This window comes from Peromyscus leucopus, chromosome 5, assembly GCF_004664715.2.
Source record: "Peromyscus leucopus breed LL Stock chromosome 5, UCI_PerLeu_2.1, whole genome shotgun sequence".
NCBI classification, from domain to species: domain Eukaryota; kingdom Metazoa; phylum Chordata; class Mammalia; order Rodentia; family Cricetidae; genus Peromyscus; species Peromyscus leucopus.
In genome coordinates this window covers 37,688,452-37,760,540 of record NC_051067.1, presented here as the reverse complement: position 1 = coordinate 37,760,540, position 72,089 = coordinate 37,688,452, and positions in this window count along the sequence as shown.

Sequence of the window (72,089 nt, the reverse complement as noted above, 5' to 3'; positions counted from 1 at the left end):
GCTCTTGATATTTCAGAGGCTGCCATTGGAATTGTTCAAGACTTGTCATGAGGAATCAGATATGGATGCAATACAATGATGGACTTCCTTCATTCAACTTACAAATTAACAGAAAGTTTTATAAAGAGCATATTGGTGACTTTTAGCATTGGGTGAAGGCTTTATTTTTTTCTCATAGTTTGAGGGTACAGTTCATCATGGTGGGAAAGGCATAAGGGGATGAGCAGCTTGAGCCTCTGCAGCAGAAAAATAGGGCTGATTGCTCAGATGTGATCATTCAGAAAGAAGAAGATTAGCAGAAGCAGCAAGATGACAGGAAGTGAGAGAGTGCTATAAACCTCAGGATTCAATCCTAGAAATCCACTTTCTCCACTTATGTCCTCATGCCCAAAGGTTCCATAACCTCCCAAAATAGTGCCACCAGATAAGTTTACTTTTAAACACTTGAGACTGTTGGTGAAATTTCATACCCAAACCATCACAACATGTCTGTTACTTTGGAAGGATTTAACTGGAAACTGAGTTAGTATCTTATTTGGGAGGTATCAGATGGAATGTTTCCATCAACACCAATAAAGTTGATTGGTTTATGAACCATGTTCAGCTTTTTTACATGGGTGCTGGGATCTGAACTCTGCCCAGCAAGCACTCTTAAACACTAACCCATCTCTTCAGCCACTGAAGCTGGATTTTAAGCTTGTCAGAACTAGTTGAAGCACAGAATCAGGTTCTGAATGTTCACAGAGAAGAAACCTGTTGATCATGTCTGTGCTCTCAATGGTAGATGCTTCTACATAATCCTGTAGTGGTACCATAGTCCATCATAGACTGTTTCATCTTTTTCATTGTTGTTGGCAAGAAACAATTTAATAAGTGACCCAGAGTCAGGGGAAAGTTGAAGTTAACCATATAGCACATTTTATTTTTTACCAGTAGAGTTATATTGCCCATGAAGATAGGACAAGTAAGGTACAAATATATTCTGCTTTGCAATTATGTTAAAAAGATGTCTATCTGTATATATACATACTGATTAGTTTTTGTCAACTTGACACAGCTTAGGTCATCCCATTCTAGGGAACCTCAGTTTAAAAAAAAAAATGCTTCCATCTGACTGGCTTGTAGATAAATCTATGGGGCATTTTCTAGATTAATGATTGATGTTGGAGGATCCAGCACACTGTGGGCAGTGTCACTCCTAGGAAGTTAGTCCTGGATTCTTTTTACATTACTACCTTTTTTTCTTTAAGTTATTCTTTGGAAATTGCTTGCATGTATACAGTATATCTTGATCATATCCACCCCTCACTCCCCACTTCTACTTGGTCTTGAGTTCTTTAAGAAAGCAATCTGGCCGGGCGTTGGTGGCGCACGCCTTTAATCCCAGCACTCGGGAGGCAGAGACAGGCGGATCTCTGTGAGTTCAAGGCCAGCCTGGGCTACCAAGTGAGTTCCAGGAAAGGCGCAAAGCTACACAGAGAAACCCTGTCTCGGAAAACCAAAAAAAAAAAAAAAAAAAAAAAAAAAAAAAAGAAAGCAATCTGAGCACACCATGGAGAGCAAATCAGTACACAGCATGCCTCCATGGTCTCTGCTTCAGTTTCTGCCTTGAGTTCTTGCCTCAGCTTTCCTTGATGCTAGACTATGATTTAGAGTTGTAAGATAGAATGAACCCTTTCCTCCATAAGCTGCTTTTGGTCATTGTTTTTTTTAACACAGAAATAGAGAGTAAGATGAGACACAATGTATTGGTTATCAATCTGGGACAAGAAATTAGCTGTGAATAATTCTGACAAAAGATCACCATGTGGTTCATTGAAATTTATACCATATAAACATATGCTATGGATGACTGATTGATAAATAAAACACTGATTGGCCAGTAGCCAGGCAGGAAGTATAGGTGTGACTAACAGAGAAGAGAATTGAGAGAACAGAAAGGCAGAGAAGGAGATGCTGCCAGCTGCCGCCATGACAAGCAAGATATAAGGTACTGGAAGGCCACGAGCCATGTGGCGACTTATAGACTAATAGACATGGGCTAATTTAAGAGAAAAGAATTAGATATCAAGAAGCCTGCCACGGCCATTCAGTTTGTAAGCAATATAAGTCTCTGTGTGTTTACTTGGTTGGGTTTGAACAGGTGTGGGCCTGGCGGTTGAGAGAGATTTGTCCTGACCGTGGGCCAAGCAGAACTGGGGAAAACTCTAGCAACAAACATACAATTATGTCATTCTATATGTGTTTATGTTTATTGTAAAAACATCAAGACCAAGTCCTTGGTAAGTTTATAAAAACATCATTTAAGAGCTGGTGAGAGAAATGAGTCAGTGTTGCCATACAAGTATGAAGAACTGAGTTCAGATCCTCGGTTGGCAGTGTGCATCTGCAATTCTAGCAATGGGGAGAAACAGACAGGAAGATCCTGGAGCTGTCTGGTCAGCCATTCTAGTCAATCACCGAGTGAGAGACTCTTATCTCAAAAATTACATTAAATGTGGAAGGGAACAAAGACAGGCATTCAACTTCAAACTCTGGCCTCTCTGCATTCATGCATCTACACATGTACACACACAAACACACACACACACATAAACACACACATACACACACTCAAATGCACACACATATACACATACCACACTACGACCCATTTCCAAAAAATTTAGTAATTTAGATCATGTGACAGAAGGAGAAGTCAGATATTATGGTAATAATACTCAAGGTATCACTGGTTTAAAAAAGTTTTATGCCTGGCAGTGGTGGCACACGCCTTTAATCCCAGCACTCGGGAGGCAGAGGCAGGTGGATCTCTGTGAGTTCGAGGCCAGCCTGGGCTACAGAGTGAGTTCCAGGAAAGGCGCAAAGCTAAACAGAGAAACCCTATCTCGGAAAAAAAAAAAGAAAAGTTTTAACACTGTTTCTGTGTTTCAGTCTGGCTAGTATTTCCAGTACTACTGATCATATTAAAAATAAATAAGATATGAAAATCTTATTTCTCTATGAAAAAATAATTTAGGATATTGTATTAGACAAAAACAAATTGAAAATAAAGATTTTTGACTTCTGTTTTAAAGTCTTTCATTAGGTTGTTTATGTCCTTAGCCAAGATATTTATTTCTCATTTATCAAAGCCCTTCAATTTTAAAATTTCATGGTAATATTTCAGGGTACATTATGTAGAATGTAAACAAGTTCTATAAATTTTCAGTTATATTTTTGAAAAATATATGCTTGTGTTTAATACCAAGAATAGTGTTGCACTTGAGTCAGGGCATTTTAATTTCCTCTTCCTTCCAGAGGACATGAAAGGCATTTATCTCCATCATGTTTAATATCAGTTCATAATTTGTGAAGCTAATTAGTCTATTATGATATTACAGCTATTCAGATGTAATTATATGTATGACAGAATGGATGTGTACTTTTCTTAAAGCAATGGGACACTGAATCCACAAATCATTTTTATGAAAAAACAACAAAACAAACATTTGGAAGTCCCTGGAGTACATTAGATCAACCTGGGTGCCTAAGTGTGCCACCTCCCATTTAGTGCATCCAAATGGAAATATGGGAAAATGTCTAAAGGACCACGGAAGGAGCATCCACAATCATTTAAGAATGTTGCTGACTTTTAAAATGCACCGAGAAACTCCATTAGACACTGCATTGGCCTCTGAGGGGACATTAATGTGACACAGACTGCTTATGAAACTCTCTTTTCGGCATAAGAACTTCCTGAACACATCCAAAGGGAAGGTGTTTACCCCTGTTTAATAAAGAAGTCCATTTTACTCAAGAAGAAGAGAGGATGGCTCACAGAGGCAGCTTGGAATTTCTGGGGTAGTTCTTTCAAAACTTACTGAGGTGGGCAGGAGATGGCAGAGCAGTGCAAGAAAGAGAGAAAGCTTAGCACAATGTGGTGGTGGCCAAGAGCCAGAAGAACACATTTCACAACCCTTTATCCATGAATGCTCTCCTAACCACACCAGATGGGGAGGCTTCATCAATGTCAAGCCTGCTGTTATCATTAGAAATTTCCTTATCAGTGGGTTTGAGGCTGATATCTCAGCCATATCTGAATATCAGACAGGAGAGCTATCCATTTCAAGACTCAGTAGCCTCATTTATTAGAAAGGAGTGCTCCAAACGGGAGGTCAGCAGGCACATATGGAACAGGGGAGGTGCACTATACCTCTGAGGAAATTCTGTCCTGTCTGTGAAGATTTGATTTAGAAATATGCACAGAAACAGAATATTTACTTTGGTGAGGGGAAGGTGATGTATGATGTGTTAATATGTGGGGACTCTCAAAGGACATTCAGAAGTACTCTCATCTAGAGTAGGATTTTGTAGTTAAATGTATGCATTTATCAGTAGGTTTTCGGGAAAAAATTGTAACATGAATAGGTCAATTCTAATATGTTCATGAATTCTTTACATATGTAAATGTGAGTCAAGTCTCCCTTAGTTGCCAGGGACATGGCAATGAGAAGAGGCCTCTGTCCTCATGGTGTGAGAATGGACTTTTCTTTGTGTTCCTGGTGGAAGATTAGACAGTTCACTGTCCTTTCGGTGTGAGAGTTGACTTTAGATTGACAACAAGGAAATATAAAATTTTTGAGAATCTTCCTGGGTAAAAAAAATTTATTCTGGTGCCTAACAGGCAGACACAGTCAGTTATGCCTGTGAAAACATATTCTAGACAAAAATACACAGGACATTCAAGCATCTTAACGGGATGAAGTGTGTTACAGTTTGTGAAATCTTTAAAAAAATTATATTTGAAGGGGAGAGTCAACAATATTGTTTTATGTTATACATATAGATAGGGGACAGATTACATGATTCTTTGCGGTAGTATAAAAGGAAAGCAGGTATTTTTGGAGAGTGTTGTTAAGTAGCTGGAAGATTACAAATAAGAGGGATACAAATTCTATTCTTAAAAAGAGTTCTTAGTCAGTGAACTGGATCAGTAAGTAAATGTGTCTGCTGCCAAACCTGATGACCCTCATTCAATCCCTAGGGCCCATGTGGTAGAGGGAGAGAACTGACTTCCACAAGCCGTCCTCTGAAGTCCACAGGCATGCCATGATATGCACACATACATATAAACATACACACCCACACATGTACACAAAATAAGAGAAAATGTAAAAAGTAATAGATTCCTTTGTTTGTACTGTGGAAGGTTAGGTTGAACAGTGCACGTGGAAGCCAGGTGTGACTGTAACAGTGGTCTATGTTAGTATCAAAGTGATCTGGTCTAGGTTGCAATAGTGTGATTAGAAAGAAGTAGCAGATTCTGGAGAGATTTGGACAGTAGAGCTAAATAATGCTGTGCAGCAGCTTCCTCTCAGGTTAAAAGCTTCCATTTTGGGAGTAAACTTCTTAAGATACAAGATATAACAGGAGGTGAAACAACAGGGTATTTTAATACGGGATGCTTACAAGGAGGTGAAACAACAGAATATTCTCAGGGGAGGTGAAACACTCCATCTTGCAGGGAAGCTCTTTAAGAAGTAGACAACTCAAATAGCTTTAGGAAGTCCCCAAAGCTGACCAGATTTAGTAGTCCAATCCCTTCCTTCCTCAGAGTACATAAGCACCAAAGACTGCTGAGAGCCATTCTTAGGTAAGTGAAGCTGCAAAGAAGAGGCTCAGGCTGAATAGTCTGCAAGACGTACAGAGGCCAGCTGAACAGTCTGGAAGAAGCAGAGACCAACCAAGCTGCTTGGGGAAGGCCACCAGGAAATGACACATTGATCTGCATGCAAGTTATGAGCTCAGGTTTCCAGATTTTGTGAGCTATCACTTATGATGGGGTGGGCTTCAGTGATACGGTTGTCTTTTAGTCTTTTATTCTCCTATAAGCCGCCTTTCACTCATATCCTTATAGGTCACTTAAATAAAACTTATTCGGTCATTATCTTGGACTTTGGTGCCACCCATAGTTTTGTCTGTTGGTGGATCCCTATCTGGGGTGAGTAGAAACATCTGTTCACATCTCACCAGGAAGTGTCATACAACAAATATCCAGAATTTGTCTCCAAAGTACCTGTATTGAGATAGGTCAGGAGATGTCCAAACTATTAAGACTCAGCATGACATATGGAAATGGTATATCAGTAAAATTATAAACAATATAGTGATGTAATATTTTTAAATCCATTTTATTTTTTATTAATTGTACGTGTGTGTAGGTGTGTATGAATGGGTACAAGTACCCCTAAAGGCCAGAAGAGGTCATTGGATGCCCTGGAGCTGAGTTTACAGGCTGTTGTCAGTCACCTGATGTACAGGCTGGCAATTGAACACCTGTCCCCTGCAAAAAGCAGTGAGAGCTCTTAACTGGTAAGCCATCTCACGGATTTCTTTTATTTATAAGAATATGCCGGGCGGTGGTGGTGCACGCCTTTAATCCTAGCACTCGGGAGGCAGAGCCAGGTGGATCTCTGTGAGTTCGAGGCCAGCCTGGGCTACCAAGTGAGTCCCAGGAAAGGTGCAAAGCTACACAGAGAAACCCTGTCTTGAAAAACCAAAAAAAAAAAAAAAAAAAAAAAAAAACCAAAAACAGAATATAACCCATATGATGTACATGTTTCTCATTTGCATAAAATCCTTCATCTTTGCATTGAAGAACACTCAAAATAGAAACTCCAGAGAACCTAGGACTTGTTCTTTGATTAAAAAAGGAATGAATCATGGTTTGCCATTTGTTGAGTTCCAATTATGTTGCATTAACTATATTTACTGTGGTGGAAACATAGTATTGTTTAAGTTCCATACTCTTGAAAAGTAGACATTTTTATTTCCATGGACAGATGATAGAGTAGATGTAGAAAGCAAATCAATCATCTGTGCTACAGCCACTTTGTGGTTAAGTTGTCGCTGAAACTCAGGTCTGTTTGAAGATACTGACTCCTTCTTCTGCACCTACTTGTTTTAACAGGTACAGATGGAAGGCACAACAAAGCAGACATAAAATACACATATGTTTGCAAAGCACAGTGAGTCAGTAGTGAAGAGGCTGCTTTTCAGTGGTCGATGATTGGTACATGGTCTTAAAGATTTATACCTATACATTTATTTTTTACAGATATTAAAAATGCAGATTGCTTAACAGTCTCATGATTTGGAAAATATTATTGTTCAAGATTAAGTTGAAACACTTAAATAAAACACATTGAGTCAAGTCAAAGAAAAATATTCGCCCTTGGCTATGTGACACCCAGTCATCCTGTAGAAAATCAAAAGCTAACAATCAGCCAACCTAACATCAGCAAAAACATAAAAAAGAAAAGTCATAAGAAAAATGTTAACTAAACAATAATAAGAGTAACAGCACAAAGGGCAAACACTGAAAGTGTGAGGTTGCGCAAGGAATTATATTACTTGAGATTAATCCCTTAAATTAGTTGGAATTTGTGGTCAAAACAGCATGAATAACCCGTTACTTTTTAAATTGTTTCCCAAAGGCAGGGCTCTCAAAAGGATGGGAGAACTAGACAGCCACATTATAGTTGGGCCATTTGGGCTCCAATTAAGACCCTTTGGATGGTTTCTTAGCTTCTTGCCCTTGACAAGTGGTGAGGAGAAGAGCTACTTGTAAAACAGGGAGACTTCCTCTGGCTGGCCACAAAGGACAGCAGGTGTGTGTGTGTGTGTGTGTGTGTGTGTGTGTGTGTGTGTGTGTGTGTCTGAAGTTTCCGGTGTAGGATGTCAAGGTGGTCCTCTGGCCACTTCCATGGTCCACTGGCCACTTCCATGGTCCACTGGCTTTAGCAAGGTCTATGGGCGTTAATGATCAGGATAGTTCACTTTCAAAGTGTGTTTTGAGACCCACTAAGGAGTAGCTTGTAGTGCCAACAGGTGCTAACAGCTGCTTGACCTGCAGTTTCCTACACTGTAACTTAAGCTTTGTTTCAAACACTATTGTCTTAGGCCATTTGAGAAACTTCAGCGTTCCGTTGAGTTTCTGAAGTACTTGAATGCTGATATCTTTTTCATAAGCCCTACCCTATGTTCTGTAAGACAATCTGAATCCTTCAATTTGCCTGAGATGTCAAATAATAAATTGACTTATAAAACAATTGAAGAAGAATGCTAGATATTAACCAGTTTTGGAAATAAAAATAAATTGGGACAAATTAAATCAAGTAAAATACCAAAAATGAAATAACACAGCAGTTTATTGTACATTATTGGTAAAACTAAAGAATGTTTTAATAGCTTGGGAGACTACTCTTCAACTTTCTAGAGATTTTTGGGAACTCTTGGTAAATTGCTACTTTCATATAATAATTAGTACTAGAATTAACAAAAGAGTTCACTGAGTATTTGTATGTGTTAATTTTAAAATTCAACCATAAAGTAGAGGGACCCAGCATAACAGCCCCACATCTGTTATTTTAGCAAACACTTCTCCTTGTGTCCTTTCTATTCAAAGATTTATTTATTTAACTAGCATGGCCTGTCTTGAGAGCAGTCTTTAGTAAGAAGACAAGTAAAATATGACCAAAGACAAATAGAATGTTAACTGTAAGAGTAATTTGGTTTATAATAACAGAAAGAATTTATTGCTAAGTCAAATATTGGGTAATATCCGGAAAGACATTTATTTCAAGCACCCAGTAGTCACCTCATTTTAACAGTGACATAAATCCTAGTGAGTCCAGGTGAAGTTGTTCGCTTATTCATTTCTTAGTACCTGTTCCCCTTGCCCTTTTCTCTCTAGCAGCTGTAAATCCTTGAAACAAGATTCATTGATCTATCCATTCATACATTAATTCTTCCAACAACATTTATTGAATGCCTATTTTTATTTATAATTTTATATGGTTTTTAATGCAGTAAATGCCACATAGAGAGAGGTGCACAAATCATAAACACAGCTCAATGAATGATGATAAACACAGAGTCATGCCATCCACCTCAGAGCAGCAAACTCAGCCTTTTTGAACACCCTCTGTGCATACTTCGATCGTTGTCTCTTCCTGAAGGGAACCAGTGCTCCAGGTTGCAATGTGAATTCAGACTTTATATATACAGTACCTCTTAGATATATTTGTTCTGTGTCTGGATTCTCACTCAGTGTTATCTTTGGAGGTTTATACTTGCTGTACAAAAATACGTCATGGTGTCTTATGTATGCATTATTCTATTGTCTAAACAGATCACTATGTATCCCACCATTCTAAAGTAGATAAATCCATTTTTATATTCTGAATACTGTTACTTTCAACATTTTTGTACAGTACATTTAATACACAAACTCATGTATTTATTTCCCTTGGGTGAACGCCATAAGCAGTGCTGTAAAATACACATATGTAAGTAAAAAACTCATTGAATCTTTTTCTGTGTGGTTACCACCCACTCTCAAAAATCTCCTCATGCTCTTTCCATGTGCAAACCCTTTTCTTTTATATTTTTAGTGCCTACCAAAATCCTGCCTCTGACAATTACTTCAAATTACATATGAAATCATTTTTAAAGTCCTTGTCTGTAACACTATTTTATTTACTTTCTGAGAGGCAAAACTTTAACTTTAGTACACGTGTTCTTTAATATAACTTGTCAATTTTGTTTTCTTATGTGTCTATTTTTGATTGAGAGCCAATTGCTGTCTATGGAAATACATACAAATAATATGATACCTTCCCCAGACATTGTGTACCTTGTAATTTATTTAGCAAAATGATCATTTGAAATTAAGCTTAGATCAACTAGAGCTATTTATTTACTTTCTTGCTTTATTTTTAGATGAGGTCTTTTTTTTAATTGTACTGTTTTGTTTTTATTAATTAAATGCATTCATTTATTTAACATATTGACTGCGGTTTCCCCTCCCTCCTCTACCCCCATTCCCTTCTCCACCTCCCCTTTACCCCCACTGATTCACTCAAACCTTAATATGAGGGGAGGAACTTAGTCCTACCTCAATGTGATGCACCAGGTTTGTTGACAGCCATGGGAGGCCTGCCCCTATCTGAACAGAATCAACTGGGGGCTTATTAATGTTCTGGCTAGCCTGGAAGTGGCTATATAGACCAGGTTGGCCTCAAACTTACAGAGATCCTCTTATCTCTGCTCACTGAGTGCGGGGACCATAGGCATGTGTTATTGTATCCATCTAGAAGCATTTATTCTTAGTTCTTTCAGACTCATGGGTTACAATCCTAATTCTTAGTCAAAATCTCTATGATTTTTCCCGACCCTGACCCTGGGTGACCTTAAATCCCTGTGTCTGCCTACCAGTGCCCATGAAAAATGACAGTTCTGATAGAATCCCACAGACTCAGCTGTCTCTGCATAGGTCAATCAGTGGTTTTCATATGTGTGATTCACTTCTCCTGACCTCCGTGTTCTTCTGGATTCTAAACCCCAAACCTTCTCACTGCCTTGGCATTCAAACACATTCCAGCTGAAAAAGAACTTTTTTGTATGCTTTTTCTAATTGTTCTTGGAGGGACGTTTGGTGCAAGGAATATTAGCTTGATTTTGCTGGAAGCTCAGCTCATAGTGCTTCTTTATTTATTTTTATTTATTTATTTATTTATTTATTTATTTATTTATTTATTTATTTATTTATTTTATTCTTTACAATTTTGCAGGTTCTGAAGGAGACAAAGACAGAGTTTAATAAGAAGTTCTCTCTCCCCTCAAGCAACCCTGGTTGTTCTGGTAGAGTCAGAAAACTGTATATGAGAACAAGCCCAGAGCCCAACACTACCGTATGATTAGTGCTCTGGCAGAAATGAAGTGAGGGACTGCAGTGCCAGGGAGAAACAGATTATGTTGATGTCCCTTTTCTTTTCTTTTCTCTTCTCTTCTTTTCTTTTTTTTCTTTTTTCTATCTCTTTTTCCCAAGTAACAATTTATTTAATGATTTTAAAATAGGGTCTTTTTCAGGAAGCAGTCATAACTAGTTCATGCTTATCTCCCTTCAAAAGCAACAATAAACTGAGAGCCCAGACAGCAAAGGTCAAGACGTAAAGACATTGTGAATTAGGTGTATGTGTGGTATGCAAGTGGTGTCTCAAAGTCACCACTCATGAACTAGACCCGACTTATCTGGGGAAATTAGGATGTATGGCACCTGAAAAGATGGAAGCTCTTTTTTTTGTAGAAGATGGCATGCATGTGACCTAATAAGACATCATTTATCAGACCCATGGGCAATGAAACAATTTTTGAAAGCCTGGTACTTACCCCTGTAAGAGCCAGTTCTCTTCCAAGAGGATGGCTAGGCAGGGGTTGAGAATTTTGGAGTCCTGATCTACCCATGAAGGTATCCTTTTTCAAGAAGAGCTGTGAAGATAAGGATGGTCTTTGGCTGGAAATTAAGTAGTCTTTTGCTATTGTTGCCAATAGCAAATTGTGAAGAAAGGGTGGGTACATGGAAAGAGTTTTAAAAATTAACCAGAAAGTCTCTCGTGTGTTGAGCCAGAGAGTTGGCATTTTGCTGAGAACCAGGGGAGGAAGGAGGATAAACCATTTCAGACAGAGAGGAAAAGGTGCATCCAGTTGACAATGGTTTCCTGGTCTCTCTTCTTCTCTAGTATGTTGTACAACTGTGAGACATTCAGAAATCATCCTCACTGCCAATGATTGCTTCCAAAAGAGTTTCAAAACTTTTTTTAGCCTCCATAGTCACTAGAAGCTTGAGGTCTCTGGAAACTAAAAGCAAGGCTGCCTATTTCTGTTAAGCTGAACCTCTCCAGAAAATAGCATCCATGAATAAATGATCTTGAGTTAGAAATAGTAACAACAACATTGAATCCTCAGCAAGGGAATCTGTTGGGCTTGCGTGATGGCTCAGTTAATAAAATGCTTGCCTTGCAAGCATGAGGACCTAAATTCTGTCTTCTAGAACATGTGCTAGAAACACAACAAGCAAACAAAGAGAGTGGGTGTGGTGTGGCATGCTTATTATCCTAGCACTGTGGCAGCTGAGACAGGGGCATCCATCCCTGGGTTCCCTAGCTGATGAGTTCCAGGCTAATTTTTAAGAGAAACACAGTCTTAAAGAACAAGGTGTATGGCACTTGAGGAACAACAGCTGAAGGTGTCTTCTGGCCTCCACATATATTTTCACATTCACGTACTTGCAACTTGCATATTTATGTGCACCTGCACATTTATGAACACACAGATTTCATTTGTGATTCTTATAAATGTATATTCGATATAATATGTGAATTTATGATACAAAAATAGAGGTAAAGCTGCTTAGTGGGACAAAGGAGACTAACGGGAAGGGAGAAGGCTGAAAAAAGGAAGGGTGGGAGGGAGGGCGTACGTGCTAAATATACAAGATACACTTGTATGGAAAATTAAAAAATAAAAGCATAGGATAAAATTCTCAGCTGTATTCATCAGTTTAAGCAGAATCCAGAGGACATGAGGACAGGACTTGGGCATCTGTTTCCTATAAACTGCTTGATAAATCACAGCACATGACTGGGCTGGATCTATGCAAACATCTGGTTCAACCTTACAGCAGTTAAGGTCTCTCTTTGGGCTTGACTTATTTTCACTGGGCTTGGCCTTCATCAAGGGCTCATCTGTTTGGCTTGCGGACATATCTGTGTGTCTTTTTTTTTTTTTTCTTAATGATGTGGCCTAATTCAGGAGCTAGTTTATGAGAAACAGGCTGATAACCCAGGGCACTTTGGGACAGCACTCTTTTCTGCTCACAGCTAAGGATTTTGTTTCAGTTATTCTGGAGTCTTGCTTGAGACAATAGGGGGAGGATTTCCAAGAAGTTGTTATGTCTTGCTATTATTGTGGGAGTGAGGGTTTCATTAAAACAGATTAGTCAAGGAAAATATACAGCCAGAGACTCCAGGCCAAACAATTTGTTATTTTAGTAGTCTATTCATATCCGGAATCTTGCATAAACTGAGATAGAAATCTGGTTTTTATGTGCTCTTTGCTTTATTGGCCTTAGTCTTTTTTTTTTCCTTTTTCTTTTTTTGGTCTCTTTTTCAGGGAGGACCCATTCTTACATGTATCAACTAATGAATGTCCAGGGCTTCTTAAGCTGTAGGATTTAGCTGTATCTGGAAAGTTTTCTTTCCTACAGTGGATCAAGTGTGAACACCACTCAAGAAATGATTCATTATTGCAAAGCAAAAATGTCTACCTCAGTCTGTGCCTACAGCTTTTCCAGAGATGTTCTCTGGCAGAGGCAGCATGGGAGGAGATAAGAGGGTAGGTGAACTTAGGGCTGTGGGTAAGGACCACGAGGGGAGTTTGACAGGTTGGATTCAATAGCTGTTTTGCTATCTCTGCAGGCTGATCCTCCTCTGGGCTCTCATTCGATGCAGTATTTTCCAAATCTGAAAAGCACTTTTGCTTTCCTTATTTAGTATGATAACTCAGGGAATTATTATACTCCCACACAGTTCTCAGGGAATGGTATCTATGCCTTGTTCATGGTTGAAAAATTTGTTCTTTTCCACAAGATAAGCCCAGTGATATTTTTCATGCCTTCTCTGCACGAACAAACACAAAGTCACAAATAGCAGAGCACACATAAATATGTAGGGTGAGGTTATGTTCATTTATCATTTTATCTCAGTGTCTAGTTTGTGGTTAGGGGAGAAGAATGAGGTCGTGCTTATGGAGGGCTGGCTCTGCACTCTGAGCCCTCGGTATTAGGTAAGGTATCTTGTTTCGGGTTGATGGCCACCCTGTGAAGAAGGGGTGGTGATCGGTTTAAAACTGAGGCTGTAATAAGTCATGCAGAACACGAACAATCAATTCTTTTGTTAGGAATTCACTCACTGGCACCAGGGAATTATCTAGTAGATAAAAAGAACTGCCGCCAAGCCTAAGACCTGAGTTTGATTGCATGGACTCCCAGGGTGGAAGGAGAGAACCATTTGTCTACTGACTTCCACATGCACACTGTGGCATGTGTGTACTAATACACACAAATAACAAAAAGTTTGAAAAGAAAAAAAATTAAAAAGAATTGCTTCACTGCTAGGCATAGTGGCATTCACTTGTAATCCAAGCACTGGAGAGGTCGAAGCCTGAGGTGAGTTCTAGGCCACCCTAGGACATCTAGGAAGGCCCTGCCTTGAAAAGCATAAAAAAAAAAAAGACTGCAATTGTGTTTAATTATGTAAGATCAAGTTGAAAAGTGAGTTTATTACTATCATCATTATCGTGTGTGTGTGTGTGTGTGTGTGTGTGTGTGTGTTAGTGTGCTCACACCATAAAGCACATGTGGAGGTCAGAAGATGACTTTCAGAAGTTGGGCTTCACTTTTCTCCATTGTATGTGTTCCTGAGATCACACCGAGGTTGTTGACAGGTGTCTGGGTACTACTGAACCACCCCACTAGCCTCAATACTTTGTTGTTAGATATGCAAGATCTGATTTGAAGTACCAAAGTTGTTCCAGTGAAACCAGGTAGCATTGAAAAATATATAGTTCTTTATATTTGTGAAACATGTCTTTTCTATAGTCTGACAGAATTTTCTAGGTAAAAAAAATCCAAATCACAATTTTCCAGCTATATTGATTATGGTGGTTTGAAAAAGAATGACTCCCATAGGCTCATATGTTTGAATATTTGGTCTCCACTTGATGGGACTGTTTGGGAAAGACTTGCCTGGGAAAATTAGTGAGACACTACCTTAAATATGAATTCAAAAGAGAGTTGGGGTACAATACTTGCTCAGGGGTACAAAACTTGTCCAACCTGTATGAGGCTCTTGGTTCAATCACATTACACCCACACCATGTAAAAGAAAGAAAGAAAAAGAGAAAAAATCAAATGAAGATGGCCACTATGCAACAAGAATCTTAAAAGGGCTTATTAATAAAAAACCTCAGAGCCAAATTTTGGGGTGAAAGCTTAAAGACCAGAGAAACAGAACAAGGCACTGCCAACCTCACCTTGCCTACTCCTCAGCCGATCCTGTTTCCACGAATCTCCAGACTGAAAGCCTCTGAGTCCTCACCCCGGAGGGTCTCAGTTGAACTGCTTTAGCCATTAGCTCACCTCTAGGAAGTCCTCAGTCTAAAGAGAGCAAGTTCCTGTTTCCTCACATCTTATATACCTTTCTGTGTTCTGCCATATTACTTCCTGGGATTAAAGGCATGTGTCTTTCCCAAGCAAAGACATGAGATCTCAAGTCCTGGGGTTAAAGGCGTGTGCCACCATTGCCTGGCTGTTTCCAGTGTGGCCTTGAACTCACAGAGATCCAGATGGATCTCTGCCTCCCGAGTGATAGGATTAAGGGTGTGTGCCACCACTGTGTGACCTCTATGTCTAATCTAATGGCTGGCTCTGTCCTCTGATCTCCAGATAAATTTATTAGGGTACACAATATATTAAGGTATACAACATATCACCACACCATTACAGAATAGAAGCCTTGGTGTCCATTCTCTGCTTCACTAATGTTTAATTTTCTTCTGCAGATGTGAGGAGAATTCTTATTTTTCCAAGACTAAGAAGCAATTTAAAAAATGGAGGCTCAAAGTTAAGTTGCTCAGTAAAGATTCATCATTTCTCTGTCACACATGGTGCCTCCCACATTGGGGAACACTTCAGGTAGCATCAGGAGCTTATTTTGCTTGAGATAAAATATGGCCTAGAGAATCTTTGATCATTTCAGCAAAGACAGATTCTGTAGCATCTGGATGCAGACTGCATGCAAGAAGCCTCCACGGAAACATCAGCCCTGGCCTCCCGAACAACCCCAAGAGCCAGTGTGTATTTTCTCCCTGTCCGCATACTCTAAATGATGACTATTCCTTCACTGAAACAGCTCTGCACTGACATCTGTTTTCAATATGCTCCTGTTTGTTCCAACGTGTCATATATATTCTGCAGATCTTGAGTCTGACCTGAAGTGACACCATTTGTCCCACGGAGTCCCAACTGTACAACGAGACCTTTTTTAAAGGGGAGGGTAGTCTTTCTTCAAGCCTTATGAACTTTATAAAAATATATCTTCATAATGAGTTTGCTTTATGTGAGCTTGCTTTGTCTTTATTGTAATTATATTTACTATTTTGAAATGTGTAATAAATGACAGGATGGTCCTGAACATGCTCTTCTGAGGAGCTTCTATCACTTCATCTCTCTCTTCCGTCATCCCCTCACGCTGTGATGCAGAATTGTTTTTACTGGAAAAAACGTCTGATGTTTTAATAGTTTGTGTGCTTTTTTTAGATGCATTTTGAAAAATATTCCCTCTGGAAGGTATTTCTAATTACTTATTTCCACAAATATTTGTCAGATGTGTTTCCTCAAAGTAGTTTATAATTAAAATACATGTGCATGCACAACTTGGAAGTTATTTTGTCCTTCCAGAAAGGATGAAAAGACAAGACAAGAAGCTTTTGGACACCCTTTAGTCAGAGTCTCCAGCTATCTCTATAGTTTTCCACATCTATTTAACTCTGTATAACATTTGTCTATGTATATATGTACCTATCTATCTTATATTTATCTACTATCTTTCTATCAACTATCTACTGTCTACTGCTCTATTACCTATCAATATGCATATTTATGACATATATGTCTATGTATGTTTACATCTAAGCATTTGTATATATACATATATACCATACACATATATACATACATACTCTGTACATCTCACCTCTTTTCATCTATATCTACCTTTAGTTTTGCATTTTGCTGAGAAAGGAAAGTAAGATTTTGAAAGATACACTTTTTGATTCTGTCTTAGTTTGTTTCCTGTTGCTGTGACAAATAGTGATCAAGACCAATTTGGAGAAGGAAGTTATTTGGTTTACAGGATACAGTCCACCATCCAGGAAAGCTATGTCAGGAACTGGGAGGCAGGAACTGAAGCAGAGACAGTGGAGGAATGCTACTTGCTTGCTTACTCCCATGCTTGCTAAGTTTGCTTTTTTATAGAATGCGGAACTACTAGCCCAAGGGTGAAACTACCCACAGTAGGCTGGGCCCTCCTACATCAGTCATTACAAAAGAAAATTCCCCACAAGCTCAACAACAGGTCAGTTTGATGGAGGTATTTTCTCAAGTGAGATTCCCTCTTCCCAGGTGAGTTTTGTTTTTGTCCAGTTAACAAAATACTCGCCAGCATGGTCTCTGTATGTTTTCTCCTGTTTTTAAGTTTTAATTTTTTTGGTTTCTGAATTCTCTGTGGTTTCTTTGCTCTGCACTCTTCTATAGATGGTATATTGCTTTTATTCCATAGTGTGTGTGTGTGTGTGTGTGTGTGTGTGTGTGTGTGTGTGTGTGTGCATGTATGCACAGGTGCACATGTGTGGTGTTGTGCATGTGTATGTATGTGTATGTACATGGTGATGTGGATATATTAACATGTATGAGGTATGTGGGAGCCAGAGATTGACATTAGATGTTTCCTCCCATCATCCTTCATCTGTTTTCAAATAGGATCTCTTCACTGCACTTGGAGCTTATTTGTTGACTAGACTGGCTGGCCAGTGGCTCCAAGAGTCCTCCTGTCCCTATCTCCTTTCCCCCAATACTGCTGTTACAGATGTGTGTGACTGTACTTGGATTTTATTTGGTTTCTGGAGATCTCTCTGAATTCATGTCCTCTATATTGCACAGCAGGTATTTACCCATGCAGACATTTCCCCAATCCTATTTTTATTCCATTGTAATCATCTTAACTGTGTGTAGCAAAATCATTTTCTAGACTTACTGCATGCCAGTCATCACTGTGTGGTGATACAACTTTGTATGTCTCAAGACTGTGCAAAAAGATTAAGTGGTATGGTTTCATCTTCTCCTTAGATAATAAAAAGAAAGTCCTGGAGATTTAAATTTGATTACTTCATTCCATTATTGGACTTCTGACATGGTGTGATAAAGGGCTTATGAGGTTGTAATCTTTAATGTGCTGGGTTACTACAACTCTTTTCATTCTACTCCCATTTGAACACTTTATCTGGAGAGATGACACTTCTCAGAATGAAATATTCCATCTACAGTTCGCTCCCATTGGTTTTTCTAAGGACTGATATTTCCAAATCAATACAGAGAGGGATTGATGAAAAAATAACTCCCCTCTGGCTTTCACAACAGCATGGCCATACATTTCAGAGATAGAGTCTAACGTTGTGATGAGCATTCACCTGAGAATGAGAGGGAGAGAGCTTCTATTTAGAATGCTCTTGAGTTCCTTTACACGGGTGTCCCATGTTCTACGCACTGATCTTTGAGTACAGTCCTATTGCTATTGGTATCTTTAATATATTGTTGTTGTTATGATGATGATATTCATTTTGATTTTTGAGACAAGGTGTTAACTGTAGCCAAGGCTGCCATGAGCCACTGAATAGCATAGGTTGGCACTGAATGCGCAACAGCTTTTTTTTTTTTTTTTTTTTTTTTTAAACTCCCCAAATGATGGGAGTACAGGGTTGACTCTCCAGCTCAATGTCACGATTATGAATTTCACAACAGTGACTTCAACATTCTTTATGCTTGAGTTCAGGCTGAAAGGCTGCTGCAATTTCAGAGTTGAGACATTTGTAGCTCAGCATTATTATAGCATTTATATTCAAAGCATAATTAATTGGTTCTGAAACTCATTTTAATCGTGTGAGATACATGCCAGTGTGGGCATTTGATATGTAGTAGATATTACTCATTCATTCAATCACTCATTTATTTTGAGGCAATATACAGCTTAAGATTATTAACCCCAGGGCTAGGCATATGTGTCACAGGTAAAGAGGTCTGCCATGAAGCCTGGCAACCTGAATTCTTTCCCTGGCATTCACATGTGAATGAAGGCAAGAATTGGCTAGTGCAAATTGTCCTCTGCCCTCCTCATGTGCACTGTGAAACATACATTCTCTCTCACACACACACACAAACACACAAACACACCAATAAGAAGTAATAAATTTTGAATGATTATTAACTCTGGACCTTAAACATAAGGTTTGAGTCAAGTCTTCTCTCTAATTTTGTCAATTTTGTGATTGTTGACAGGTCTCTTAACTCCTGTAGTCTCTATTTCTAAATTAGGAACATTACCTATTTTTAAAGTAGCTGAAATGATTTTAAGTCACAGTAAAAAGATGAATCTCCTCACTCTGTGTTGTGCAGAGTCACACTCTGTGTGACTGTATTTCCTAGTAGTGACCATCTGAGAAGGTCAAATCTCTATGGCACACAGGCTGACTCTACTGAGATACACTATGAGAATGGATGGACCTTCAGATTTTAAAGAAAGTCAACTTTATAGCTCTCTATACACAGCTAGTTAATGGATGTTATATGTTCCAAACACAGGTAGCTATATGAGATATAGAGAAAACATGCTGAATTGGGATATATTTATGATCCTTCTGGCAGGGAAACTAAAGTTTCTCTGGTTGTAATTTCGATCTCATGTGGAGGCTGTTCTATCTACTTTGTTAACCTCCATAGGAGGATCCAACATGAAGGTACTTTTTTTTATTAAGAGATTTTCTATTTATTTTATATATTAACCACAGATTCCTGTGTCCTCCCCCCTCCCTCCAGCCTTCCCCCCCAAACCTCCCCCCATTCCCACCTCCTCCAAGGCAAGGTCTCCCATAGGGAGTCAGCAGAGCCTGGTACATTCAGTTGAGGCAGGTCCAAGCCCTTCCTCCCTGCACCAAGGCTGTGCAAAGTGTCTCACCATAGGCATTAGGCTCCAAAAAGCTGGCTCATGCTCTAGGAATAGGTTCCAATTCCACTACCTGGGGGACCCCTGTACTGTTCAAACTAAACAACTGTCTTGCTTATCCAGAGGGCCTAGTCTAGTACCATGGGGGCTCCTCACATATTGGTCCACAGTTTATGCGTTTCCACTACTTTGGTTGATGGAAGCAGATGCAGAGATCCACGGCTGCATCCCAGGCAGAGCTCCAGGAGTCCAATCAATGAGAGAGAGGAGGGATTCCATGAGCAAGGGGTATCGAGACCATGACTGGAAAAAGCACAGAGACAACTAGCCAAACTAATGAAGGTACTTTTTAATCTCAGTTGTACACTTGGATTCCAAGTTCACTTTGTACTTAAGGTCTGGTATCTGGAATTATGTTAACTGTTCTTCTGTAACAGTTGTAACCCATCTACTTTCTGATCAAGGATGTGTTGGTGTCTTGTTTCCTCTGCTCTCATCTTCACTTTGGTCTCGTCATTTCTATTTGTTGCAGTTGTTCATCTTGTGAGATATGCTGATGGACCGACCTATTGCTCTGTGGGTCCTGGTGAAGGTAAAGTACGCACCTTTCCTTCAAGAGTGCTATCCAATGTGTGCTTCATTGGCTTATCAATGCAGTTTCAGTACCCTGCATGTTATTGGCAATGAACCCATATTTCTGAAGATGGCTGCTGAGTGGAATTCCTCTTAGCACCTACGGCTGACAGCAGCACCTGATGGTTTCTGAGCTATTTCCAAGTGAGCTATTACTCACTTTTCTCCAATGGCTTCATGCTGTGTCTTGACCATAAGGGTCATATTCATGCACATTCCAAGCTATGACTAATTTATATTTCATGTTTAGAAAATGGAAAATTGTTTGAAGGTTAAAGTTGATTATTGGGGAATAAAGCACCCCATTCAGTTGGTTTGTTTGAGAGAAATACAATACTGATTTTACTTGAATACAGTTACACAGGAAATTATATTTTTCAGGGAAATAGAAAAGTAAGTTTTTGTTCTTCACTTTTTTGTTCGTGTTCACAATAGAAAGCTAGATTAAGTTCCATAATACAAATAAATAAAAACTGTGTTTAGTGGCTTGTCATCTTGAACAATGACCTGGCAAATGTAGAATTAAACTTTAATGTGTTTTTGAAATATGAGAAGAGAATAGTCATACAAAGAGTTCTGTTATGAGTGTAGAAAACATTAACCATTTTAGAAGAATATTAATAATTTAAAGATAAGAACAGGTAAAATGAGAAATCATTGCAAATACTTTGCAACAAACATTTAGGAAAATAGGTTATCAATGTGCAAGTGGGCTGTCAAGGAAGGTCTCAGTTTTATTTGAAAAGCCATCTTCTGTGTAGAGACAGCTAGCCTGCACAGGCTGTTTTAAAAGATGCAAGCATTTGCAGAATACGAACTTTCATGCTTGTGGTCCTAATGACACTCATTTGGAAAGCCTGAAGGTCTGCACATTCCTACTTCCTTCTCTGATCTTCTTTCCAGTGTGGCTGCTGAGTGCGTTTTTTTTTCCCCAAACAGAACTTGAAACAGAACAAGAACTCTCAACTACTTGAAACAAATAAGCACAGTGTTGACCTTGTTCCTTAAAGCATATCCACATCATTTCTCCCTGCTCTTGCAGGGTGAGGGTGGTGAGTGAGCCTGCTGTACAAGTTCTTATAAACTGATTATGTGAACACATTTGGACAGGTAATATATAGACTCAATATTCATCTCACAAGAGGAATTCTAAATTATCTTCCTTTCTGGCAAAATAAATTTTGTTTCTGAAATTTGAAACATAATGGATTAAAGCCCTGATTTCCAAGATACCAGGTAGAATACCACATTTTAAAAGTAAACATAAAAACTCTTCAAAATGTTATGTTTTCTTTACTCTATAGACCCATATATTGATGTGTTTTTTCTAATTTTAAGCTGTTAGTAGAATAAAGACTATTCTGTTGCTATACATTGCTGCTATGTCAATTTTTAAAGGTGTTTTTCAACTTTATCTGGCACACTTGTGGGGCATGGTAAGCTATTTTCACACATTTGTATAGTATTTAATGTGTGCAAAGATCAGATCAGGATAATTGGTCTATCTATTACTTCAGATATTTACCATTTCTTTGCACTAGGACCACTGAAAAACTTCTGCAATAGCTGTTTTGAAACATGATTAATTCCATGCTGCCAAGTAATCTTAGTATGTACTAGGGATTGTGAAACGTTACTTCTGTCTAGTTGTTGCCTTATACCTGGTAAACATCCTTTCTCTCCTCTCTTTTCTTCAATCATTTCTAGCCTCCTGCAACCACTGAACTATGAGATTTTTTTTTAAAAAAAGCTTATCCAGCTAATTTCTCCTTTTATAAAGTCATATAATTTTTTTTTCTGAATTCTTCCAACTTTTATATTTTTCTTGCTCAAAACAATAGCTTTTTATTATAGCCACTTCCAGCCAGGTATGAATTGTTAATATCAGTCAGACTTGTCTTCAGTTCATAAATAACCAGAAAACTAGTGAACTAGCACCACAAAATAGTTATTATCAGACATTGAGCAAGAGATGACCTGATTAGAGATGGCTGAAGGGGGCAAAGAATTGAAAAAGAGAGAAAATATTTGGTAATAATATTAAGTTGCATAACTCTATGTTGAAACTTTATGAAGTCACACAAGACCCAATACTATAAAGGTGTAAGTTAAAATACTTCTGAGACTGGTCTTAAAGAAAGGGGTGTTTCAGTTTCAACTAGCCACCTTAGGAACACTTGGTTATATGCCAGGAGAACAGGGGTCTCCTCTGACATGGGAATTCTATTCTCGTTACTTGTGGTTTATCCCAACATATTTTACCTATAGGCCAAAACAAAGGATGAAAACAAGCCTTACATACTGAGTGACAGTCAAAAGCACAACACTGTTTAGAAGAAGAAAACAAGTTGTGAACACAGATACCACAATCTTTTCAGTTCTATTATCTAAGAAAAGTCCATGGGTGCACAGAGAATCCAGAAAAGGTGCCAACTAACCACTAGGGGAATTGACCAGTAGAAAGACAGTCCTGAATAGATGACAGGGAAATTGGCTGTCAGTATTTGGTATCAATATTTAATGAAAATCATAAACAGAATAAGAAAGGAAATAAAAAAATCAGTAGAACATTGCAGTAGAATCTCTGGGGAAGAAAAAATGCAGTATTTAAAATGAAAAACTTACTTGGTGGTCTTAAGTTAAGAACTTCAGCACCTCAGCAAAAGCCATGTAAAGGAGGCAAAATACACAGAATTAGAACTTCAGAATGAAAGGAAGAGAATCATAATCATAAAAAGAAATTGATGAAATTATTTAAATGTTATTATATAAATAATTAAACTCAACAAATTCAAGCAATATAAGCTCAGAGAAAGCCGAGGGCACATTATAATCAAATTACTTGAAACAGTAACTAAGAAAAATAATTTGAAGGCAGCTAGTGGAACAAAGCACACGTTACAGACAAGAGAGAGCGAAGAGGGGTGACTGTAAGTTTGCCATCACCGCGGCACAAGTCGGAAAACAGCAGAGCCTCAGGAGCAAACTGGGAGCAAGTCAACTTGCAGCTATTTCCTATTTTAGCGAAACTAGCCTTTCAAAGAAAATTTAAAAAGAAAACATTTTCAGACAAAGATTGCTTATCCTCAGCAGTTATACATGATAACAAGTGCTAGATGTAATTATTCTGGTTGAACATAAACACTACTGCAAACAGAATTGAACCCACACACAATCGAGAGGGTTAAGAATGACAAATATGAGAGAGCATTTTCCTTCTTTATTTTGTTCCTCTAGTATGTCTTCCATAAGAAGGGCACTCAGAATAGTTGCGGTACCTTGAGTTAGAATTCCTAATCATAGCATCAACATTAGTCTCCTTTGTTCTGTAAAAGACACTTTTAAGAGAATGAGTACATAAAGATTTGTCAAAAATCAAAAGATTTCATATACAACTCGTATTAAAGACAGGTAGATTATGGATAGGCACATCACCAAAGACAAAATAAACATGGAAAGTGAATGCACGGGGAGGTGTTGCACATCATTAGCCAAGAGGAGAGCCTAGAGGGCAACAATGGGAGGTCTTGCTTCATTCCTATCTATCACTATATTTGTCCCCTCTCTCTTTTTCTCTATTTCCTTCTCCCCCTTCCTCTCAATCTCTGTCACCCTTTCCTCTTTCTGGGGATGAAAAATCTCAGGATTTATCTACCATGTTTGGTAAGCTAGAAACCCATGATAGTGTATATGTTGCTGTAGTTCAGTCAAATAACTACAGCCCATGACAACCAATGGTACAGATCTGCTTCTAAAGCAGGACAGAGTGTGTCAGGGTTTGCAGGCAATTTGGCAGGAGCCACTCTTCTACTCATTCCCAGTAACCCGTTTTGGTAGAGCTCCACTTACATCAGAGAGGGAAGCCCACTTTAGTCATTCTGTTGATAAAATAGTCATCTTACCCAGAGGTACCCTCACTAATGCATGGAAAATGTGTGGCCAAAAGCACATTTTCCAGTGTCTGTCAAGTTGATACCAGCATAGGGATCTTTGTTAATCTGTTAAAGGGAGTATTTATACACATATAAACATGCTAAATTTTATAGAACTATACACTGAAATTAAAGTCAAATGTGTTGTATGGAAGCTTAAAAAATACCTAAAGACAATACTGTGTTATTTGAAGCTCATGTGGAAGCAAGGTGTATCAAAATAAGAGTACAGAATCTGGAGGGAGCTGAACTGAAAACTACTATTGTAGGCTTCTTATATGTGTCACATATGTAAAGTGACATGATATTTAAAGGTATGCTGTGATCAGTTATGACTGTTACTGTAAACTGCATAAATAACCAGTAATTAAAGGCATGCTGTGATCACTTATTACTGTTACTATAACCCCCATAAATAACCAGTGAAACATGAACACAGAGAGCATGCTAATGTGTAAATGAGTCCATGAAAGGTACTCAAGAAAATTAAGTGAAGAGGAGGATGGTTAGATACAAAGAGTGGGAGAAGGTTCAGGGATAAAATCACTTGCCCTGCAAGTCTGAAAACCCAAGTTCTATCCCTGGGTCCCACTGTAAAAGGAGAAAACCAACTCCTTCAAGTTGCTCTCTGTCTTCACATGCATTCCATGGCACCTGTGTGTGCTGTCAAGAACACACACACACACACACACACACACACACACAAACATCCAAACACAAATGCACACAATGATGATGAATAAAATTCTCAAAAATTAAAAAAATTAAGAAACATGTATGGGAAATAATTTTAATAGCAGGATGCTATTAGCAGACTATGTCAATGTTAGTGATTACACTGTGTCCTCCAGTTTTGTTTGTGCTTGTGGGTGGGTGTGTAAAACTGACAAAAGCTTGACTTATCTGAAAAGCAAGTACAGTTGATAGAATGCCCCCAGAAGATTAACTTCTAGGCAAGACTATAGCTATTATCTTAAATTAGTGTTTGATGAGGGAAGGCCTAGACCATTGTGGCTGGTGCCACCCGAGGCAGGTAGTTCTGAGGTGTATAGGAAATCAAGCTGAGGAATCCATGGGGGCAAGGTGGTAAGCAGAGTTCCTCCATGGCTTCAGCTTCTGCTACTGCCCCTCATTCCTGTCCTAATTGAAATAAGCCCTTTCCACCCGAAGTTTCTTTGCATCACTGTGTTTTATCACAGCAATAGCAACCCTAGTTAAGATACATGGAGAGCAAATGAACTAAATTTGCTAATTAAAAGGTAGATATTATTAGGCTAGACAAAACAAACAAAAAATAGAACTCAACTGTATGTATGTTATACATAAGAATTCTACCTCAAGCCGGGCGTTGGTGGCGCACGCCTTTAATCCCAGCACTCGGGAGGCAGAGCCAGGCGGATCTCTGTGAGTTCAAGGCCAGCCTGGGCTACCAAGTGAGCTCCAGGAAAGGCGCAAAGCTACACAGAGAAACCCTGTCTCGAAAAACTAAAAAAAAAAAAAAAAAAAAAAAAAAAAAAAGAATTCTACCTCAAACAATAATGCAAACAGTTTAAAGGCAAAATCATGGGAATCTGCAGAACTTTCAGGTATTAATCACGAAACACATACAATAAATCAGAAGAAAGCATTTTAAGAACAGTAATGCATAAAAAATGACAAAAGAACAATTTATCTCAAAACATCTGACAAATGTAAACAAGTATGTAGCCATAACAGAACCTGTGAATGTGTGAAATAAACACCGAAAACTGAGAGGAAAATTAAATGAAACCATAATTGTTGAAACTGGAGATTTCAACATTCCTCTCCAATAGCTGAGGTTCTGAGTCAACAGAAATATCCATAATGCAGTAGAAAACTTAAAAGAATCCTTAGCAATATGACCTCAGTGATATTTATAGGGGAGTTCACTGAGAGCAAAAAACACATTCTTTGCAAGTGACATGGGACATTAAGAAAATTAGACTCCATTGAAGGAAATAAAATAAATTCAATAAATTTAAAAGAACATGAATCATACCATCAAACCAACTGCATGATCTAGCCACAAAATTAAATTAGAAATGAAAAACAATAAGGCTATCAAAGCAAATCACGAAGTATTTGAAAAATTTCAAAGAAAAACTTTTCTAAATAAACTGTGGGCTGAAAAGACTAAATTAGGAAGTATTTTTAACTGAATAGGATTAAGTCACAATAATGATAAACTTAAATCAGTGTGTCAGAGTAGCACTGTAACTGTAACAGATGTGTGTATGCACACACAAGTTATTGATCTGTGCACTGAAAAAAAATGCTTGTATCCCAGCCTGACCTCATCTGAGAGCCTGCAACTCCTCTGACCTCCACCTGTTTTCTAACACACACACACACACACACACACACACACACACACACACACACAGACACACACACATAAAATAAAAAAAAACTAAAAATATTTTCACTTTATATCATGATTTTATCAGTTAATAGGGAAACATGACTACTAATTCATTGTGGAAACCTTGCTACCAACTTAGGCTAGAGAGCATTTTCTGATTACTGCTTTTGAAGGGTTGGGTACAAGAGATGTCATTATGCACTGGGGGGCAACACAGTGTTCCAGTGGAATCCACAAGCATTATGCCAGGTCTTGTTGGCGACAGATGGAGTACAAGTTCTGTTGTCTTCTGATTTGACACACTACCATTCAGGAGTAGAGTTGCAGGTGGCCTGGGATGCCAGTCTAAAAGATCAACATCACTGATGAGCAATTAGGAGCATGAAGCCATCAGCAAGGATTTACTATCATGATAATTGAGAAGGTCTGCAAGCAAACATTCATCTGGGCCTGTTTCTGTTTTCACTCACTCACTCACTCACTCACTCACTCACTCACTCACTCACTCACTCACTCACTCACTTTCTATCTTTCTATCTATCTATCATTATCTATCTATCATCTATCTATCTATCTATCTATCTATCTATCTATCTATCTATCTATCATCTATCTGTCTGTCTATCACCTATCTATCTATCTATCTATCTATCTATCTATCTATCTATCTATCTATTTATCTATCTATATATCTACTTAAAAAATTTTCATTTTACATGCCAACCACAGATCCCCCTCTCATCTCTCCTCCCACTCCCCACCACCACCTTCACCCCAACCCATCCCCCCATCCCCTCCTCCAAAAAAGTAGGTATTCCCATGAGAGGACAGCAAAGCCTGGTACATTCAGTTGAGGCAAGACCAAGCCCCTTCCTCTTGCATCAAAAGTGAGCAAGGTGTCCAACCATAGGTAATTGGTTCCAGAAAGCCAGCTCATGCACCAGGGATAGATCCTGATCCCACTGCCAGGAACTCCTCAAACAGACCCAGCTACACAACTGTCTCCCGTATGCAGAAGGTCTAGTCTGGCCCCATGTAAGTTCCACCGCTGTTGGTCTAAAGTTTCTGAGTTCTTATGAGCTTGGTTCAGTTGTCTCTGTAGATTTCCCCATCATGATCTTGACTCCCCTTGCTCATATATTCCCTCTTCCCTCTCTTAAAACTAGGAAATATCATCTTGAGTGAGGTAACCCAGACTTGGAAAGACAAACACAGTATGTACTCACACATAAGTGGATACTAGATGTAAAGCAAAGGATAATCAGACTATAACCCACAGCTCCAGAGAAGCTAGCTAGCAAGGAGGACTCTGAGAGGGATACCTGGATCACACTGGGAAGGGGAAACAGAGATCTCTGTGAGGAAACTGAGGATGAGGGGTGGGCCATGGGGGGTAGGGGATGGGGGCTGAGAACATGAGGGAAAGGAATGGTTGAGCTGGGGAAGTGATGAAGTGGGAGAGCAATGAAAGAGATGTCTTTATAGAGGGAGACATCATGGGGCAAGGGAGAAACCTGGTGCTGGGGAAATTCCCAGGAATCTACAAGGATGACCCCAGATTAGACCACTAGCAATAGTGGAGAGGATGCCTGAACTGGCCTACCCCAGTAATCAGATTGGTGAATACCCTAACTGTCATCATAGAGCCTTCACCCAGTACCTGATGAAAGCAGATGCAGAGATCTACAACCAAGCACCAGGTCGAGCTTCAGGAGCCCAGTTTTCACTCTTCAAAAGCTTTTAATAGTATTTTTTTTAGAACTTCATGTGTCAGTACACTGTATTTTAATGCTTTCTTCAGTGGAAGATTACGAAATACATTAAAATCATTAGGTATGTAGTGAAAAATAAAATAAGTACAGATTAAGATAAGCACTGGGGAGAATATATGAATTTAGTTAACTGTTTTATTATCAATCAGAAAAACAGGCACAGAAAATATTAACCCCTCAATAAGAAAGTTGAAAAATATTTGTTTTTAAATAAATGATATTTCCAAACATCATTTGAGAGCATATCTATGATTGGAATGCTATTCCAGAGTAACCTGGTTTGTTAGGGAAAGGAAGCAGAAAGGTAAAAGGAAATGAATTAAAAAGCAAATAATATAAGTATTCGTAAATTGTGCCTACACCTTATGGTGGCATTTCAGAACTTAGAAGATTTGAAAAGGAAAATGGGGAGCACATATTGAGTCAAGCTAGCAGGAACTGTGTTTACCTTGGTCGTTTTCTTCAACAGTTATTATTTTAATTTTATCTGCTTACTGGGTACACAGGAATCAGCTGAAACACCACAGTGTGCAGTCATCAAATTGGGTAGTTGATATTTCCATCTCAAACATATCCAAACATTTTGACTAATATCTAATAATTGTATATACTTAAGGGGTTTAGTGCTACATTCCAATCATGCAGGCAATATGTACTGATGAGCCACAGGAGCTTCCTGTCCAATTTCCTTTTCATGACTTTGTGTTTGGAGACAGCTGTTATTTTCTCTATGAACCATTTACTGTTTGTAACAACAACAAGCCACTATTAAAGACAAAATATTAGCCTTGCTGATGTGCGTTTCAGGGAAAGAACATACATTAGTAAAGTAGCACCAGTCACATTCAAAGTGTTCATATTTCTTTATACTTATTAGTGCAACTCTTGATTCACTAGAAAGTTGCTCATTTGCATATGGCCATGCTGGTTCTTGGGTCACCCGTTTCTCTGTAGAAGAGAGAGCATTATGGGAATTTCAGGCTCTCTGGAACTCAGGTTATGTCTTGATGGTGAGTAAACATGGAGGATTCCTCAAGCTGAGCATCTCACTGGTCTGTTTTCTTTGAAGGGCTTCCTAAATTTGTACAGAGCATCATTTGGGTCAGGGTATTGAGGTTCCATGGGTTTGGAGTGTTGTGTCTCTTTTCTCATGTTCATCCTCTGGCCTGGGGTCCCTGGTCTGGCTTCCTGTCTCTGGGCTTCCTTTGTTACTTATTAGAACATTTCCACTCACTGGGAGTTACTGGGTTGTCAAGACCATAAGTTAACATGATAGTCTGTGGGTCTTCCTACTGTGCATGGGCTCTCCATCACTGTGTAGAGGCTTGCACAGGCCAGCCCTGTTCTGCTTATCTCTCATTCACATTTGACATATGGACTCCTGAAATGAGAATATGACTGAAGAGCAACTGATAAGGGACACTAGTTTCTTATAAGTGTCCAAAATTTCCCAACTGTCCAGTTCTTGGCTTCAGATCGGTGTGCTCAGGTTTTGTCCCTAGACTTGGACACTCAATCTATCATTATCCATTAAAATCTCTGAAACCCACTGGACATTACTAAGATTGAGGGTGTGCAGAGAGTTGTTGTTCAATTGATATGGATTATTGGCATGGAAAGATAAAAGTTCCTGTGGCAGATAGAAGTGAGAAGTACCTAAAATTGTGGATAAAATAAACACTGTTTCAATTTGATAAAAATAGTAAGTATACATTATTTATATTTGCTAATTCTTTTTTTCCCATCTGAAACATTTCACACACTGAAATCAGGAGTTCTTAATTCTCATACCTGAATTATGAAAGCCTCACAAAAATTGTTTAGGTTAGAAGTAACAGAGAAGGTTGACAAAAACAAAAAACAAACAAACAAACAAAACCACAATGTGGCAAAACAGCTCACCTTTCACACAAGCCTGGTGACCTGAGTTCCATTCTTGCAACCCACATGAAAGTGGCAGAAGAGAACCGAGTCCTCTGACCTCCACATGCATTCCATGGCAGCACGTGTATTTGCACCCATATTTCACATATCACACACACACACACACACACACACACACACACACACACACACACACACACCTCAATCAATTTTAAAGGCTCTGAATACAGCACATTAAAAATATAAGAGTAACCTACTACCACCTAATCCCATACATTATGGAATTCTAATAATGCAGCTTAATAGGCAACAAATGTCCATGTTTGGCTATTTAAATTGAAGTTGTTTGAAATTAAATAGCCAGATTAGAAGAGCTCAATATCCGCCCATGGTCAGTAGCTGTTGCATCAGAGGGGCATGCCTCTCATGATTGGACTCTTATTTTGGTGGAATTTGTGGGCCTAGTGCCAGCTGCTTAGCAACGTGCTAGTGGCATACCATTACAGCTATAATCTCTTATTCTCAAACACTTATTCCTGTTTGAGCATTAAAATCTGCTAAATTTGCAAAGCCTACCCTTGTAAATATTTGAAGTGGGAATGAGCTTATTATTTGAATTTTCTGTGAATGATGTAATCGAGAGATTTGAAAACCTTGGGGTTTTGTGACTGTAAAATGCAATTTTGCACATTAGTTCTTCAACAGAAACTCTTGCTTTGAACAACTCATAACAATTGGCTAGTGAAGGGAATTAATATTACCATAAATTCAACAGTTTCACTGAGATCGTAAAGTTACAGCTTAGCAACAAAAGAGCATTTGATTTTCTCATATTTTAAGCAGTTTTGAAATTCTTCAAGTAAGTGAATATTTTTAGAACATTGATTTTTATGGGAAAGTTTTGTGGTAGCAAGAACACTAAGGAATATTAGAGCCAAAAATGTGCAAAAATTCCTTCCAAGTATAACAGCTTTGCTTTTCATTCATAAACAGAACTACGTCAATATTCTCTGGGTGTAGAAGACGGCTGAAAGTGTAAAGCTAAAGTGGCTGACTTGAGGAATAATTATTTTTGTTATTGCTTTGCCTTTTTATTTTTTAATTTTGTTTTCTTCTGGTTTTGTTTCATGGGTGGAACCTAGAGCCTCATACACACTAAAAACATGTTCTGTCTCAGAGCTACACTCGGGTTCCTGAACAACACTTGTGCTGTCCCTGTGCCCCATGCCTCAGAATCTAGCCCATGACAGATTTCCACCTTTTTTGGATTATTCATTCAGGTAAGATTAAAATAAGCAAACAAAGTCTTCATGGAAAAACTTAACTGAGAAACTAAATCAAGCCAGTTTTAGATTCAGTTTACACATCAAGTAAACTGTGTTTACTTGAGCTTGAGTTTGTGTGTTTGAGCTGTGTTTCTTTAGTGCTGGTTAACTAATAGTTGCGAAGGCTGTAGCTTTGCTTCATTCTCCGAGTTTCCTGTGTAGTGACTGAACACACTCTGGGAGAAGAACAGAAGCCCCCATTACTGTGATGATGTGTTATCATGGTTTAGCAGTCAACTAGCTATGACCTAGTTCCAATTGACAAACTTTGTAGGGAGTTCAAACTACCAGCAATCATGGATTTTAATCAAAAAATTCTGATTGGTAATTTGAATAAGAATGCTTTAGTCAATATCTTAGAGTCAACTGAATTTGGTTTTGATGCTGTATAGATTTGAACAGTGGTATGAATAGATTAAAATATTGATTTTGCATCTTTAGTTGTGGTCCAGCATCTGCCATTATGCCTACCCTGTAATAGCTACTGAATAAATGCCAAATGGGTAAAGAAATTAATGAAAAACTTGAAATTGGGTTTGGTTATAAAAAAACAACAACTCTATCCCAACATGCCCCTGGTAGCAATTTTAACAACATGGCACATGATGGGGTTGATGTGTTGCCAATCAGGACTGAAACAAACCATGCTTTATTTCTGGATGGGGTGAAAGATTTGAGCATGTAGAGAAAAAACTCCAAAAACTCTTTTTATTTCTGAACTTATATTCTTCTCTTATACATTATATCCTGACCGCTGGGCACAAACCCTTATATCACTGTAGGAGGTGGGAACCCAGTAAGAGGAAAAAGGTCTCAAGTGCAAACAAAAGAGCCAGAGACAACCTCCACTCCCATTGTTGGGAGTTCCACAGGAACACCAAGCTATACAGTCATAAGGTATATGCAGAGGACCTAGCTTAGACCCATGCAAGTCTGTGTTTGTAACTTCAGTTTCTGAGTCCCTGTGAGCCCTGCTTAGTTGATTCTGTGGATTGTGTTCTCATGATGTCCTTGATCCCTCTGGCTCCTACAATCCTTCCTCCTGCTCTTCTGAAGGGTACTGATGCCTAGCCCAGTTGTCAACTGAGGGTCATCATACAGCAACTTATGGGAGCAGATGCAGAGATCAAAATCTCTTATCCCCCCCCCATTTTTTTTGTTTTTTTTGAGACAGGGTTTCCCTGTGTAGCTTTGCGCCTTTCCTGGAACTCACTTTGTAGACCAGGCTGGCCTCGAACTCACAGAGATCCACCTGCCTCTGCCTCCCAAGTGCTGGGATTAAAGGCATGCACCAACACCGCCCGGCCTTCTTATTTCCCTTTTAAGTCAAATATTGCATGATCTTTTTTTCTTTTCTTTTCTTTTTTTTTTAATTCTTTAAAAGTAAGCTGTAATTATTCATAATAGCCAGGGCCTGGAAACAACCTAGATGTCCCTCAATTGGAGAATAGATAAGGGAAAGGTGGTAGATTTACACAATGGAGTATTACTCAGCGGTAAAGAACAATGATATCATGAAATTTGTAGGCAAATGGATGGGACTAGAAAGAATCATCCTGAGTGAGATAACCCAGACCCAGAAAGACAAACACGGTATGTACTCACTCTTAAATGGATATTAGACGCAAAGCAAGGGATAACCAGGCTACAATCCACAACCCCAGACAGAGAAGCTAGGTTAAAAGGAGGACCCTAAGAGGGACAAATGTGGAGGGATCCAGGGAAGGGAAATAGTTAAAGTCTCCTGGGTAAACTGGGAAGGGGGCGTTAGAAGGTACAGGACGAAGGATGGGAACAGGAGGGACTGAGATGGCTGAGTGGAGAAGGGATGAAGAGGGAGAGCAATGAAAGAGATCTTTTTTTTTTTTTTTCGAGACAGGGTTTCTCTGTGTAGCTTTGTGCCTTTCCTGGAACTCACTTGGTAGCCCAGGCTGGCCTCGAACTCACAGAGATCCACCTGGCTCTGCCTCCCGAGTGCTGGGATTAAAGGCGTGCGCCACCACCGCCCGGCGAGTGCGCCACCACCGCCCGGCGGAGATATCTTGATAGAGGGAAATATTAGGGGGTTAGGGAGAAACCTGGTGCTAGGGAAATCCCCGGGAATCCACAAGGATGACACCAGCTGAGACTCCTAGCAATAAATGCCTAGGGTACCTGAACTTACTTTCCCCTATAATCAGAGTAATGACTACTCTAATTGTCATTATAGAACCTACATCTAGTAACTGATGGAAGCAGATGCAGTGATCCACAACCAAGCACTGGGCTGAACTCCTAGACTTCAGTTGAAAAGAGGGGGGAGGGATCACAGGAGCAAGTGAGGTCAAGATCATGATGGGAAAAATCACAGAGACAGCTGATCCAAGTTGGTAGGAGCTCATGGACCCTGGCCTGTTAGCTAGGCAACATGCATGGGATCGAACTAGACCTTTTAAATGTGGGTGACAGTTATGTGGCTAGATCTGTTTGGGGAGTCTGTGGCAATGGGAGCAGGACTTATCCTGGGTGCATGAAATGGCTTTTTGGAACATATTCCCTAGGGTGGGATACCTTGCTCAGCCTTGACACAGCGGGGAGGGGCTTGGTCCTGCCTCAACTTAGTGTGCTAGACTTTGTTGACTCCCCAAGGGAGGCCTTAACCTCTCTGAGGAGTGGATGAGGGGCAGGATGGAGGAGGTGGGAGAAGGGGAGGGAGGGGGAACTAGGATTGGTATGTAAAACGAAAACCTTTTTTTTTTAAAAAAAATAAAAAAAAGCAAACTGTAGCTGTGACTCTTATCTGTAGATAATACAAGTTCCTCTGGGATGTAAACAAAATCTAACAGATTATTTTCTGAATTCTGAGTCTTCTGAAACAGAAATGTTAAGAGGAAATGGGGTGGGGTGGGATATGTTTTCAGTAGTAAGAAACAGACAGCCCAGAACCATTTCAGTGAATCCCCAGTTTCAGGGTGGAGACTGCGGGTATTATATACTAGTATATTTATAAGGTTTTGCCTGCTAGAAACAATGTACTAGAGGTATGTGAAGAATGTCTGATCTGAAGAGAGACTTTCAATAGAAGTAGAGACAGGAAAGAGCCAGGCAAGGCAAACAATAATGCACAAGTAACTTGACTGGAGTGATCAATTATACGGCTGTCTGTGGCCCCTTAATTGTCATTCTCTTAATGCACACTATATTCATTGCCATTAGTAATGACTCTGGCTAGTGACTTGATTCAGGGATAAGTAAATGCATTTTCAAAGATCCCAAAGAAAATAAACCCATGACCACTGCGACCAATCAGAAAGGAAAACAAAGACCTGGAATCACCACATCTGCTCTTTACGCTTAGAACTGGGGCTGCTTCTTTGCCTCTGTTGCTCATTGGAGCTTGGGGCAGACAGGATTTGTTTTCTCCTGTCCATGTTGATCCATCTCTGCACACCCCAGGGCAGGGTTTCCAGTTTCTCTTTTTTCACTTTGTTTCTCTGCCTCTTTCATTTCTCCATCTTTCCCTTTCTTCTTCCCCCGTCTCTCCCCTTCTTTCATTTAGCACACACTTTTTACCAAAAAGTAAAAATTGACCTCAAATTAAGCTCAGCTGTCTCAAATGTTCTCTCATGTCTAATTCTCCAGATATTGTATAAGAATTAAGTCTTATTTTATTATTTTATTGTGTAAAAAGGAGAAGGAATTTGTGTGGAATGACCTTCTTAAAAGTTGTCTGGCTATGACTCTTAATTTTGTGTCAGCAGTATGGAATTATTTTATGCTGCATGGAATTATATATTATTTCTTGCCAGATAAAACAACAAAAGCATTCCTTAGAGTATATGAAATAAGTGCTTAAATTTATGAGCTGTGTATAAATATTTTTAAAAGATATCACAGGAACCTGAAAGCAGAATGATTTCATGAATATGTTAAGGATTGAAAAACTGCACTGGAACTCAATGAGAGGAGCTGAAGCATTTCAGGACTGGGGAGCATGTTAGTTTTTCTGTTACTGAGAAGAGCATGTTGGGAGGAAGAGGCATCTTCAGAAAGGGAAGAGAATCCCAACTATTCATTTTCATGATGTTTTTCTTAAGATTTGTTCTAATGACATTGAAGTTATCCAGAGACACAAAGTGGAGTCCGATTAAACTGTTTTGAAAGCCAGTTCATTTAGGATCAATATGTAGTTCATATTTAACTGTTACATAAGATTCTTGGGTTCTTAATCAAAGAATTGAAATAAAAGTTCATGCAGATTTGCAAAAGTAGTAAGGGAACTTTATCTGAAGTAAAGAAGCAATAGAAAAGATCAGAATACATAGCAAAGAAACAGCAGGCCACACTAGCACCCAGTTATTGTTTGAGTTTTCCTTTTGTGGGGTTCAAGAAAAGAAGAAGTTTGGCTACTAAGAGACATAGCAGGAGTAGTTCGCTGTTCTGATTGATGGACTAGGACATATTATTATGTTTTTTTTCCCATTTTTTGTTTTTTCTGCACATGTATCTTCCCACAATGCACCTGAATTTAGTTACATAGACTCCCAGTCATACACAGGCATGAGATGTAGTAGTTAGAGATTCTTCTTTCTAAACAACCACTTGAAAATAGAATTTCACCTTGCTGCATATGCTGGACGCCTCCCTTGCCCATGCACATTCTATACCAAAATATATTCAAAACATGTTTAAATCCAAACTATCTAAGCTTGATGGTCATGAAAGGGAAAGGAAATTTAAACGATTGTCCAAAAAGGAGTGCATATGTAGCCAAATGAAGTTGGAGATCTGATATTACAAGGTACATTGTTCAGAGAATGGTGCAGGTACACAGTAGATACAACTGAAGGGGTTAGGCTAACGAGTGTGTTATTAGAAGAGGGTGCTATGTATAAAAGAAATCAATAACAGTGCCACTTTACTGAAATATCTCTTATGCTTGCCTCCCTTTACAGTATATGTATTGGGGGTTAATTCTACCAACCTGTTATGTTGTAGAGATAAACTGCAATTTGCTCCAATAGCTTTGTCTCATCATTTTTAATTAAATTCTATCTTATGGTAGTCAATTTGTCATGATCTCAATAATCATAAGACCAAAATGATCATGGAGCTTTAACCGAAGGCTTATAAAGTCAACACAGTTAAGAAGGGACTTCTTATCATTAATTTTACTGAAAATTACATTCATTTATTTATTTTTATTTTATGTGTGCCTGGAGGTGCATGTAAACCATATACATGTCTGGTACCTACTGAGGCCAAAAGAGGGCATCAGGTGCCCTGGAACTTGAGTTATAGATGGTTGTGAACTGCCATGTGGGGCTAAGAATCAAACCCCAGGCCCTTGTAAGAACAGCCAGTGTTCTTAATGGCTGAGCCATCTCTCCAGCCACTCAGCAACAACTTGAGTGGGTCTTGGATACATACTTTAGAAAAAGAATCTCATGGTTTGTTTTCTGATAGTATATAGACAGGATGATATATTCAAATATCTTTATTGATTGGATATTATTTTTAAATTTTATTTGACAATTTTATGCACATATATAATTAATTTTTGTCATTTCCCCTCTCTTATTAAACCCTTTTTAATTTCTTTTTTATTACTATCTGACCACTTATGAAATATTGGTGATATACCCACAGCAACACTATGGTCCTTTATTTTCCTTTGGAACACTTCTGCTCAGCCTCCTATATTTGTGAGGGCTTGAAGGAGGGCTGTGACTTGTTGAGTTGCTTTGTTTAGTTTTTTGATGTTATTATGTGTTTTTGTTTTTGTTTTTCACAGAATCTCATATAGCCCAAGATGACCTGGTACTCACCATGTATCTAAATATAACTTGAGTTCTTGGTTCTCCTGCTTCTGCTTCACATATTCTTGCATTACAGGTATGCACCACTATGCCCAATACATATACTGTTGAGGATCAAACCTAGGGTTCTGTGGAGGTGATAACTTAAGTTCTATCAACTCAGCGGCTACTTCCCCATCTGGAAGACAGGTCGTTTTTACTGACCTAACCTGTTTATGAGAGTTCCCATTCAGCTGCATTTAGAAGTTGTACCAGAACTCAGAAGCATAGACTGCCTTTTTTTTTTTTTAATGTGAAAATTTGTGGTACTTGTCTATAGTCACTAAGGTTTATGTGAAGATTAAATATGTAAAGTAAATTGGAATAAACAGTAGAATTGTCTTTAAGTTAACAATGTTGCATGTGAGAATGAAGTCAGATAATAAAGAAAATATGGAGAGGCAAATCACTTTATACTCTCTTAAAAAGTGTTTCATTTAATTTTTTTCATGTAAGTTTTGATCATGTTTTCCTTCTCCCAACTCCTCTTAGATCCTTCCCATCTTTCTATTCACCCAACTTCTCTTCTCTTTTTTGAAAAAAAAAGACACACACACACACAAACAAACAAAAATGAAAATCAAAACAAAGAAGCAGCAGATAAATGAGACAAAAACTGTCAAAACAAAAAGTCCCAAAATAAACTGTGGAGTTTGGCTTGTGTCCTGGGCATAGAGCTGCCCTGGAGTGCAGGCAATACACCCAGTGACACTCCATTGGATACAACTGATTTCCCCTTTCCTTACAGGCATCACTTGCAAATAGCTTCTTGGGTAGGGGTGGGAATTTGTTTCTACTTCCCCTTCTCAGTTCTGGGACACTGTCTGGGTTTAATATTTGTAGGTCTTGTGCATGCTCCCATAGTCTCTGTAAAGTTCATGTGTACATCAGTCCTATTGTATCTGGAATGCATTGTTTTGTAGTAGAATATTTTAAGGTGTGTTACTTTTGTTCATGTGGCATTTGTTTAACTCTGTGTAGTTGTGTTACTGTGCCTGTGTAAAATATCTGATGGTCTAATAAAGAACTGGCCAATAGCAAGGCAGCAGAAATGATAGGCAGGACTGGTAGACAGAGAGTATATATAGATGGAGAAAACTGGGAGGAGAGATCTAAAAGCCAGAGAAGGAAGAGGACCTCAGGGACCAGTCACCCAGCTATACAGCAAGCTGTGGAGTAAGAGTAAGATTTTCAGAAGTTAGAGAACGGGAAAAGCCCAGAGGCAAAAGATAGATGAGTTAATTCAAGCAGCTGGCTAGAAACTAAGCCAAGCTAAGTAATAATAAGCCTCATTGTGTGATTTATTTGGGAGCTAGGTGACAGGCCCCCTAGAAAAGAGTAAAAACAAATAACAACACAGTTTTCATGGATTCATCCATCAGCTCTGGCTCTCTGGTGGTCTGAATGAGAATGGCTCCCATCGTTTCATATATTTAAATGCTTAGTCACCAGGGAGGGAACTGTTTTGGAAGGATTAGGAGGTGTGGCCTTATTGGAGGAGGCATGTCACTGAAAGTGGGCTTTGAGGTTTCACAAGTCCATGCTGGTCTGAGTCTCTCCCCACACCTCTGTCAGTGTGGCTCTTTGTGCATGCTACCCGTGGATCAGGATGCAGCTTCCAGCTAGTCCTCTAGCACCATGCTGCCTGTTGCTGTGCTCCTCACCATGATGAAAATGAGTTGAAGCTGTAAGCAAGCCCCAATTAAATGTTTTCTCCTATAAATTTGCCTTGACGATGGTGTCTCTTCTCAGCAATAGAATAGCAACAAAGACTGGCTCTTATAGTGTGTGTAGCACCTATTCTACATAGATCCCTGAGCCTTGGTGGGAGGGGTTTGATGAAGACATCCCACTTTGGACTGAGTGCTTCAAAGTCTCTCATTCTCTGCACTTTGTTCAGTGGTGTGCCTCTGTATTAACTCCCATCTCCTTCCTACTGTACGGTAGCTTCATTAAATCTTTGTTTATATAAATGTACACATACGTATCTATATATCTGTATCTGTATATATTTTAGAATGCTTCTACAGTAGTAGGGTTCCAAATGGCTTCTCAAAAGGTCTTTAGTGTTATTGTCCTTCCTCTGCCATACTTTCCCATTACCCACCCCAATTAAACTACAAGAAGAAGGTCACTCATGAGGTCTGAGCAAGGCGCTGACCCATGGGTATAGAAGTGTATCATTAGGAGTCATTTTATTACTATGTTCCTTTAGCAGAATAATAGTAGTAGATTTTTTCCTAGGCTTAGGACATATTTAGTCTCAGGTTCTTGGCTACTTTAACAAGGTCAGAAGTGGTAACACTCTTAGGGAGTCTGATTTAATTCCTATATGGAAATTCTTTCCCCCCAACAGTCTCTTGCCCTCCTGCTCTCAGTTAACACTCCAGCATTTGCTGGATGTGAGGCATTGCAATGAGTAAAGTGATGTTTAAAATTTCAGAAACTTTAAAAAAAGATTCAACTGTATAGAAATTAATGGAAAAAATCAGAATTTTCAAAAGGAAACAATTCACACAGAACTTTACTTTCTCTTTGGGAAGCAACTATTATTATTTAAGAAAATAAGTATCTAAAATGTTAGAAATTATGAACTTGCAACAAGAATTAGTAAGTAATGAAACTAGGGGGTAACCAGAAGTAAATGAGACTATGAATATAGGATGAAAACAGGACCAAGCCATGTGAGTGTGACAGGGTTTGGTTTAATAAATTAAATGTTTGGGGAGGGAAATGAATGAGAAGAAAGTATGACACATGTGTATGTAAATTCCATGATACAACTAATTTCTTTGTATGTAAAGAAAAGAACTGCAATTAAATTAAAATGGATTCACCCCACTTTTTGGATAAAATACTCAAACAACACACCATTTACTAAGTCATCAATACAGTTACATGTTGCAATTTTGCAAGACATACATATTTATTTGGTATATAAATTTCAAAAGAAGTGTTTCATGCATCACTTGTATGAATTGAGTTATTTTGGCAGAGTATAGGCTGAGAAATACAGGTAAGGTGCTAATCTATGGATATGACTTCTGGGGAGTCAGAGATTGGTCTCCCAGTGTCTGGAACATGGTCTCATTTGGCTATTAAATATAAGATACCCTACAGTTTATATTTGGGTTCTGACGGATGGTACAAAATAATTATGTTATAAATTATACTTTCTCTGTGGGGCACTTCACAGTTGTTATCTCTCTTGATTTTTGCAATAAGCTTAAGATACTATTTCCTATTTTAAACATGATAATCAACTGAAATTCAGAAATTGTAGAATTGCAAGTCTTGGGAATTGAACTCACTCTGCATTCCAATGGCTTGGAACTGGTGTTCCAGGAGGAGAAGTATACTGCAGCTGGTAGGGCAGGCATTGCTGACATGCCACACATGCATGGAAATCCTCTGGCAGAAATCCTTGAGAAAGAGCATGGGTTACATGGCTAGGAGAAGGGAGGATTAATGTCTTTATGTCTATGAAGCAAGAGTATGATAGCCTTTAGGCATGCACGTGGAGTCCCTGGATCTGAAAACCATGTAATTGACCCATCATCTCCTTGTTTAGGATACCGACAGCCAAAGGAGCGGGGGGAGGGGGGGGAGGGATCAAAGTTTATATTCCAAGCAGGAACGAGATGCTGGCACAGTCTAGCTTTGCTACTAACTACTCACTTGGTTTGGGGAAGTCATTTTAATGTGACTTTCTTCATAACTTTTTTTATCTGTTTCCTTAAGGTTTTAAAGTTCTTTGAAATTTTTGCAAAAATCACTTGTTGACTCTGAAAATCCATGTTTGAACCCAGCTAAATCTGATTTCCAGCTGCACTTTTCTTTGTACCGTTCATACTTGTTTAGAAAAAAATTAGTAGTCACATTTAATGTGCATCGTTGGAGGAAAAATGTTTGTGAAAGACTAAATAGCAAGGAGTGTATTGGTATGGGAAGAATTTGAGAAATGAAGGGCTTTTCTCTACATCTGGTTTTAAGAAAATGTCCAGGTGACCATGAAGTTGTACAAAGCACAGCCATGGAGAAGAGAGGGGGAATAAAGACATTAGGTACTGAAGACTTGGGAGGGAAGGTACTGAAATTCAGTACATACCCTTCCTAGAGTCTGATCCTGCTTGTTCTGCTGCTGATAACTTAATATCTTCTCTCATAAAAGAGTTGGTAGATTGGATACCCTATTCTCAGGAGCCCTTGTTTGCATTCACAGTAGGGAATCTGAAGCATAGGACATGGGGATGAATTTATTTAGTCTTGTTTTTTCCTCCAATTGACACAGAGCTCTGGGCTGGGGATGCCAGCCTTTGTTGTAACAGTAAAGACAACACTTCTCTTTAGTTTCAGTTAGTGGGCAGAGTGACTCTGGAAGTTCTGAGCACGTGATCTGAAAGAACTTCCTGGATCCCAGACTATTGAACTTCAGCCTTAGAACAGATATGCTTTGGGATGCCACCTGTAGGAAGGGTTAGTGCCTGCTCACAGACCACAAAGTGAATTTTTTTCAAATGACAGTTAGAGACAAACAGGCTTTCCTACTCAGTTAATAGTCTACTTCTAGCATTCTGTATAAAATGTGGAGGTAGCAAACATGATGATTGGGAAATGTCCAAAATTAAATTTGAAGGGTGAATTAAGTGTGTTTGGATAAGTTGACAGGCATGAGTCAAAATGGGTTTTTCTTTCATTTCATTCTCTAACCCTCCTTAGAGAAGGCCCTCCCCTGTGTACACTCAGTTTGGTCATTGAAGCTTATATAGTTGGGTATAATACTGCTGTTCTAGGCAGCCTGTCTTGGAGTTAAGCAAGAGAATAGCCACAGAGTTATAAACCCCAGTGAGGAAATCTTGGGACACATTTACCTAGTCTTAACTAAACACTACAAAACTGATCATAGGTTGCTTTTAAACTCAATCAACTTTAGCCATTTCCAGAATTTATTGTGCTATGAAGCAAATGTATAAAAGCAATTTTATGGTTGGGGGTCAGGACAACGTAAGGAACTGTATTAAAGGATCACAGCATTGGGAAGGTGTTGTGAAATATTATTTTAATAAGGCAAAGATGTGTTACATTTGTTTATGCTACATTTATTTAATCATATAAAGATGGATTGCATTTATTTAATCTTGCCTGCCTAAGGTACCTGATTGGTCTAAGAAAAAGCTAAATGGCCAATAGCTAGGCAGGAGAGAACTAGACAGGGCTGGTGGACAGAAAGAATAAATAGGAGGCAGAATCTAGGAGAGAAAGGGGTAGGGGGAGAGAGAAGGAGAGGAAGAGAACAAGGGAGAAAGAGGAACGAACACATCTGGGGCCAGAAGCCAGGCAGCTACCAGCCAGCCATGGAGACAGCAAGAAGGTAAGATATACTGAAAGAAAGAAAGATAAAAAGCCCCAAGGCAAAACTAAATGAAGAGAAACAGATTTTAAAGAGCCAAGATAAGGCTGGGCATTCATAACCAATAAGACTCTATGTCATGATTTGGAAAGCTGATTGGTGGCTCAAAAGGAAAAGCCTGATACAGGAAGGTTATCAAGAACCACTGGCTTTGATAGCTAAGGCCCTGTGAACCATTGCTTATAGCTTAATTTTCTGTGCACAACACAAATACAGCATTTTACATGACTATTTTTCTAGTTGGCAATGGGGACAATTTATCCCTCCAGTGACTTAACGAGTTCTTGCCACATAATATCATGAAACCAACTCCTCCATAATCCAGACATTTAAAACAATCATCATCTGTTTTCATTCTTTCCTCCTTAGAGATTATGTGTTTTAACAGATATATCCTGTACTTAGGACTTCTGAACTGCTGTCCCAGTCAGGTTTATATGAGATGTCCCTCATCTCTCTTGAGCCAATAAGTAAATCAGGATTTATTCTTGTACTGGTGGGAGAAGCAGGCAAGCCTAACAAAATCAGGCAGCGAACACAGCTTGTTGAAAATTTATTATTTCAAAGATAATAATAACAACAATTTTATCCCATCATGATTATTCTTCATTGTCAACTTGAGTCAATTAGAATCATCATGGAAAATTGAGTCACACCTCTTGGTCTTTCTCTGACAGCATTTCAGAGAGGGTTGCCTGAAAAACAAGACCTACCCTGAAGGTACAAGGCAGTGTTCTCTGGGATGGGGGCTCAGATGGAATAAAAGAGTACTGAGGAGAAACCAAGCCGAGTACCAGCTTTTCATTTCTCTTTAATGAGCTATGCGAGTGGCAGTCACACGTTCCTACCACCATGGACCTGCCTGCCATCATGCCTCCCCATCATGAATTCCCTCAAACTGTGAACCAAAAGGAATCCATTCTCCTTTTAGTTGGCCCTTGGCTGGTTACAGCAATGAGAAAATGAATACAATCACCCAAATTTTACTGTTAAATTTTGTTGTCTTTTCTTTATCACATATATCTCCCATTCCTTATCTCTCTAGCTACCCATAGACTCATTGTTTTTATTTACACCTAAATGAATTGGAGATAGCAGTATACTTCACATCTAAAATGTGAGAATGAATATTGTAATCAAGTGTTTAATATTTGTTTACATTTTAGGTATAATCTACATGTAGTAAAGTGTACAGCTATTGAATATTTTATGAATCTTAATAAATGCAAAGACGTGTGTAACATGCCTCTAGCAAATTATGTAGCATCTTAACTCCCAGAGCAAATTCTTTCAAGCTCTTTCAAAATGTGTTCTCACCTCCCAATCCCTAGAGGCAACTACCGTTTTGGTTTTGTTTACAGCAGTACAGTTTAGCTCTTCTAGAATTTCACACACATTGATTAGATATAGAAAGTCAAATATTGTAAGGGTTGTTTTGCTTACAACAGTATTTTTGGATTCTTACACATTTGTATAATGAATAGCACACCTGTATATCATATTGAAAATTTGTTGTGCTTTCTTTGTGCTCACTTTGAAGGTGACTGTGGTGGTATTGTTCCCATTCCAATTTTACAATTAAGTATGTTTGTCTCAAAGTGTCCTCCTAGCTCCTAGAACAATACCCTCCCAACTCTGTCAGATGGAGAACAGGAAAACAGTCTGTCCTGGTTGTGTTTTGCTTGTTTTATTTCAATTTGAAGCAAGCAAGAATTACCTGGGAAGAGGAATTTCAATTGGGAAAATGCCTCTGTCAGATTGTGGGGCATTTTACCGAGTGATGATTGATATGGAGGTGCCCAGCCTACTGTTATCACTCGAATTATCAGCAGGCAGTCCTGGGTGTAGAAGGAAGCAAACTGAACACATCTTGAGGAGCAAGTCAGTAAGCAGCATTCCTGCATGGTTTCTGCTTTAGTTTCTGCCTCTAGGTTGTTGCCTTGTGTTCCCACTTTGGCTTCCCTAAAAGGATTGTGACTCAAGATACATAAACTAAATGACAAACCCCCACCCAAGTTAATTTTGGTCAAGGTCTTTATCACAGCAATTGAAAACAAACTGAGAAACAGCTCAAGAGTAATAACTGTGTCCTTGAGAAAATCTAGAAGGAAAAGCATTTCCCACAACTATCACTATTATATTGTGATGTCAAAGTGCCTACAGTGAGAAAAAGAAGCTGAAGGTTCAGCGATGGGAAATTCAGCTATGGCAAGAAAGCCCAATCAAGAATATCAACTGACTACCTCACCTTCCCCAGTTGGGTTGTTTTCTGATACATGTTTTAAGTGCCCAGTCTGTCTGCCTATCTCTATCTATCTATCTATCTATCTATCTATCTATCTATCTGTCTGTCTGTCTGTCTGTCTGTCTGTCTGTCTGTCTGTCTGTCTGTCTATCTATCTATCTATCTATCTATCTATCTATCTATCTATCTATCTATCTATCTATCTCCATAGTTATACTTTTATTATTTCACTTTGGCTTTTTATTTACTTAATAAACTCATTCAAATTCTAGAGTGTGGCTAGTGTGGATCATTTTCAGGAACATATGGACCATATAACTTTCTTTTATTGGTGAATTGAATTACATGGTGAGCATGTATAACTTGCTGTTGATGTACATGAAAGTTCTAGTCCAGATGTCTAAGATTTTGGGAACGAGTTGCTGTGATCATTGTCATAGCTCTCTTTGTATGACCCTGTACTTTATTTCATTTAAGCAAGCATAGAATTGGAATAATTAGCAAGCTTATGCTATGTTTTAAAATAGTTTCACAGCCGGGCGGTGGTGGCGCACGCCTTTAATCCCAGCACTCGGGAGGCAGAGGCAGGCGGATCTCTGTGAGTTCGAGGCCAGCCTGGGCTACCAAGTGAGTTCCAGGAAAGGCGCAAAGCTACACAGAGAAACCCTGTCTCGAAAAACAAAAACAAAACAAAAAAAAATAGTTTCACAAATTTCTTGACACTTCCCTTTAAACAAGAGGCTCATTGCACTCCCCCAAAGTGTTGACAGGATCTAGACTATTGCCTCTAACAAATGAAACATGGAAGAAAAGGCAATGCACAGGTCTTACTCAGTCTGAAATATTTTTTAAAATGCTGTAGACTAGGCATCTAAGAACAGAAATGCACTCCTCAGAGATGAAGGTGTTGTATTTCTGAGGCCATAGTAGGAATACGGTCCAGTTCTACTGAGGGTCTTTTTCCAGGTGCACATTTTTATGTTTCTACTCTGCAGAAAGGAATCAAGAGAGGACTCTGGATTTTCTTTTACAAGGATTTTAGTCCAGATTATGAGCATTCTATTTTCACCCACCAATTCCCAACCGTTTCACCTCACATCCTATGGCACTAAGAATTAGAATTTCACCATATGAGGGTTTTCTTTTTGGTGGGGTGATGGGGTGGCCTATACCAGTCTATCCTACTTGAACTCATAAAAGGCATCATGACAGGTTTCTTTCTCTTAAAGCAATTTCAGAAGAAACCTAAAATAAATCACAATCCAAGTACCACAACCAGTAGAAGTGCTTTCTGAAGACAAAGTGGTTAGGCAATGAGTATTACTTACAATACCACATGTACAGACATGTGTAAAATGAGTATAATAGTAATTAATATGAATTTGATTATGTACACCAGTCAAACATCTAGTTCTCTTTCCAGGCCATTTAAAAAAAAAACCTACCTAATAGCTTTTCTTAATCTTACTATTTTAGTAATAGACTATCAACCTATGCATAAACTAAAATAATTAGCTGATGCTCATGAAAGCAAAACCAGCAAAAGCTTTCCTTCATATTCTATTTTGGGAAAACTGTTAGCATAATTTTTTTTTAATGTGCAACATAGGCACAAATGTGATCATAGTTGGCCATAAAGTTTAGAGATATGATGAGGGAAAAGTTCAGAAAATATGCAATGCATCACCTTTGCTAATCCACAACACATTTCTCAAATTTCTCTTTGCTGTGTATTTCGGGCATTGTGAAAAGACAATTTTGTATAGACTTTTGAGAAGAGACTTTGCTTTATTATTTTAACACTGCTGTTACTAAATACCTGACAAGAAGCAACTTGTTAGAGAAAGACTTTGTTTGAGGGTGCAGCCAACAGTGGTAGGGACAGCATGGCGGTAGGAGCCACTCATGGTTGTGGAAGCAGGAGTGTGAAGTTGTTAGTTCACTCTTCAGTAAATCAAGAGATAGAAATCAGACAGAAATGGAAATACAACAAGGGAAGCAAGGCCATGAGATAAACATCAAGGTCTAGACTCCCAGTAATTCACTTCCACCATCCAGGCTCCAAATCCCAAAGGCTCTGAAACCATCCAAACAGCACTATTACCCAGGGACAAAGTGTTTAAACTTGTGAGGAATATTTCACATCGAAACCATAACAAAGGAGAATCCAGAGTCTTGTATTACTTACTCCTGGTATCTGCTATGGCTTTTTTGCCAGTTTGGCCTGTTGGAATGGAGGTATACTGATAGCTCTTGCACCTCCCACTGGATCCTGTCCATACTGTGCCTCCACAGAAGGTGTGGACTGTGTACTGGTAGGAAATAGCCATTTTCTTCAAAGAGGGCATCCATGTTATTACTACTGTTGGAGGCAAGGAGAATAGATTTGGATTCTAATCCATATGGATTTCTCCAATATTTTATTATTTTTCACATAAAGTTAGCTGTGAGAAAGTTAATTTGCTAAGGATAGCCTCTATTATTAAGATCTGGAATTCTAACACATTGTATGTCTGAGCTTGTGTTATTATTTTAATAATAAATTTGCTGAAGCAACTCATGTGTCTCAGCCTAAAGTGAAAGGATGAGTATATTCTGCTGACCAGCTGAGTGTGAATGGATTCTAAATTTAAAATATAATTATAAAGAGTAATGATTAGGGGCTAAGATTAAATTTGCTATACTTGTCAAACAAGATATATTTACAAATACCAGCATTTTTATTCCTTTCCTAGAAGTCTTCAATATTTTTGCATATATATGTGGTGGGTATGTGTACATGTGTAAATGCATGTTCTCATATATGTGTTTGTGTGTGTGCATATGCTTATATGCACATGTATCACATGTGTATGGAGACAAGAAGTTCAAGTGGACCGATTTTGTGCTAACCACACCCCACTTCACTGAAGAAGGATCTCTCACTGAATCCAGTGCTCACTGATTGAATAGTCTAACTAACTAGCTTGCTCCTAGATTCCTCTGCTTCTGGGATTTCTTGCAGCTGCCGTGCCTCCCAGCTTTTATTTAGGTTTTTGTCATCCAAATTCTGCTCTTTACAATTCTGTGGCAGGTACTTTATTTACCAAGGCATCTCCCAGCCCCCAAATTTTAAATATTAATCTAATGATATGTGTCTAAACAGCTAATTCTGCAGGGTTCCTCATATTAAAAACATCCATTCAGTAATTATCAAATATTTACCACTGGCCAAAATCTGTGCTTGACACTAGATACAGAATGATAAATAGAGTCTCCTGAAAGAAATAAATAATAAACATTGAAACAGATTGAGAAAATCTCAAAGTAATTCTAAGTAGAGAACATAACTAATCCCTAGATGCTTTGGATACTTGTCATGGACCCATATATTCACATTTTGAGTGCAGTACCAATTTTGAGCAATAAATCTCCTATTGCTTCAAGTTAGTAGGTACCCTAGAGAAAAAGCAGTCCTCATTTTTGGCCTATAGCCAAGAAAATTGAAACTCTCAAAGAAATTTACTTCTATTCTGTAAAAACATGGAAGAATAGAAATGGCTATATTTTGTTATTGAATAGATAGTCTGAAAACTTCCTTGCCATGTGTGCTTGCACCCACATGTCCATACATATGCACATAGCTCAATCACACTAGCAGAAACATAATTTATTTTAATAATTCTAACTACATTGATTTATTGTGGAGTGAGATGGGGTTGGAGATGTCCACATGCCACAGCACTATGTCAACATCACAGGAGATGGTTCTTTCCTTCCACCACATGGGCCCCAGGGATCAAATGTAGGTTGTGAGGCTTACAAGTTCTGTATCTGTTTATCTTACTGGCCCTTATAATTTCTTCTTAAAAAAATTTCCTAAAATTCTAAGAAGCTTCTCCTGATACTTAGCTATAGAGACTCAGAGGAGATCAAAAAAACCTTATGAATTATGGATGTGAGGCACAAGATGGAGCACTCTTTTTGAAGAGCCAATACAATGACTGTCTTCCCCAGGAAGGGCTAGCAGACATCCTCTTCCACCAGCTCCCAAATGCAGGTGGGTATCTTGTCAGTTAGATCTCATGCACAGGACAAGAGGAATGAAAGGTAACGAGACTTGAATTTTGTTTAAAGAAATAAAGGAGAGACTTCAGCTTATCTAGCCATTACCAAACTAACTTTGAAAATAACTTCAGTTATCAGGATTTTTTTTTAGTCTAAATTTTCTGTGGTGATCCAAAAATAGCATCCTTGGCTAATGCCAGTTCAGTTACCCAGGTAAGACTGTTCCACATTTGGCTCATGTCTTTTAAGTACTATGATAAGAAGTTCAATGTGAGTAAACTGGACAGCATGATGCTCAGTCTAGGGCTGGGTAAGCAAGTTCAAATATTAAGGAGGAATATATTAGACCAAGAGGCAGTCTGGGTAGGGTCCAGGCAGAAGCAAGGGATTTGCAAAGCAGTTGGCTCTGCAAGTGGCTTTTCACATCAGTCCCACAGAAGTCTAGGAGGCTAAATAAAAATTCACAGTTGAAGGATCCTCTCCCCTGAGAAATTCAATATTGGCTTTTATTTTTCCTGAGAAATGTACCATCACCAATTCAATTCCAGTGTATTGCATATGTAATTAGATTTTTATTTTACAGAAATAATTCTGGCTGAGCTATGAAGAAGAGATTGAAGGGTGGGAACAACCATGGTTGATTCATGAGACATAGATGGAAGAGAGGGAATATATGATGGAAAGACCAATTAGCAGGCTGCTTCTATAGTCTGGGAGCAGGTGGATATTTCGGGGGTAAAGATCGGAAAAGCCTAAGGCTGTAATGGCTTTTTCGAAATGAAGATTAAATATCTTGGCCCTTGTTGGAGAACTTCAAGTTTCACTTTTCTTAACAACTAATGGAGTTCCTGCTTTTCTTCCATTCATGCTGAATTCCCTTGCAGAGTCTGATGAAGTCATTCATGCATCTTTAATTTATGACAGTAATATAGTAGAAGGTGAAATGTTCTCATTTATATTACATACTGAGTGACCTCTTTACATAGTGATGTATATGAGATCAGTGTGGAAATGAGGAAAATGTCTGCATCTACTGTGGAGTTGGAAGTGTTTGGCTAAAATCTCATAACAGAGGAAATGTTACTTAAAAAAACAACAACCAGGAATGCCTTTACTTTGAGTGATTTGGCATCAGAATTTTGAACTGAATTTGAACTCAGTGGTGTATGAATTAGTTTCCCCTTGGTTATAAGTGACCACAATTTTCCCCCAAGAAAAACAATCCAAAAGCCTTGGAAAAAAGCTTAAAACCCTCTTAATATATCAAATAACTCTTACAAAACAACTCTTTGAAGTTAAGTGTGAAGGCAACAGCAACATAGAGATTAAATTTCCTTTGGGACATTTCTACATGCATGGAAAAAGTGCTTAGCAAAACACCTCTTGAGCTTTTCTAGTCCCCAAAGTATTTTAAAAGAAAAACAGGAATTTAACAGATCCAAGAGCATCTGAGTTCTGTGCCCTTCACACAGGCGTATTGTATTACTTAATTTCTTTTCCAGTTCCTTTGGCTTGATGCTTTCAATATATTTGTATTTCCTAAATTTTGTCCAATTTTTAGTTTTACATAAATATTTTCAAATGCAACACACACAATGACTACGGGTAAACACCAACCAAGATCTTGCTCTATGAGAATTAGAGTTTAAGCTATAACATCCTCTCCCTGTTCACAGTCACACTTCACTCATTAAAAATAACTCAGAGAAGTAATGTTAGCTCTGGGCAAAATTGGGATATAGTCAGGATTTGTTGGTTATGAGTAAGTTGGCCCTGCATAAAATGGACCATGGAAATATCATACCTCTGTTGAAGGATTAATACTGTTTCCCTGAGTTTCATTATAACTCAATACCAGTTTTAGAAATTCTGCTTTGGACTCTGTGATTCTGCTTCATGTTTAGAGAACTGAGATGTTCATGAGGGAGAGAACTCACAGTACCAAGTGTGATCATGCACAATGTGCTGAAATGCTTGCTTCACACAGATTGTGTATTCTCTTTGATCTAGCGAATAATCAGTTTCTCTCATATAAAAGCAAGCAAACAATATCAAAGGGTTGTTGTTTATATGAAAGAATATATATCGAGCACAGATGCTCATATCAGTCACCCTAGCCCCCATGAGGTAGAATCAGCCATCCAAGTACTGAACAACCATCTCGCAGATTTTCTATTTTTCTCCTGCTCTAAGAATTCTTGTAGTTCTTATTCCCAGATTGGGGCCCCATTAGATTTCCCCCTTCCCTCTTAGCATGTCTATTAATGTTCTCTTGGTGCTGGCCTTGGTGTAACTCCTCTGACATTTCTAGGACCAATTTGCAATCCCATCAACAGTGAACTAAGGATCCCCTTTCCCCATATCTTCACCAGCATTTGTTGTCTGTTGTTTTCTTAATCTTTGCCATTCTGAGGGGTAAGATGAAACCCCAAAGTTGGTTTGATTTCTATTTCCTTACTAGCTGAGTATGATGAATATTTTAAAAGATATTTCTTAGACATTTTATTTCTTCTTTAGAAAACTCTGTTGAGTTTTATAACATATTTTTGAGTGTGTGATTTGTTTCTTATGGGTTGTGAATACTAGCCACCTGTCACATGTATACCTGGCATTATCTCCCATCCTGTGGGCTTCCTCCTCACTCATTTTGTTCCTTCTTTAGCCGTGCAGAAGATTCTTAGTTTTATGATGGTTCCTTTGTCAATTGTTGGCCTTAATTCAGAAAGTCTTGTCCTACACTTAAATAATGTTTTCTTCTAGTTGTTTCAGTTTTTCATATTTAGGTCTTTGATCCATTTGGAGTTAGTTTTTATGCAAGATGATAGACACAGATCCAATTTCATTCTTCTACATGTGGACATCCATTTTTTCCCAGCAATATTTGTTGAAGATTCTGTTTTTTCCCTCTAGCACATGTTTTTGACATCTTTGTTCAATATTACATGATTGTCATTACATCTGCTTATGCTTGGGTCTTTGATTTCATTCCATTGATCTACATGTTTGTATATGTGCTACTATCATATTATGTTTATTTCAGTAGCTCTATCATACATCTTGAAGTCTAGAATGGCAATCCTTCCAGCATGGCTCCCTTTGCTCCAGAATTTTTTGGCTATCTGGAGTCTTTGCACTTCCATAAAATCTTAGGATGATTTTTCTATTTGTGTGAAGCCTAGGATGAAATTTTTGATTAATTTTGCTTTTTGGTAGAATGGTCATTTTCATAATATTACTTCTACCAATCCATGAGCATTTTCTTATGTTTTTATTTCTTTCTTCAAAAATTTAACATTTTCATTGTAGAGTTCTTTTACCTCCTTGGTTAGGTTTATTTCTAAGTATTTTATTTTCTTTGAGGCTTTTATGGATAGGAGTGTGTCCATGATATCTTTCTTTGTATGTTTGATGTTGGTTTATAGAAAATATATTGATCTTTGTAAACTGATTCTGTATCCTGACACATTGCAGAAATTGATTGTTTCTGGAAGTTTTTTGATAGAAATTTTGAGTTTTCCTCTATATAATAACATATTATTTGCGATTAGCAATAGTTTGATTTCTTTTCCTATTTGTACATCATTAATTTTCTTCATTGTTCCAGCTTATTGCTGTGCACACAGTATTGCAAAGGAGTAGGGGGTAGCAGACAGCCTGTCTCAGACTTCATTTCAGTGGGACTGACTCATGATTTTCTCCATTTAAGAGGAAGTTGCCAGGGAGTTTTTCACATGCAGGTTTTATTGTGGTGAGATATGCATGTACTTCTTAATCCTGCTCTCAAGGACTTTTATCATGAAGGCAATTTGTTTTTTGTCAAAGGCTTTTTCTGTATCTATTGAGATGACTATGTGATTTTTGTTTAAGTCTATTTTTATATGGTTTATTACACTTGTTGACTTACACATGTTTAAACATCTCTGCATCTGTAGGATAAACCTGACTTGGTCAAAGTGGATGACATTTTTGATGTATGTCTGCATTTGGCTTGTAAGCATTTTTACCGAGGATTTTTCATAAATAGTGAGTTTGAGGCAGCCTGGGCCACATTATAAACCATGTCTCAACAACAACAACAACAACAGCAACAGCAACAACAACAAAGTACATGGAACTGATTCTTAACTCCAGTTATTCCAGTTGTAAGTCTGATTTTTGCATTATTTTAATGTTTTAATCACTTGAACGTAGATTTTTCTAAGTGCTTCACCTGTCTTTTCCCCATGGATTGATCTTTATGTTCTATGTTTTCATCTGACAACCTGTATTCAATACTCCTGTGTATCTGTGCATTTCTCATCATCTCAGTCTGTCAGGTCTTCATCCTAATCTGTTGGATTCAGTTCTACAAGATTTTACTTAGTCATGTAAATGACTTTGAGTAGTTTAGAATATTTAAACAACTATCACTCAAAGAGATGCATAATTTGTCTACATAGTAACTCCATATTGAAAAGTCTTGTACTCACTTGTTTTTGAAAGTTTGGATAGGGTGTTTGTCCAGCATACAATTAATGTCAGATACAAATTGTGTTAGAACACATGCACTAAATCCCTAAGCTCACACTACATGGAAGCATTTTGCTCTTGAGGGTCTAACACAGAAAAGTAGCCTGCAACAGGTTGGAGAGATGGCTCAGTCATTAAAAGATATTGCTGCTCTTGCAGGTGACCAGAGTTTGGTTCCCAGTACCCACAATGACCTGAATCTCCTGCTCCAGGGGATTTGACACCCTCGTCTTTTCTCCAGAGGCATCTGTACACATGTGTATGCACACACACACATGCATATACAAAATAAATCATGAACATAAACAATAAAATAAGTTTCTTTCTGAAAAAATAAGAAAAATATCTTGAGATGAAACTTATGATCTACACTTTCATCATTCTCTCTTCATATTATTACATGTACATATGTGCTTATGAGAAAAGTATGTTTTGACCTCTTGCATGGAAACAGTACCTTCAGAACATCTTATTCTGACAGCTGAGGTCCTTTGGCAAGTAGAGAGCTGGGCTTTTTCAGCTAGCAGCATTTCCTGTGAGAGCAGAAGCAGAGACAACCAGTTGGCAATTTGTCTCTCAGCTTACTTCTTTCTCAGTATTTCAATTGTGTGGTTCCTTATAAAACCACACACTGAAATTTCACTATATCCTTAAATTATTCAGTTTCTCTGTTGCACACAATTCTCACACAAAAATGTTTCAATTATTAAAAACGTCTCCATTATGGGCTATAATAAATATCCATATATGAGCAGTCATACCTGGACCAGTAATGATAAAAACCATTATACCACATGGTAAGATCAGACATGAGCACTGGTGAAGTTAACCCCAAACCTCTGGGCTATTTGGCCAAATTCCTCTGGCCTTTTTCAATTCTGTATCTCTTCTATCATTGGCAACTCAATTTCTTATTGAAATCATCTCCTGAATTTTAAGTAGAAAATAATAAGCTTACCAGAAATCCATCAGGGACATTCTGATACTCTGATAAGAGTCATGAATATACACAAGCTCCAAAATTATTTCACTGTTAGTGGTCTACGTATTTAAATTAGTTTAGGTAGTAGAGAGCTTAAATCTGCAATTTATGAAAAAATAACCTTTTTGTTTTAAATTGTTTTAAAGTTACCTGCCAATTACAAATATAGTACAGGTTTCCCATAAGCTTTATATCCTACTTCTCCTATTAATAATATGTAATTCATATATTATTGTGCTATAGATAATAATATACTTCTTTGTGAATGTGTGTTGATGCATTCTTAAATTTAGTCCATACTTGATTCAAGCTTCCTGCCTTAGTTCTGCTGATGTCAACCCTGATTATCTGACTGGGGACAGGCTCACTAAATTTATTAGCTCTCAAGATTTATATTTTCTTCTCCATAGCATTTACTCTTTGGAAGAAAGTTACAATGTACAGACACTGACAGTTAGCAAGTGGAGGAATTGTATATGAGATATTTGCCTGTTTTCCATCTTTGTGTGATTGGTTCATGTCAGAATGACTCACCTCCCCTCATATGTGTGAGTGTTAGTGTGTATGTGTGTGTGTGTGTGTATGTGTGTGTGTATGTATGCATTTGTGTATGTGTGTGTGTGTATACTCTTTCTATATAGGTATATGGGCATTTGCATATATATATATGTGTGTGTGTGTTTATGTGGACACATACACACACTGACTATGATATTACTATATGTCTTTGTTCAATATTTTTTGGCAATGGTTCTTGTAAGCATTTTCAGCTTGTTTATGTTCATATAAGCATTTAACATATTCATCCTGTTTGCTGCTGTTGTCTCGTGAATACTTCCTTACACTTCTGGCAGGATATTGCAGGTTTGTCTTGAATATATCTGTTAAAGTACTAGAATAACTATTATTTCCAGGTTTTGGAATGACAGTGCTAGATCAGGAACTAGATGTTAGCTATCCTCATTGATCCCAGACTTCATTGCATCTAGGCTTTCTCAGCTGACTGTGAATAATGTGTCTAAACACATCTATAGACAAATATCTCCACACACAACATTGGAATCTTTGATGAGACACTTGAGTTCTGTTCATCTCCACATGCTCTCCCCATGTGTTGTGTGCTCTTCCCAGCAGCAACTTCCTGCTCCAACAATGAGAAGCAAGCTTGTACCAGCTGCTTTTATTTCCTAAGCCATTGGCCACCAATGTCCATGTCTAATGGGTTAATTACTGCTAACATATTAGAAAACGTGATCAACTGGAGCAGCACATGTCAACCTTCTTCCACGTCTAGTCCTGAACATTCATGAGTGGCTTAGTCCAGCACCTCTCCCTCTCTCCCTCAGAGACGTTTTTGTGTATTTGTTTTACAACAGGGTGCTGCTTTATGCATACCATTTTCAGGTTCCTCAACTTCCTAAACCATCACTACTTTATATTTTTGCTCATTACATTTTAGTCTTTATGCTGTATATTTCTGTAGGTTTTGTCAAATACCTGGTAGCTGATATCTGGTGTTAAAATGTCACACAGAATAGTTTCATTTCCCTTAAAACTTCTCTGTACTTCACTTATGATTACCTTTTCCTTGCCACCAAGAAGTTTCAGCAACTGTCCAGCTACCTCCCTTGTCTATAGTACAACCATTTCACAGAGTGTTATATAAATGAATTAGTATAGAATATAGTTTTCTCAGACTGGCCTTTTCACTATAACTGTTAGGATTATTTTCCATTTTTGCATATTATGTCATTTAAATCCTGTGGGTTCTTAGATGCTGTTCATTGCATGTGAGTAGCATACTTTGTTTATCCTTTAACCTATTGAAGGACATTTAGTTATTTCCTGCTTTGAGCGATTATGAATGAAGTGGCTGTAAACTTTCTCATGAAATTTTGAATGCACATATATTCTTTAATTCATTGGGTGCTCTGAGAACATCATTACTGGATTATAAGGATCCAGGCAACTTTACAAGAAATTGCCATGCTGTCTTCCTGTACAGTACAGTGGCTCTGCTATCTGCATTTCCATAGCAGTGAGTGAGAGTTCTTCTCTGCAGAGAATCATACTGTGACATTGTTTGGAACTTAGCCATTCTAATAGGTGTGCTGTGCCATACCCTTGGTTTAATTTGCATTTTCTTAATGACAGCAACATTGAGCATATTTTAATATGCTTATTTGCCATCTGCACATCTTCCTTGGAAAAGAATCTGCTATCTTTTACCCACTTTTTAATTGGATTGCATTTTATACTGTTAAAATTTAACATTTAAAAATTTAAGCTTAAGATGATAATGTTTTCTTGCAGATTGTAATCTGAGCTAGTGTCATTTTTTACCATCTTGATACATATTATACATCTCTCAAATCATAGTTATTTTCACCGTGAGCTTATTTTTAACTAGCCAAATCTGAGCTGATATTTTTGAGACTCTCTTGAGCAGGATGAGGGTTGTATTACTGCCCACTGGGTTGTAACTCAATGTGTTGTGTAGTATCCAGAAATCTTCCATAGTCCCTGAATCATTTCCAATGGATGGGATGTGGAAATAATTGTGTAACTTAACAGTCATCTTAGTGCTTGCTTGAGATCTCTAATAAGCAAGGTGCAACACTCAGGTAAGAAAGCCCAACTCCCCAGTGCTGCCATAGAGTGTTGTTGTACTACTGCCTACCTTCAGATGTGTGCAAGTGTGTCAATTGGCTTCTTGTCACTATAAAATACCTGATACATATCAACTTATAAACAGGAAAGTTTCATTTGTATCACAGTTTCAGATGTAATGGTGGAGGATTATTTTACCCTGGTGCTTCTGGGGCTGTGGTGAGGCACCATATCTCAGTGAAGATTGGAAAACAGAAAAGTCTATTGAATTCATGCAACTAGGAATTAAAGCAATGCATAGCATTGGGCTTGGGTTCCAGTCAGCCCTTAGTGGGAACATCTTCAGTAAACTTACTTTTTTCCTCTGGGCCCCACCTTGTAAAGGCCCACTTCTCAATGGCACCACAGGATAGGGACTAAGCCTTCAACCTGTAGCCCTCTGAGGGCACATTTCAAATCTAAACTATATCAACAAGAGACAGAAATGAACTTTCATATCATTTATATCTTTATTCTTTTGGATATGTGCTTTTGTAGTGAAAGTAATCATAACCAAATCACGACTTGAAGTTGAGCCTTTTGGCTTAATTCTTTGTTTTCCACATGCTCAGTTATCACAGTGAATCTGTCATGCTACAATTTATGTTCCATCATAATTTCTCATTCATTTTGTCATTTTTATCACTTACTAAGCTGAAAGTCACGAGAGTAAAAGAGTCCTTCTTGTCAGTTTTCTCTCTCAGATACCACAGTGTCCACCCAATAATGAGTACTTTCTGAACTTTAATTTGGCAAATCAACTGCCTACTGGAGGACCACAATACAATCTGAACTTTCATATGAATGCATAAAATTTCATCTCTGCATATGTTTTGTCTTCCCAGGTATTTTAAGAGCCTAGAGGGTAGAGACTACTCCCTCTCTCCATACTGAGCAGATGATGACTCTTTGATGATATTGTAAATGTTTGGAGTAAAACAAGTTTGGATATTAGGTAGTATTGTAATCACTATCGTTTTTACTACGTTTTAAAGAAGAGAAAACTGAGAAACAAAAATTAAGTTACTCTTCATCTAGAAATAGTCAGAATTAAAACTCTAATCAAGAAAAAATGATTATAAAGCTCCACTTTCAGCTATAGCACTGTGATGGCTCTGTGGGATCTTCAGATATGTATGTTACAGGTTGTGTTAGTTAAGGTTTCTATTGCTGTGAAGAGACACCATAATACTGGCAACTTTTATAAAGGAAAACACTTAATTGGGTGGCTAATAGCTCAGATTTTCAGTGCATTATCATCATTGAGGGACATGGCAGCAAGCAGGCAACATGGTGCAGGAGAAGGAGCTGAGAGTTCTACATCTTTGATCCACAGGCAACAGCAAGTGAACTGTGTCACTGGGCATAGCTTAAGCATAGGAGACCTCAAAGACTGCCTGCACAGTGGCACATTTCCTCCAATAAGGCCACACATCCTAATAGTGCCACTCCCTATGAGCTTATGGGACTAATTACATTTAAACTACCACTCTTGTGTTCCCATATGCTTACCTATGCTGTTAAGTTTATATGGGATGCTTTGAGGGGCTGACATTTGTTTACAGACTATTTGAGAGCTTCCTGAAAAATTCATGCATAATCAAGCCATCTTGTGTAATTATTCTCCAGACATGACGGCTTCAAGAATAATTATGTAATTTTTGTATTGAAGGTGTCACAAGAAGTAGAGAAAATTCGCCATCACTCTAGAGGGTAGATAGTGTTTCTGTTAATATTTATAATGTCAAAGGCTTTAGAAATAACTGATACTCATTTATTTAATCAGCAAAAGTTATTTGGTTGCTGATTATTTTCCAGATTATCAGCTATATTCTAGAAATACAGAGTATTTTTTTTTTTTTACTTAAGGAACTCACAATGGAGGAGAGTCACAGAGAGTTAATTGCAGAACTATCTGAATACATGTTGAAAACATGCACAGCATGGGGATATGGCTGGGAAAGAGAAACATCTACCTGCGGAGTGGAATACTAGAAAGTGAGTCATAATAAGCCAAAGTGAAGTAGGATCCTAAAAGATGAAGTTGTTAGTAGGAGCTAGAGATAAATGAACAGGGAAGCAATTACAGTAGCATCTTTTATTTTAGAAAAGATGAGTTGTTCAATAGGATGGATGCAAGAAAGAGAACTGGAGGAGAAGAAGGACTAAGCCAGGACATTCTAAACAAAAGAGCAAGTGGGATAGAATACCTGGAAGAAAGAATTCCTGAAGGTTATGTGGTGAATCATAGGTGATCACATTCTTAAGTGAGAAGTTTAAGACAAGAAGTGGCAAGAGTTTAGCATTTCAAACAATTAGGCAGGGCTGCTGTGGGATGGTCTGTATGTCAAATGCTCTGACTGGTCAATAAATAAAACACTGATTGGCCAATGGCTAGGCAGGAAGTATAGGCGGGACTAACAGAGAGGAGAAAAGAAAGAACAGGAAGGCGGAAGGAGTCACTGCCAGCTGCCACCATGACAAGCAGCATGCAAAGATGCTGGTAAGCCACAAGCCACGTATATACCACGGCAAGGTATAGATTTATGGAAATGGATTAATTTAAGATGTAAGAACAGTTAGCAAGAAGCCTGCCAAGGCCATACAGTTTGTAAGCAATATAAGTCTCTGTGTTTACTTGATTGGGTCTGAGCTGCTGCGGGACTGGCAGATGACAGAAATTTGTCCTGACTGTGGGCCAGGCAGGACCAGAAAAACTCTAGCTACACAGGGCACTAGTAATGGAAGTTTTTAGAAGATTACCAGTTTGGGTCTATCTCAGTAAGTCTCAACCTTCCTAATGCTGTAATCCCTTAATATAGTTCCTCATGTTGTGGTGACCTCCAACCATAAAATTATTTTTGTTGCTACTTAATAACTGTAATTTTGCTTATGTTATTAATTGTAATGTAAAAATTGTGTTTTCTGATGGTCTTAGGTGACCCCTGTTTGTAATCAAACGTTTCCTGTTCTGACCACCTGGTCCCAAATAACTGACTCAGAATATAAATTATAAATGCTCAGTCAATAGCTCAGGCTTGTTACTAGCTAACTCTTAAATTAACCCATATTTCTATTTATGCTTTGCTACATGGCTCATGACTTGTTACCCTATTTTTACACATCCTAATGCTCAATAGTGGTTGCTAGCTGGCATTTTTCCTGACTCTTCCCTCCTTCCCATCATTCTCAGTTTGGTTTTCTTACCTAACTTCCTGTCCAACTACCGGCCTCTCAACTTTTTGTTAACCAATGAGAGTAATACATATTCACAGTATACAGGATTATTCTACAGCATTTTTATCTTTTTGTCTAATTAAAAAGGAATGTTTTAACTTTATCATAGTGAGATTACAACAAAAAATGTTATTAAGAATTACAGATATAATATCCAGTCCATTTTTATTTGACAAAACTAGAGAAAATAGTTATCTTTCCTATCTTGGTGAGTCTAGAGTTTCACATCTAATTTATCTTTTTTCATAACAAAGAGAAACTATAACTACAATATTCTAGTGTTCAGTTCCATCAAAGACCCCAAAAGGGTGAAATGTTACCTAATAACTGGGAAATCTTACTGCATGGACAGTCACCCAAAGTTCCTCTGTAACACTAGGGCATCCAACTCTGGCCTACAGGCCTAGTATATCTGACAGACTCTCCTGTGATACATGGAATTCTGAAGGACTGTCCTATGCTGTCTTGGTAAAGTTTGGCAGTTACCTGCTTTTGTGTCCTGCTGGTCCAGTTTGGACAGTAACTGTCAGCAATTGATGTAAGAGCAGTTTCTTTGCCCACATGGCTAGCTTTTGCCATAAAGAAAACAAACTTCATATGGAGTTTCTTTGATGTCCATCATCATTTTTGAAGTACTTTGTGTGGTGATATATTGTGTACCATAATAAACTTTGGCTGAAGATCAGAGGACAGAATAAGCCTGTAGATAAAACATAGAGGGCAGACAGTGGTAGTACAGACCTTTAATCCTAGCACTCTGGAGGCAGAGCTCTATCTGGATCTCTGTGAGTTTAAAGCCACCCTGGACTACATGAGATTGACTCAGTCTAGTAGAGAAACACAGCCAGGCAGTAGTGGCACACATCTTTAATCCCACCACTAGGAAAGTTGAGATGGGAAATGACATGGGTGGGCAGAGAAAGGTATATAAGGCATGAGGAGACAGGAACTAAAGACTTTTGGCTGAGGAAAGCTTTTCAAGCTAAGAGTCCTAGAGGTAAGAGGTGGCTTATTCCTTTGTCCCTCTGATCTTTCAGCATTCACCCCAATATTCTGGCTCTGAGTTTTTTAAAAGACCATTTAACAATTTGTGTTACAATTTTGTGCTGCCATGAGCAGATATGCCTCACTGTCAAGAAAAGTCTAAGTTCTTAAAACATTTTGAATGCCATATTCTGAAGGTCTTTGAATTGTTTAAAGATTGCTTATCTATCTAAAATACATCTCTTATGAACTTGAAAACCTAACATGACTATAAGTTTGCTATTATAGATAACTACTAATCTATATTTCTTAATAATATATTACACTTTAAATTAGCTGCATAAACATAATGCCCTATAAAAGAATAGAAATATACATACAGTATTAGAAAATTAACTTTAAATTTGTATCAGTAAACCAAAATCTATACCAATGTAAAATATGTAAGATTAATAGTTGTTTTTTAGATTAAAGGGGATTCAATAATCTACCCTTTTATCCTATCATTTCTATATCCCCTTTTTCTTTTCAGAACAAGATCTCTGAATCTAATCTCCTTTGTTTAGTTTTTTCCTGATCATTATCCATAACAACTTGTAACCAACCCCCCTTACTGGTGACAAACATTCATAATTTATTTTTTGGGAAAATGGGCATAGTTCTCTAGACTATGTCCTGATAATTGGGGGACACTGGTAATCTTTGGGAGACCCTGAGAAAATTTAGGATTATGGTCAAGTTCTGACTGGAGTATTCTGTGATGCTGCATCATCTCAGCCAGCAGCCCTAAAGCTGTTTTGGAAGTAGAACTCAGAGGAAACTATAACAGAGGTGCTCTGAAACACTGGATCATCTGGGCCATCCTTTCCCATCAGAGATTTTTCAGGGAGTCTTTTTCAATCAAACCTTATTTTTCTTAATCTAGAATGAATTCACAGCTCTACATTTCCTGTGGAAATAACAACAGAACCTCTTTCCCAAAGTAACATATCTTTTGATTTAAATTTTCAAGTCAAGATATTTTTTTAAAATGTATATGTGGGTCTAATTTAGCAGCTTTCATGATCAAATGTCTCATAGCAGTTATCATTGTTCATTGGTAGTCAAAAAATTTAAAGACAACACAATAGCATACAGTATTATGACTGTGTATTTTCCATCTCTACGTGGCTTATTATATTTTTATTACTCTATTCCTTTTTATGATTTATTTTAAAACTATATTTTGTTATCTAAGAGTGTATATATTCATTTTTATCTCTCTCCCAAGCCCACACATACTTTTTAAACTCACTGTGACCCCTTTAAAGGCTGTTTTTGTCTGAATTTGTCCTTACTGAGCTTCTGTAACCTGTTCCATCTGCATGAGGAAAAACAAAACAAAAACTGCTGTGTAACTTAGATCATGGCATTCTGGTGCTGGCTCCTACCCCTCGACTTCCTGACAGTCCAGTCTCATGGTGGAGGTCTGTTTACTGCCAGCTCTAGGAGCCATGTTTACTGTCCCAACTCTGGGAAGTTTCTAGGCCCAGGCTGCCACTGAGTAGTGTGGTGCTCATAAACACCATATAAGTGTTTGGTAGTGGGACCTGTTAAAAAAGCTGCCTGCTTTTGCTTCTAGCAGCAAGCCAGAAAGCCATCTCTTAAAGGAGCTGTGCCTCTGTTCCACACCAGCGAACAGAGCCTGTGGGAGAAAAGATGGCTACCAAGAAACTGTGCTTGACTCTATTTTTGTGTGTTTAGAATCCCTTGTTAGGCTTTTTTAGGTCTTATGTGGAAATTCCCGCCCTGTGTTGGCCGCCACCAGAAGGGTCAGGACCCACATCTTGAGAGCTGCTGGTTGCTGATGGATGGTGCAGGTAGAGCAAGATTAGATTTCCCAAATGCCAGACTAAGATTACATTAGTCCAGGAGTCTACATTTTATGTAACAATTTGCCTTTTTTGGGTAAATTGGGAAACAGGAACACAATTTTTAATTTAAAACAAAATTTAATATGATAAGATTTGATCATGTTTTCTCCTCCCCCAACTTCTCACCTCCCTACCCAAACAACTCTATGTTCTTTTTCTCTTTCAATGAAACAGAACAAAACAAAAATCAAAATGAACACAAAGCCGGTAAGACAAATAAATAAATCTCAAAACAAATGAAACAAAACAAAAATCCACAAAAACAAACAAACAAATATGGACTTTATTTTGTTTTGGCCAGCTACTTCTGGATGGGGCCTACCCTGAAATGTGGTTGATATACTCAGTGACACTCTATTGGCGAAAACTGACTTCCCCAAATAGTTTCTTGATTAGGGGTGGAACACCTTGTCTATGTTCCTCTCTCAGTTATGACACCCCACCAGTTCTGAATGCGTGTAGGTTCTGTGCATGCTGTCAGTCTCTGTGACTTCATATGTGCATCAGTGCTGTTGTGTCTGGAAGACACTTTTACTTGGAATAATCCATCACATCTGGCTCTTAAAATTTTTTTCATATCCTTTTCTGCATAGATTCTTGATGGGTTTGATGAAGCCATTCTAATTAGCACTGAGCGTTCCAAAATCTCTCTACACATTGTCCACTTGTTTGAAGGTACTTGTCAATGTACAAGTATCTTACACTAAAACAGCACACACTAAAATAAATGAATAAATTAAAAAATACAAACAAATAATTAAATATCCTTGCAGAGAAGCTTACCGTAATGAGAGATGGAATTCTGAGAATACATTAGGATCTACTTTTTTTCTGTGAGTGCCTCAAAGAATCTGGCTATTTAGTCTCAGTTCAGTCTTTTTTTTGAAACAATGTTTCTCTGTGTAGTTTTGGTGCCTGTCCTGGATCTCACTCTGTAGACCAGGTTGGCCTCAAACTCACAGAGATCCCACTGGCTCTGCCTCCTGAGTGCTGGGATTAAAGGCGTGTGCCACCACCACCTGGCTCAGTACAGTTTTGTCTTTAGAATTGAGTCATTAATGCCATCTGAGTTTCAATTTTGAGTAATCTCCAGGATTGTCTGTTGAGGGAATGAAAAATTCATACTAGGGAATTTTCCATATAGAACAATGGAAAAGAAGGTAGGTGCACCCATGAGATTGCTGGATATTCTCAAATAGAGTATGCCATCCCTGGAACAGCTTTGTATACAGTTGTATGAAATAGCTACAAGTGTGGAGCAATTGACTTCTTCATAGTCTTGTCTTCTAGTTTCAACTCTACCTTATATTTAAACCACTTTATCTCTAAATAAATTCATTTCAATAAATTCAGGTTCCTTTCTTCAGTAAATCCCATTTCATGGAACTTCTTGAAACTGAAATACTTAGGTTTGATTTTCCTGCTTGGAGTCCAATTATTGTTTTGCAATTAAGATTTTCCCCCATGTACCTTCATTTACTCTAAGATTTGTTCTGCATCTAATAATATTTAGTATTTCTTTTAATTAGAGATCCTAGTCCATTTGAGGGCCCCTGTTGTTCTGCTTACCGGAACTCACACCACCTTCTCTAATTTGGTTCATGAAGTCGTATCTATTTTCATGACTTGTTCCAAGATCTATCTGTGTTATGAAGGCTTTCTTGACTATTCCGCATTCTGTAAAAGGGTGAGTGTAAAAATTATTAGTGAAATATGTGATAATACTCAAATCAAAATGATGTATCAGAAATAGCTAGATCTCTAACAATTTGAGAGTGAATGGGTGAGTGAGTGCAGTTCCATACCAAGAGATGTGTACCCAAACCACAAAAGATTACTAAAATTGCAAACTTTCTACCAACCAATAAATGAAAAGGAAATATCACACCTCTTTACATAATTCTGACACTATAGAAGTTTACTCACACTTAGAATGAAACTAATTCCCATTTGGATAATTATCAAGCAAAGATTGTAAAGATGCCAAAAGAGAATTGCCTCTCAAAGCCTTCCCAACCATCTTTTCCTAAAAGAAGTTTGAAGATATGTAACATTGAAACTGAAATTTTCCTGAGATCAGTCTTGAGTTGGAAACTGGATGGAAGCAGGAAGGGAGCACAAAGGAAAGAATAAAGAATGTTAAATTTTTATACAGATATACCTGTAACTGCCTCTTTCTCTCTAATCATTTATATTTGAGAACTCAAAGCTTCTTCCATTGCCATTGACCACCAGTCTCTCTGTTTAATGAGGCAAGCACTTGTTCATATCTTTCCCCAGACGTTGCTGTAAGCAGAGAACAGCATAATGGCAAAAGATGCTCTTGCCCCTAGTACAGAGTCCACACAGGGATGCAGAAGCTGATGTTGCCTGCAGCTTAGATGGGTCTCCAACTCTCCTCAGGGCTGCCCATGGTTGGCTATAGAACAGGGAGGCACCAGATCTCCCTCTTCTCATTTGCCTGTGATCCTCTGTAGTAATCAGTGTGCTATCATACTAATTAGCATCCAATTATGCTCTCTCTTGGGTTATTTTTCTTGGTTTTTCAGCTGTATTGGAGATCCTTAAGGGCAGAAAAGCCCCTGTATTACCATTCCTGTTATCCTAGCATTTAGCAGAATGCTGAACACAAAGAAAGTGCACCATATGTTATCGGATCTCACTTGGTACATAAAGACAGAGAAGTCCAGGGAGCCTGAGAACTTCCTTTACTGAGGCAAGATTTTAATAGTGCCATCACGAGTAATTCAATTTTTATTTGAGGCAGTTAACTTTCCACCAGCTAAAAATAATATTAATTGTGCACTTAGTATCTGTGAAGTGTTTTCACATATGTTATTTAACTTAATTATTACAACCAGAACCAGATGAAGAGGCAGACCATCTGTACCATCGCCCCAAGCTCCCCTCTGACAGGCAGTACAAATCTAAAGGCTCTTAAGTTAGAGAGGAGCGGTTTTGTGTTCACTAAGGTCTTGCTGTTGAATCGTCACTGAAGATCAAGATGTTACAGGAGAGCTTTTCAGAAACATGAAGTCTTAGTTCTGCTTACACTTTTCTGAACTAGGATGTTAATTTTACCCAGATACTAACGATCATGGGGAAACTGAAAGCCAGCCTTTGGGGACAGTATTCCTATGGTTAGAGATATAAATCTTATGTGCTGGTTAGGACTTTATATATTGCTTTGGTGGAGGGATTTTCTGAGATATATGCTTAAATAAAAAGAGGTGATCAAGAACAAACTCTCTGTACTATTGCCTGAGTGATTTCTGGACAGGTTTGTTAATTTAAATAGCTATGTTTGGGTTTAGAAGAAGAGTGCCCATAATATAGCAGAGTGTATTGTTCAAAGTTAACTTTCAAGTCTGAGCAATATGAACAATATTTTAAGTAGGATTAAAAAACAATTAGTTCAGAGAACACTATCTGTCTATTTCAAATCCCCTCACATTTACCAGCTGGCTGGGGCTCTTGCACCTACTGTTCCTTTCCACGGGAATGTACTTCTTCCAAGTTGTGCTTGGCCAACTCTTTCTGCCTATTCATGTTGGCTCTTTTCTAGACACTGTCACTGAAGACTTTCCTAGACACTGTCATTGAAGTAGCCCTGTTTCCTCAATCCTTTTGTTAGTAGAACTTTATGTTAAATTCATCTTCTTTCCTTACAATTTCTTCCCCTCCAGATTGTTACCTCAATGAAATGATGTTTTTCTCTTTTGTTGAGCATCTTTATTCCCTATGTCTGCAACACTGAACACAGTGAATACTCCATAGATTGCTGTGCAATGCACAAGCCTACAGATAGTAGAGTAACATCAAAACAGTCACTAAGGTTGATAGGGATAGTAAATTTTGCTTGTCAGCTTGGTTGCATTAACAAACATCAAGCATTAATGAGACCCATCTGTAGGTGTGTCACAGAGAATTAACAGATTGGCAAGCATAGATTCTGAATGTAGATGACATCATCACATGAGCCATATTGAACTGAAAAACAAATATGAAAAAATGAGAAAAGGAACTATATTAGTATGAGTCAGTTGTCTAGTGGAACAGAACTAATAGAATGGAGTATTATTATAATTATTAAAGTGATTTACAGGCTATGGTTGAGATAGTCCAATCAAGACTGTCTCCTGACAGAAAGTCCAAAATCTGATAGTTGTTCAGCACATGTGGCTGGATGTCTCAGCTTATGTTCAGTCTATGCTAGGATCCTGAAAAAGTAAGTTCTAATATCAGTGAAGTAATGCCTCATCAGCAGAATAGATAAACTTGCCAGCAAGAGTGAGGGTAAACAGACAAAAAGAAAAATCTTCCTTCTGTCCTTTTATGTAGACTGCCACCATAAGGTCTAGTCCAGATTTAGAATGTGTCTTCTCACCTCAAATGGTCCAATAAAGAAAATTCTTCACAGCTATGCCCAACTGCTTGGGTTTTACTTGATTCCAGATGTGGTCAAGTTGATAACCAAGATGGGGGATAACATGAGCTGAAATATCTACTCTCTGCTTTCTCCTTTAATGAGATGTGGGCAAGCATTTTAGCCATACTCACTCTGCCACACAGCCTCCTGTCCCTTGCTTCTTACCAACTGAGTACTGCACACAGGATAGGATTTTTAACTTTTAACTGAATTATATAACAATACCCTAGCAGAACAGTTTGGGAGACTGTTGATTTTTATAAGCCAGCTAGAATTCTGTAAGAATCAGGTGACAAGGAAACATATCAACCTCCCTTACTAAAGATATCCATGAGTGACAGCCAGAGGAGAACAAAGTGTTACATCCAAACCCATAAGCCTGGATACAGACCTTTTCCCGAGTGAGCCTCTGGTGTGACCCTCACTCTCCAACTGTCATCTGAGTTCCAGCTCTGAGCAAGACCCAGGTAAACTCTGTGTGGACTGCTGCTCTGGGGAACAAAATAGTAATTGTGTGTGTTTTACCAGTGACTCTGTGACCATTTGCCCACTAATCCAAATCTGATGCAGGTCATTGCATAATGTATAAAATTCACTATGTTTACATATTTGTATGTTAAATACTATTTAATTTATATCTTCAGTATTAATTTAAGTTTTTTTGTTTTATCCTCAACATTTTCAATGAAAATTTTTAATGTAATTATTTGAAACAAAACTGTATTTTATTTTCAAAAAATGGTCTTGAACAAATTATAATTATTTTAAGGTCTATTTTCAGTATCTAATACTTTAAGTATAGTTGTTTTTATTTCTATTGCCTTTTGGTTTTAATAATTTTTTTTGTTTCTTGAATAACTGGTATTTTTTATTCAATGTCAATATTCTTCTGGAAAACTGTAGACAGTTCTAGCCATGATGGAATAATTAGAATTCTGGAATGACTTCATGAAATAAATGTTTCTGACACTGGATATCAGACAACCCAGGACTGAGAAAGGAAGGCAAGCAAGAGGAATTCTTAGCTTGTTTTGCTAGAAGGGATGATTGCACATAGTTGTGCAGAAAGGCACACTAAGTGAAACATGGTGCCTTTATTTGTTGCAACAGAAGGGGGTCTTAAGCATGAAGATGCAGTTGAAATCCATAGTTTGCGGCATTACAAAGAAGTTGTACAGAGGAATATTTCAGAATTACAGATTAATGTCCCCTGATGCATTGACTAGATGCCAAGCTATATATAGGTGTGGTAAACCCCATGGGTTCAGAAAGAAGGATCTAGGGAAGTTTATTCCTAACTATGAGGAGCCTGGGTTTCAACAAAGAAGACACAGACAACAGCAGTGAGAACATGAATCTGAGTTGTGCATTATACAAGTGAATAAATGGAGAGCAGTGAAAAGAACAATGGAAAATAGAAGGACAACAAAACAGCAGTTTGGAATTGGAAAAAGAAATGTGTGGATTGTGTTTAATGGACTTACCAGCTAAATAGATACATGCACAGCCTAAGAAACTTCATGATCATGTGGGAAAATATAAAACCAAAACAAGACACACTGGAATAAAATTGTCAAAAACATTGACAAATAGAAGAGTTTAAATGCAAAGAGAAAGAGAAGGAGATACATTACATGAACAATTACAAAATAACAGTGATTATGGCCATTTTCCTTTCAGAAATAATTTGCATCAGAGGGAAATGGAACATTGTTAAAGCATGAAGAATCAAAGCTGCTGATGTAGAACACTTCATGGAGCAAACTCATGCTTTACAAATGAAAGCAAAATAAAGACATGTTCAAGCCACAACAACAAATACAGCTGAGACCATTCACATTCAGTTACATCCTGCACAATCTGGATGGCTAAGAAGCTTCTGCAGGCTGGAGAAAGTTGTACCAAACAGGAACTGAGATCTGACCATGACTCAAATGGTCTGAAATAGTTGGATATAAAAATATATTTAGAATGTGTATTCTTTTTTTTTGTTTTGTTTTGTTTTTCGAGACAGGGTTTCTCTGTGTAGCTTTGCGCCTTTCCTGGAACTCACTTGGTAGCCCAGGCTGGCCTCAAACTCACAGAGATCCGCCTGCCTCTGCCTCCCGAGTGCTGGGATTAAAGGCATGCGCCACCACTGCCAGGCTAGAATGTGTATTCTTATATTTTAGTCTTCAGTGATAATTTAAATAAAAGTTGAAACAAGGTTTTGTGACATTAATAACATTGGAAAATTAAAAATTCAATGACAGAAATGATAAAAACTGTTATAAAAATGTTAGAGTAAATAGAAAAGTAGCAACACTGTATTAATCATGAATGTAATTAACCCAATTCAAGTCTATGGAGTATTTTTCCATATAAAAACACAAGAGACACTCAATGTACATGATTCAACTTTAAAATAATGCTTGTAGACTGTCATTTGATAGCAATAGCATTAAACTAAAAACTATCAAAAGATGAAAATACTTCACACATCTAAAATGTATTCTCAAATAATATATGGACAAGATGTTCCATGTGAAGAAAATACAAGAAAAAGCATAAACTACTCTAACGTGTTTAAACTATTTTAAACACAAACTATTGAACTACTTAAACTATTTTAATGAAATTAATAATAATAATAATAATATAAGACTTATTATATAAATCTAAAGCAATGTGTAGGGAGAAATTTAGAGTTGAAGTTACCATGTTAGTAAAGAAAACAAAATATTTTAAACAGCAATGATCTAAGCTTCCTCCTTGAGATGACAGGAAATGAAGAAAAGTTGAGGGCCAGTGAAATGGGGTGAATGTTCTTCAAACTCAGAGACCCACCTAGTGAGAGAGAAAACCAACTCCCCAAAGCTGTTTTTTAACCTCCACTTATACACTCCATGGAAAACACACACACACACACACACACACACACACACACACACGTAAAAGACAGTTGAACTCAAAATTAATAGAGAAAAGGCGTGCTAGTGACCAGAAATCAAGAAAAATAGATGAAAAATGAAGAATAAAATCATAAATTAAGCTGCATATAGTGGCTTTTTCTTGTAACCCCAATATTCAAGAGGCTGAGGCAGTTAAATTGCTATGAGTTCGAGGTCAACCTCGGCTACAAAGTGAGTTCTGGACTGGTCTATCCTCCAAAGTGAAACCAAGCACAAAAAATGAAAATCAAACCAAACCAAACCAAACAGCAACAAAAACTCAACCCAACTCAACCCAGCCCAAACCAAATCAAACCAAAATAGAAAACCAAAACTGAAAACCATTTGAAAAAGTCAAAGGAAATGTTAGATCTCAGGCTGCCACAGTGGACTGAAAGTGAAAAGACATAAATTTGTAATATGGGGAATAAAAGATGGGTCATGAGAGAAGATAGTTAAAGAAGTAGCTTTATATGTATTTTATTACTATGCTTGAAAATAAAATCTTTACATGAAAAACCATAAATCAAAGCTATTATCAAAATTATCAAGCAAGCATTGCCAAATTGAAGATAGTAATATTCAAAGCCAGGCACCAGGCTTAAATGGTTCTCATGTTAGAATGCAAGATTCATTTAACAAGTAAAAAAAAGTCAACATATTTTGCTAAACTGAGAGGAAAGGAGTAAGTCATATCAACTCATTAAAGTCTTAAAGCACACTTTATACATCTTATACTTTTAATAACATAGTAAATTGTAGCAACTTATTTAATTTAATAGTAACTTATAACTTATTCAATAGTAACTTTTTAATAAAATACACCTTTGTATTTATTTGTTTATTGAGAAAAATGAAACAGAGTTAATAAAGTAAAGATACCTGGCATCCTCACATCCATGAAATATGGTTCTAGAAGCCTTCACGGTGCTGCAGGAAAAGAATAATAAACTGCCTAGATTTTAAAGAAAGAAAAATTTACTCCATTTCCAGGTATCATGATTACTTATGTGTTAGAGTCTAAGAAATACTTAAGAAAACATGGAAGCAAGCTTGAATTTTCTAGGGTCTGAGGATATAACACTAACAAGGACAAATAATGAACTAAGCTAAGTGGCACAGTGAGGGATACATTTGAAAACACATGTCAGTATTGTTTGACGAAGTAAGACAAAGCTGAGGAACTCACCACGATCATAATCAGGGGATGCATCAAAACCATGTACTGAAGGCTCAGCATTGAGATATCAATTTATTTTCTTTCCATTAATTCTATGTGATAATAATAACAAATTTAGCAAGCACTATTTGAAAATAAAATTAAAAAGCT